General features: G+C 41.2%; 1 protein-coding gene and 1 pseudogene across 6 annotated transcripts in view; both read right to left on the bottom strand.

Moving 5' to 3' along the window:
- Positions 1–19,224: 19,224 nt before the first annotated feature.
- Positions 19,225–24,480, bottom strand: LOC109206324 (annotated as a pseudogene).
- Positions 24,481–69,662: 45,182 nt separating this feature from the next.
- LOC109206325 overlaps positions 69,663–72,089 on the bottom strand; it is a 4,263-nt gene continuing 1,836 nt past the window's right edge. For 3 of the 6 annotated variants that reach the window (XR_002064828.1, XR_002064826.1, XM_019369144.1), the window contains 2 exons: positions 71,654–71,848; positions 69,663–70,084 (listed from right to left, as the gene is read on the bottom strand). Coding sequence is in view for 3 of the 6 variants with exons in the window: in XM_019369144.1 (XP_019224689.1) it covers positions 69,969–70,084; positions 71,654–71,848 (311 nt within the window). In the remaining 3 variants the exon portion in view is untranslated. Of the gene's footprint in view, positions 70,085–70,474; positions 70,757–71,653 lie in introns of those variants that run through there. The other 3 variants (XR_002064827.1, XM_019369145.1, XM_019369146.1) reach the window with 3 other exon arrangements.

Here is a 72,089-nt window from a genome sequence, read left to right on the forward strand (position 1 = left end):
AGGCTCGATCTCAAACAGGCTATGTGTTTACCTGTGGAGGCACTGCTATATCTTGGGGATCGACTAAGCAATCAATCATGGCTACTTCATCTAATCATGCCGAGATAATTGTTATTCATGAAGCAAGTCGAGAATGTGTATGGTTGAGGTCTATAATACATCTTATTCGAGACAAATGTGGTTTGAAATATGACAAACTACCCACGACTTTGTATGGAGACAATGCAACATACATAGCCCAATTGAAGGGAGGATTCACAAAAAGAGATAGGACAAAACACATTTCACCGAAGTTATTTTTCACACATGGGCTTCAAAAGAATGGTGATATCAATATGCAACAGATTCATTCAAGTGATAATATGGCTGATTTATTCACCAAATCTCTACCGACGTCAACCTTCAAGAAGGTGATGTACAAGATTGGGATGCAAAGGCTCAAGGATGTGAATTGATGCTCTCATCAGGGGGAGTTAATACGTGTTGCGCTCCTTTTTCCTTACAAGATTTTGTCCCACTAGGTTTTCCTTGCAAGGTTTTTAACGAGGCAACCAAAAGGTGTATTATTAAACATGTATACTCTTTTTCCTTTACTAGAATTTTTTCCCACTGAGTTTTATTTTAATTAAGATTTTAACGAGACACATTACCTATTGAATAGACATTCAAGGGGGGTTCTTATGAATAAAATTGTACTTAGAGTGAATGTCTATCTTTTAGAGAGTTTGTTACTTTGTCGCTAAGACATTTTTCCCTTATAAATAGAGGGGTTTTACAATTATAGATTTTTGAAATTTGTGGTCCTGAATAAGTCAATATGGGATTAAATTTGTTCCAAATTTAGAAAGAGGTAGTTCTTTTTTTGAGACCAAACAGAAAATACATTAGGGAATAACATTTTCTGTCAATGGTTAAGAGAAAAATTGGTACTATTTAGAAAGAGGTAGTTACTTTTTAGAGACCAAACAGAAAATACATTAGGGAATAACATTTTCTGTCAATGGTTAAGAGAAAAATTGGTACTATTTAGAAAGAGGTAGTTACTTTTTAGAGACCAAACAGAAAATACATTAGGGAATAACATTTTCTGTCAATGGTATTGCTGTAATTCTCATTCCCAAAGTTTAAAGAAAAGAACCATAGGAAACACTAGAGACCCTTTTCTTCCCGAGTCCGCCTTCTTTTCTTGCTACTACTATTTCCGATCAGTTGAACAAATTCTGGATTCATCAATCATCGGCCACAGGGAATTATAGGGCAGAGTTTTTTTGTGAATTTGAAGAAAAAGAAATTATGTTTTTCTCTGGTGATCCTTCGACGAGGAAGCGGGTCGATTTGGGTGGGCGCAGCTCCAAGGAACGTGACCGACAGAAGCTTCTGGAACAGACTCGTTTAGAGCGGAATCGTCGCCTCTGGTTGCGAAAGCAGAACTGTGCTGCCATCAAAATTCAGGTTTCTTTTCTGCTATTGTTTCTCCTTTTTTTTTTCCCCCTTTGTTGGGTTTGAGAAAAGTTTTAATGTGGGTGTATCTCGGGGTGGTAAAAATTTGACGTTTTACCCAATAGTTAAAGTTTGGCAACTAATATAGGATTGAGGCACTGTTGGTTGAGTGATATATTGATACTCAACTCAACTAGTTCGGGACAGTTGATTGATTGATATATTGATAAACCAATAACTTAGAAGTTTACTTTTACTTTAGGTTGGAGTTGTGTATGATAAGATGTCTTTCTTTGAATCGAATGATGTATTACGAGTGCTTGCCGAGACGATGTATTACAATTCTGCTTTATTATTGTGAGTAAAAGCATGTGTGAGTAGAATTGGTGGCAACACCATGTCAGTATTATTCAAGTAATATTTCTCATTTAGAGCACAATAGAAGCAAAAAATTCATATAAGCAATGGGATTAGGTGTAGTTATATTAGACTTACATTATTTAATTCTAGTTAGAGTGTGGTATGCTGCAACAACAACAACATACCCATTATAATCTCACATAGTGGGGTCTGGGGAGGGTAGTGTGTACGCATATCTCAACCCTACCTTGTGGAGATAGAAAGGCTGTTTGCAATAGGCCCCCGGCTCAGTAAAGCATAAGCACCACATTAGCGGAAAGAAAAAATAAGAAGGGACACCATCGAGAAGCCATGTAAAAGCAGCATAAATAGCAACAAGATAGTGAGATGAACGAAATGAAAGAAACGTAAGGTAGTCATAGAAACCTAATACCATTAGAATGCGAGAGTACGTACTAATACTATCAGTATGAACAGTCTAGACTACCTAACCTATTATCTTAATCCTCGACACCTTCCTATCAAGTGTCATGTCCTCAGTTAGCTGTAGCTGCGCCATGTCTTGCCTAATTACCTCTCCACAATTTCTTCTTCGGCCTACCTCTACCTCTCCGTAGGCCCTCTAATGTCAACCTCTCACACCTCCTAACCGGGGCGTCTGTGCTTCCCCTCCTCATATATCCAAACCATCTAAGCCTCGCTTCTCGCATCTTGTCCTCAATAGGGGCTACACCCACCTTGTCCCGAATAACTTCATTCCTAGTTCTATCTAACCTGGTGTGCTCGCACATCCATCTCAACATTCTCATCTCTGCTACCTTCATCTTCTGGACATGAGAGCTCTTGACTGGCCAATACTCATCGGTCTGACCACCACTCTGTAGAATTTACCTTTTAAGCTTTGGTGGCACCAAAATACCAGAAGTAAGTCTCAATTTCGTCCATCCCGCCCCAATACGATGTGTGACATCTTCGTCAATCTCCCCATCCCATGTATAATAGACCCATTCCTCTCCTAGGGATGACTTGTAAATCCAGCCTTATCTCCCCTTCCACTCCTTGATTTGCACCACTAAATTTACACTCTTAAGTATTTTGTCTTAGTCCTGTTTAATTTGAAACCTTTAGACTCTAGGGTCTGCCTCCTCCACACCCCAATTTCTTCTTCAGCCTACCTCTATTTCTCCTTAGGCCCTCGATGTCAACCTCTCACACCTTCTTATCGGGGCGCCCGTGCTTCTCCTCCTCATATGTCCAAATCATCCTTATTCGGGCCACGTTATGAGGGATTGTCCGATGCGAGGTGATGCAAGCATAGCTCAGCCAGCGGGATCTGTAGCTGGTTCGTCATCATCAGTACGCCCCCATGGGCAAGATCCACAAGCACCGATGAGTCGTGGTAGAGGCAGAGGTGGAGCATTTAACTCGAGTAGTCCTCAGAATCGCATTTATGCGTTGGCGGGACGACAGGACCAGGAGTCATCGCCTGATGTTGTTACAAGTATATTATTAGTCTCCTCATATGATGTATATGCACTGATTGACCCAGGTTCCACCTTATCATACGTTACTCCGTTGGTTGGTAGTAAGTTTGAAATAAAACCTGAATTGGTTAAACCTTTTGAGGTGTCTACGCCTGTTGGGGACTCAATGATAGCTAAGCAAGTATATAGGGGTTGTATAATAGTAGTTTATGGTCGATCTACTGTAGCAAACTTAATCGAGTTAGATATGGTAAAATTTGATGTTATAATGGGTATGGACTGGTTGGCTTCTTGTCATGCCATTGATTGTAGATCAAAGATAGTCCGATTTCAATTTCCAGAGGAGCCTATTTTGGATTGGAAAGGTAATACGGCGTCGCCGAGAGGTAGATTTATTTCCTATCTCAAGGCAAGGAAGATGACCAGTAAGGGTTGTATTTGTCACTTAGTTCGGGTTCAAGATATGGAAGTAAAGTCACCAACCATCCAGTCCATCCCAGTGGTTAATGAGTTTCCCGATGTTTTTCCCAATGAACTTCCGGGTCTTCCGCCAGAGCGAGAAATTGAGTTTGCCATTGACCTACTACGAAATACTCATCCAATATATATTCCTCCCTATAGAATGGCCCCCGCATAGCTGAAAGAGTTAAAGGAACAGCTAAGGGACTTGCTTGAAAAAGGCTTTATCAGACCTAGTACATCCCTGTGGGGAGCACCTATGTTATTTGTGAGGAAGAAAGATGGTTCCTTACGGATGTGTATTGATTATAGACAGTTGAATAAGGTGACGATCAAGAATAAGTACCCGTTCCCGAGGATTGACGATTTATTTGATCAGTTGCAAGGTGCCAAGTGTTTTTCAAAGATAGACTTGAGGTCCGGGTACCATCAGGTAAGGGCTAAGGATGAAGATATTCCGAAGACAGCATTCAGGACCAGATACGGGCACTTTGAGATTCGTGTTATGTCGTTTGGTTTGACCAATACCCCAGCAGTATTCATGGATTTGATGAAACGTGTATTCTGGCCTTTTTTAGATCTGTTCATAATTTTATTTATAGATGATATATTGGTGAATTCTCGTTCAGAGGCTGAGCATGCTGATCATCTGCGTACTGTGCTCAGAGTTCTACAAAAAGGGAAGTTGTATGCAAAATTCTCTAAATGTGAATTCTGGTTGAACTCTGTAGCCTTCCTTGGGCATGTCATTTTGGGTGAAGGCATCCGAGTGGATACACAAAAGATTGAGGCAGTAAAGACTTGGCCTAGACCTACAACACCGACGGAGGTTCGTAGCTTTCTCGGTTTAGCAGGTTATTACAGGAGATTTGTAGAGTGATTTTCTTCCCTTTTAGCACCTTTGACAGAGTTAACTCGGAAGGGAGAAAAAGTTTCAATGGACTGATGCTTGAGAACAGAGTTTCCAGGCATTAAAGGACAGATTAACGTCAGCACTGGTTCTAACGCTTCCAGAAGGGACCGATGGTTACGTTATCTATTCTGACGCTTCAGGTATTGGGTTGGGTTGTGTGCTGATACAGCATGGTAAGGTTGTGGCTTATGCTTCTAGACAACTAAGAAAGCACGAGAAGAACTACCCGACCCATGATTTAGAGTTAGTCGCGGTGATTCATGCACTAAAGATGTGGAGGCACTACTTGTATGGCATTCATGTTGATATCTATATGGATCATAAGAGCCTCCAGTACATCTTCAAGCAAAAGGAATTGAATCTATGTCAAAGGAGATGGTTGGAGCTACATAAAGACTATGACGTTGATATTTTATACCATCCGGGGAAGGCGAATGTAGTAGCCGACGCCCTCAGCCGTAGATCTATGGGTAGCATGTCGTATTTACAGCCAGAAAAGAGGGGAATAGCCCATGAGGTTCATCAGCTAGCTAATCTTGGAGTTCGGTTACTGGACTCAGGTGATATTGGAATTACTATTCAGGATACGGCAACATCCTCTTTAGTAACTAAAGTAAAGGAATGCCAGTGCAAGGATCCTGTGTAAGTTCATTATAGGGATACCACCCTTCAGAAGGAGAAGACACCGTTTGAAATTACAGAAGATGGGGTCCTCAGATATCGAAGGCGATTATGTGTGCCTAATGTTGCAGGGCTACGTCGGCAGGTTATGGGAGAAACTCACTATTCTCATTATTCTATCCATCTAGGAGAGACAAAGATGTATCGTGATATCAGGTGTATACGGCCAAAATCGGAGAGTTCAACTTTGGGACTACTGTGGCACTCCACGCCCAACCTCGAGGAGCTTGAAGTGGAATTCGAAGGCGGACTCCGAGGTACTTCCCTCGAGGGGGCATATCGAAGGTCAATCCCGGAGCAACACAAGTCGGTGATCATCATGGAAATGCGGGAAACCCCCGAGGGCACGCGATGAGGAGTGACAGAGTCTGCAAGAATAGTACAAATCCGTATTGAGCCGTTGTACAACTGTACCTGTAGCATTTCTTCGTCATTTATTAGACATATACTGTGTTGGGATTCACCCCTCCTATATAAAGGGGACCCTTGTCATCTTGTAAAGGGATCGGATGAACATACAACATATTGAATACAATACAACACTCTCTGCTCTCTTTGCTTTAACAATTGTTCTACATATTTATTGCTTATTCTTTCGTTCTTCATTCATTGTTCATTTATTGCTCATTATTAACCGCAAAAGACCATCTTTGAGGCCCTCATTATCATTGATTCTTCATCAACTGTTAATTTCTATTAGCCCCACCTAGACCTCGAGGCCCTGCTCCAGACAGCTCGAGGCCCAACCTTGTGACCCTATTGGTTTGCATTTCTTATTTTCTTTGCTTACACTTAGCATCTATTGCCCAACAACTAGTATTAAAATAAGTCACGTATTTTTAGAAACACAAAATAAAATATAATTGTAGTTACCATTTTCAAGGTAAACAGTTTGGCGCCCACCGTGGGGCTAAGAATAATACTGATTGTTTTAGTGCTAGTTTTCTGAAAACACAAGTTATTCTTGACACTTTTTCTTGTCCAAGAATCTCTTATTTCAGGTCAAAAAATGTCTAACTCAGAAAATGCACGCGAAAATGACGGCATTAAGCTTCATGGAGAGAACGGTGCAGATGTCGGTGTACCACCGCAAAACCCAGGGGTGGCACCAGCATAAATCCCCATCGATGTAAACTCACGCAACGCTGTACATGTCGATGTGAGCTCTCATACCAACGAAAGTGTGTGCGGGGAGGAAAGAAAAGTTAGCCTTCATGTCATTTTTGAGATGTTGCAAGCACAACAGGTACCAATCGAAGATCAGGGTCGAAGACGACCAATTAGGAGCCCCTTCGGGCTCAGTATATCCCAGCAGACTCTTAACAAAGGAACAAAGGTTCACAGAAAGGGAGTCAAGATCAAACAAGGAAAGATATCAGTCGTATGTAGAATATCGAAGAAACGCACCAAGGAGTAACGTGCCTCGAGGCGATCGAAGGATAGATCGAGGTCAAAATTCTCAGGGACTCATGAGTAAAGTCGGGTTCGATAGGCACACTGGGCTGGCAGAGGCACCTCGGCTATCTGAGTACAACTTCAACATCGGTATCTCGGGCATCGTATCGGCCATAGGTAAAATCAAAGATACCAGGTGGCCAAAACCCGTGCTATCATACCCTTCATAAAGGAACCCTAACTTGACATGTAAATATCACGGCACTCACGGTCATAAGATCGAGGACAGCAGGAAGCTTCGGGAAGAGGTAACCCGACTGATTAGCGAAGGGCACCTTCGAGAATTCCTCAGTGACCGAGCTAAAACCAATTTCGGGAAAGAGAGGCAAACAGGAAAAACAAACCATAAGAACCACAGCATATCATCCACATGATCGTCGGAGGAGTCGACGCACCACAGGGACCCATTTTCAAATGGACAAAAATATCCATCACCAGGGAAAAGTGAACTTGGAGTTACATACCAGAGGATGCTCTCACGTTTAGCGAAGAGGACATCGAGACCTTATCTCAGCCTAACAATGACGCACTAGTAGTTTCTTTTATTTTGAATAACATTCAAATTAAACGTGTGCTCGTGGATCCAGGTAGCTCAGCCAACATAATCAGGTCGAGGGTGGTGGAGCAGCTAGGACTGCTCGACCAGATTGTACCCGCCTCTCGAGTCCTCAATGGATTCAACATGGCAAGCGAGACAACAAAAGGGTAAATTATCCTCCCGGTCAACGTAGCTGGTACAATCCAAGATACCAAGTTTCATGTCATCGAAGGTGAAATGAGATACAATGCCTTACTTGGAAGGCCGTGGATACACAGTATGAGGGCAGTACCATCTACCCTTCATCAAACGATGAAATTTCCAACCAAGGACGGCGTAAAAGCAGTATACGGGGAGCAGCACGCAGCAAGAGAGATGTTCGCGGTGCACGACATGGCACCGACATCGACGCCCTCTAAATCAAAGAAGCCAAAAGTCAAGTAAACAATCAGGCAGCAACCACAACCTACATTATCGGCTACATCGAACGAGTGAATAAAAGACCATGCCTCGTCCCTGAAACAAGCAATTGAAATTTATCGAGGCTCGATCCATCATTAAGGTACAAACCCTCTCCCCTTTCATTTATGTTTTATACTAACTTATTGCAGGTGTTCGATTGAGAGGAATCGAAGCGCCCTCCAGCTCGAAGACCTTGGGTTTTAAAGTATATGTTGCGCTCTTTTTCCCTTAGACCGGATTTTATCCCGAACGGGTTTTACCAGTGAGGTTTTTAACGAGGCAACATCCATGTGCTACCTAAGGAGAACTTATCAAGTATTCAAGGCTTCTCTTCAATCAACCTCAAATACTGGGGGGGCATCACCCCAGGAGGTCACCCCTTGTAAGAAACCGAACTACGCCTAGGAGGACCTCGATAGGAGAATGTTGTATTTGGACAAACGGCCAAATGAACCGTGTCCATGAAGAATAGTCGAGCCTCCAAAGACAAATAACATATATGCATATATCAAGTAATTGAGGAAGCCCCCTTTGCTTATCAAAACACTTTGTGCCTCAATGAAGTTCACTACTTTCACATAAGACGGCTCAAAGGCCAGAAACTCTCGAACACTCGGGGACTGTCATCAACAGTTAGTTCATCGGGCCATCAAAAACTCAAATTCGTAAGACCTTGATCAGGCAACTTCGAGCTAATAAGCCCTCAAAGAGGCAACATCAAATCTGTAAGACCTCAACAAGACATGACTGAGCTCATAAGACCTCAATGAGGCAATACCGAATTCATAAGACATCAATGAGGCAATACCGAACTCATAAGACCTCAATGAGGCAATACCGAGCTTATAAGACCTCAACAAGGCATACTCAAATTTATAAGACCTCAACAAGGCATACTCAAATTTATAAGACCTTAAAAAGGCATAACCCCGATATTAAGGCCAAGGCTATATATCGAACTTATAAGACCCCTAAAAAGGCATACCCTCGATATAGACGCCAAGGTCACCACACACGGGGACTAAAGGCTATGGCCAAACATAAAGACTACGGTCAAACTAAAAGGCTACGGCCAAATTAATGCGGCTCGGAGACGTCCGACTGCCGCCATAAAGCTAAAGGTTTCTAATTACTTCAAAAATACTTCGAAAAGAACTGGTTAATCAGGCTACCCTCGGCATAAGCAAAGGAGCTTCGATAATATCAGCTCCGAATAATAAAAAGGCTTCGAAAACAATCAGCCTTCGATGAAAAGGTTTCAAAAATCAACCTTCGAGCGAGCCTCTCGAGGTACTCAGCTATCGTCACATATCGACTCATAATCGAGGTTCTCTTTTGAGCCGTCGAAGAGTCGGACGAACATAAAACATGCCAAGGAATAATCAAAAGTCTTTATCCAAAATGAGGGAAAACTATAGCCATATTAGAGGTCGCATCGACCCAATCTAAAAAGAGCCTAAGGGCCAATGTGTAAGATCCTAAGGGCCAGTCTAAACAGCCTAGAGGCCAATATGTTGAAAACCTAAGGGTCAATAAGCACGAGTCAAAATTTGACTCGCGGATTGAACACCGAACGGTCGACCATTGTCAATCATTCATCGAGCATGAAAACCTGAGGGGTTTATATCATAAGTCTGACACACCGAACTGGTTATCGACAAGCATCAAAATTTTGTTCCAAAAAGGTAAAGGGAAAACAAGAAATGACGAAAAGCAAAAATCCATATATATATATATATGGTAAAGTTTCACGAAGACGTATTTACAAGGATCACGCCTGGAGCCCTTACACAAAAAAGGAACAAATGAAAATCTAATATACCAACGGGGTTACTTGACCAGATGAAGCTCCCTCGGAAGTTGTGCCTTTAACGGCCTGGCCCTCGACCCCTGGAATATCGACGCCCCCCTCCCCCTCGGGGATTTCACCATCATCTTCATCATCCTCCGAGCCATAGGCGATCCACTGGCTGAACCATCATCGGAAGAAAGAAGAGTTGTCGATTCTTTCTCTAGGGCCTTCATCCTCTCGATCTCGGTAGACAAATCGATGCCCCTGCATATACATCCTCGAAAGCCTATCTCCAAGATCTTAATCGGGCATATTCCAAGGCTCGGGACAGTTTAAGCTCGACCTCTTCGTACACCTTCCTGGCTCGAGCATTTGCAGCAGTAGCATCCTTTCGGTATGAGGACATGAGCGCAGCGGCTTCGGACTTAGCTGCAGATAGCTCAGCAACTAGTTCAGCATGGAGATCTTTGTACTTGCGGCTTTCTCCCCTCGCCCCTTGAAGTTGGAACTCAACCGAGGTCAGCTTCTCTCGAAGAGTTTCTTTATCGGAAGACACCTCATCCATGCGCTACTTCAGCCCAAGGATTTTGATATCTCTGACTCTAAGCTCCTCTCGCATTAGATCATCTTTTTGCTTGAGCTGAAAAAGTCAAATTAAGGTATCAAACACTCAATTGACTGAAGCACCAAAATGAGCCCACGAAGGTCGTATTACCTGCTCATCCAGATCGGACCGATCTCGAGATATCCTCTCCAAATAAGCTCGAAGGTCACCTTGCTCCCCCCCTCCTTTTGGGCATGAAGGGCCTTAAGTTCGTCCAATTCAGAAACGAGCTTCCTAAATTCGTCCTAACAACGAGCCAACTCTGCTTGCGACTTGGAAAAGGCTTGGTTGGAGAGCATTAAGGCCTGAAAACACAGAAGAAGAGAGTCGGAAAAGCAAGAATCGGAACTCAAAATACAGCGGTCAAATCAAGATTACCTATTGTCGAAGCTTCTCGTCTTCTTCAAAGATCAATGGGGCGTTGATATCGGGGCCTTCCTTAACCCCAACAAAATATACTTCAAACATACCATTCTCCCCAGGGGATGCCCCCGCGATGGGAGTTTTCATACCTTGGGTATCCCGTATTTGCCCAGGAGAGAATGATGGGCCCGGCAGAGGCTCATCTATGCTGATCACCTCGACTGGGTCGACGGGGGCCCTCTCCCTCCTACGAGGGGCTTCATCATTGGTTTCTTTGGGTTCATCAACCAGGTGCCCCTTGGCACCCGATGTGTTTTGGTCGTTGGTCGGCCCGGGGACTTCGTCTAAGCCCCCTTTAACAATTCCCTCAGTTCGGGTCGGGACCACCTCGGCGGCCTCAGTTCCAACAGCCTCCGGCTCAGTCACCTTCAGCTTAGTAGATTTCGAGGCAGCAGCACTTCTTCTCCCCCTAAGTACCAACGGGCAGTCATCAGTCTCTTCACCCTCGACACAAAGACTTTCGGCCGCCTCCCGAGTTGAGGCCACTGAATCGGCCTTGGGCTTTTGAACTTTATCCTTTTTTGGCTTCGGGGACCCGGCCGGTGATTTCTTCTTTCTCTTTTTCTCCTTAGCAGGCTTCGGGGTATCTGCTTCCCCAGGCGGGGATTTCCTCATCAAAACAGCCTCTCCAAGGCCTGCATAGGCACAAAGGATGAGGGTACTAGCGAGAGATATCTTCTCTAAAGAGCTCAAGTATGAGTGAAGATAAAAACTCACCATGATTTTTGGCCTCCCAACGGGTCTTAGCCAGATCGCGCCACACGAGCTTAGCATATGGGCAGATCGAATCAAGTCGTCGGACCTAGCCCGGGAGATCGTTGACAGCACCGGGGCACCACTCGACAGTTGTATCATCGAAGAAAGTTAATACAAAGTCAAGAAAAGGTATCCGAACAGCGGAACATGTTTACTTACGATTTATATTCCATTTCTCAAGGAATGGCATTCTCTCAGCAGGGATCAGGTCTGAGGTCCTGACTCGGACAAAGCGGCTCATCCACCCTTGGTCCTTGTCTTCATCGATGCTAGTATAAAAGGCCTTCGGGGATCGACGTTTTAGCTTAATCAGGCTACCTCGATAAAGTTGGGGGCTATACAGACTAATTATTAAAGAACCAAACTGTCGGAAATTATTGAAGAACAGTCTACGAGTCGGGTTCGAGCAAACGCTCTCTCGACTATTTTTAGCTCAAAGGCTACCCGAGTTCGAGCCAGTTCTCACTCGGGGACTATTAACAAAGCCTCAGGGCTATCTTCATCTCAAGTTTGAGCAAACACTCTCTCGATTATTTTAAGCCCAAGGGCTACCCGAGTTCGAGCCAGTTCTCACTCGGGGACTATGTGTAAAGCCTTAGGGCTATCTTTATTTTCAAGTTCAAACAAATTTTCACTCAATTCAGGGCTACCCGAGTTCGAGCAGGCTCTCACTCAGGGACTATTAACAAAGCCTCAGGGCTATCTTCATCTCAAGTTCGACCAAACTCTCTCTCGATTATTTTAAGCCCAAGGGCTACCTGAGTTCGACCCAGTTCTCATTCAGGGACTATGTATAAAACCTTGGGCTATCTTTATTTTCAAGTTCAAACAAATTTTCACTCAAATCGGGGCTACCCGAGTTCGAGCAGGCTCTCACTCGAGGACTATTTGCAAAAGCCTTAGGGCTATCTTTATTTTTATATGATCGAGCGAACGTTCACCCAACTGTTGAATCCAAAGGTTACTTGAAGTTCGAGAGAATGCTCGCTCGAGGGCCACCAATGAAGCCCAAAAATGCTAGTTGTATTTCGAGAATCGAGACATAGTTCTCACTCAACTCGGACTCGGAAATCTCGGTGACCTGAGTTCGCATCAAATCAATTCGAGCTTAGTCCGAGGAATAGCAAAGGACTTTAAAAAGCGTCATATTGATCAAATAAAAACCTAAGGGTTTATTATTATTATATTCCAGAACCGGTGCTCGGACCAATCGTTAGAGTCGTACACTTGGATTTTTCACAAACGAAAGAAGAATGGAGGTCAACACAAGTCAGAGACAAAACGAAGAAATTCTTATAAAAGATGCTTTACAAAGCCCACGAAGGGCCCTTACACAGAAACAAAGAAGCAAAAAACAACAGCCAAAGGCCTAATCTACTTTCGAGGGATCGTCCTCAAGGGCACCATCCTCGAGAACCTTTCTCTCAGGGACTTCATTTTGACCTTTAGAACGTTGTCTTCGAGAACCTCCTCCAAAGTAGCAATAGATGAAGAAAAGGCAATAGCCTATCAAAGAGCAAAAGCTTTTGACAAGCAAGGAAAATTGTGGCCTCGTGAAAAGCTTGGCGAGTACGGGTCTCGTCAGCACTACTGTTGTAAAGCCATTTCTTGAGATATTGCACCGGTGTGGGATGCAAAAGTTAGTAGATAGTGCCACCTCACTCCATGGAAAGCAAAAGGAGAGAAGCGCCACACCAGGTTGAAGTTAAGAGAGATGAGCAGCGATTTACAGTGCACATATCTTCTGATACGGGAAGAATCTGATGCCCTTTTGGGGGAATGAACCGACGGGACGTTTCGAACGCCTACATCACAAGTGGACGTCATCATAGAGAGGTTCAAGAAAATCAAATTCAAGATCGTTTCTTATCTTTTCATTCTAAGAAACGCGGGAACTATCTGTATACGGCCAAAATTGGAGAGTTCAACTTTGGGACTACTGTGGCACTCCACGCCCGACCTCGAGGAGCTTGAAGTGGAATTCAAAGGTGGACTCCGAGGTACTTCCCTCGAGGGGGCATACCAAAGGTCAATCCTGGAGCAACACAAGCTAGTGATCATCATGGAAAGGCGGGAAACCCCCGAGGGCACGCGATGAGGACTGACATAGTCTACAAGAATAGTACAAATCCATACTGAGCTGTTGTACAGCTGTACTAGTAGCATTTTTCTTCGTCATTTATTAGACATGTACTGTGTTGGGATTCACCCCTCCTATATAAAGGGGACCCTTGTCATCATGTAAAGGGATCGGATGAACACACAACATATTGAATACAATACAACACTCTCGGCTCTCTTTGCTTTAACAATTGTTCTACACATTTGTTGCTTATTCTTTCATTGTTCATTCATTGTTCATTTATTGTTCTTCATTTATTGCTCATTATTAACCGTAAAAGGCCATCTTTAAGGCCCTCATTGTCATTGATTCTTCATCAACTGTTTATTGCTATTAGCCCTACCTAGACCTCGAGGCCCTGCTCCAGCCAGCTCGAGGCCCAGCCTTGTGACCCTATTGGTTTGCATTTCTTATTGCCTTTGCTTACACTTAGCGTCTATTGCCTATCAGCTAGTATTAAAATAAATCTCGTATATTTAGAACCACAAAATTAAATATAATTGTAGTTACCATTTTTAAGGTAAACATCAGGGAAGTGTATTGGTGGGACGGAATAAAAAAGGATATAGCGGAGTTTGTTGCTCAGTGTCCTAACTGTCAGCAGGTTAAGATTGAGCATCAGAAACCCAGTGGGTTATTGCAAGCTATGGAGATTCCGACTTGGAAATGGGAAGTAATCAATATGAATTTCATCGTAGGCTTACCTCGTACCCAGCGTAAGTTTGATTCGATATGGGTGATTGTTGATAGGCTTACAAAGTCAGCCCATTTTCTGCCCGTTAGAACTTCATATTTCTCAGAGGATTATGCAAGGCTTTATATTAAGGAGATAGTACGACTGCATGGTGTCCCTATATCTATTATCTCGAATAGAGGAGCTCAATTTACAGCTAACTACTGGAGATCCTTCTAAAAAGGATTGGGGACTCAAGTAAGTCTTAGTACATCATTTCATACCCAGACAGACGGACAGGCTGAGCGTACTATTCGGACAATTGAGAATATGTTACGAGCTTGTGTAATAGACTTCAAAGGTAGCTGGGATGATCATCTGTTGCTTATTGAGTTTGCATATAATAATAGCTACCATTCCAATATTCAGATGGCTCCATACGAAGCTCTTTACGGACGGGAGTGTAGGTTGCCTATATGGTGGTTTGATGTTGTAGAATCGGGATTACATGGGCCAGACCTAGTTCAGCAAGCCATAGAAAAAGTAAAGCTTATCCAGGATCGACTGGTGATAGCTCAAAGTCGTCAAAAGTCATATTCTGACACGCGGCGACGAGATTTAGAGTTCGGGGTTAATGACAGGTATTCTTAAAGGTGTTACCTATGAAGGGTGTGATGAGATTTGGCAAGAAAGGCAAACTTAGCCCACGGTGTATTGGGCCTTATAGGATCATTCGGAGAGTGGGCCAAGTAGCTGTGAGTTAGACTTGCCCTCGGAATTGGAGTCTGTCCATCCGGTTTTTCACGTATCTATGTTACGGAAGTGCATTGGCGATCCTACCCGAGTGGTACCCACAGATGATGTACAAATTACAGAGGACTTGTCTTACAAGGAAATTCCGGTTGCCGTCCTAGACTGACAAATCCGCAAGCTACGGAATAAGGAGGTAGCCTCCGTAAAAGTACTTTGGAGGAACAACAATGTGGAAGAAATGACTTGGGAAGCCGAGGAAGACATGAAATCTAGATATCCCTACTTATTTCCTCCTCCGAAGAAGGATCCGACTGAGACGTCATAACCTCAAGGTACGTGTACGAATTCTTGTGTTAGTTATTGTTATTGGTCGTGTGAGGCCATTGTCATTATTGATGATTGTGGTCCTGTGTGGCATTGGATTATTAAGCTTCTACAGGGAGAGTTGGTAGTAGTGTTGTTAAAAGGGCGACCCTGCCAAAAGTTATATAGATCTCGGGGAGTTGAACATTCGAGGATGAATGTTTCTAAGGGGGGAAGGATGTTACATCTCGTATTTTCGTACGTTAAAAGTTTCATCTTCAGTTAATCGACGTAGTCTTGGGGATGAGATTATCTTGAGGTTAACGTATTTACGCTAATTATAACAAGCATTAAGTAAGTGTCAAGAAGGATAAAGGGTACACGAATTAAAGAAAACGAGTTTCGTTGAAAGTGGCCAATTTGGGATAAAATACGGGTCGAGTGATAATACCCGATAATTATGAACTAGTACCATACAAGGTACCATATGACCGTGATAGTATGATGTATAAAGTATATTAAAAATAAATAGAATTTTAAGTAATTTGAGGCAATTTTAAATTATGTGGATAATTAGTTAATTACTGAGTAACGGGACATTACCCAATTAACTAGTAAGTGGATAAAAATTAATCAATTACACCCCCAAAATGTGGCAAGAAGCCACAAATCTAGAAAGTGACTAAGTAGCCATATATTCCTATGTGGCTACCTAGGAATAATGGAATTTAACAATTAAAAGGTCTGTTCCATTCATTTGGACAAAACGAAATCAAAAACGTCAAAATCCTTAGGTAAGAGACATATTCTATCTTTCCTAGTTCAAAGGCTTCAAGGAGAAGAAGCTTAATTCGTTCCAAAAAACTTCAGAAAACGGAAGCTTCATTACGTTCAAAATACTTCAAGGAATAGAAGCGTAATTCCATCAAAATTTTGTGGTTACAAAAGAGTACGGTGCAATCTTCGCCAAGAATCCTACTCCAGGTATGTTAAGGTCATCCCTTCTTTCTTTTAGGCATGGTCCAAGTTATACAGAAGAAACGAGCAAACGCACAGTTTTCCTACGACTCTATTCACAGAAATACTAGGGGTCTCTTTGTTATTGATTCCCCATGTGACATATTGTTATATCTTCTATTCATGGGTCTCAAAATAATACGCAGTTGAAAAAGTTCATCCGGAGGAATATTGAGATTATTACATATTTTTCATGCATTTCATTCATTTATATATGTACATTGACCCATGACCAGATGGCGTTATATACGCATATATATATATATATATATATATATATATGGGATATGGGAAAAAGGTTACGTCGTTATATACGCACCACCACCTAATCAGGTTGTATATGTTGATGATGTTGCCCACAGTGGCCGAGACGATATGATGGGATGCCCTCAGTGGCTTAATGATATTATGTACACCCATACCTATGCATGACACAACATTTATACGCACGTGCATGACATTATAAATGTTTCAGAATTTACAAAGTTATTCAGATTTAAAGATAGATTTCTTTATTCCATGTTTCATCTATGTCTTTTACGTACTGATTTTCATGCCTTACACACTCAGTACATTTTTCGTACTGACGCCCTGTTTCACAGGGCCTGCGTTCATGCATGCAGGTGCAGGTAGGCAAGCTGACGGTCCCCCTTCTTAGGATCCTTGATCAGCGAGAGTTGATGTGCTCCACTTGATCCGGAGCTGATTTTGATTTTGGTACGATATGTTTATGTATATATATATATATATATATATGTATGTATATATATATATATATATATATATATATATATATATATATATATATATATATATATATGACGTGGCTCAGTCCCGTCTTTGTACAGTTATATTTCTATTAGAGGTTTGTAGACAGTATGCCTAGTTGGATTGTATGTGGCCTTGCCGGCTTCCAGTTTTGAGGTATATAGTTGTCTATAGCAGCCTTGTTGGCTCGCCTTACGTATATTGCACATATATGTATGTATGCCTTTTTGGGCAGGTTTCCTTCATGTATATTATTCTCGTAATTCAGCAGATGTTATTCAGGTTTATATCTTAGACGCATGCTTAGGAGTGTTTGACATGTAAGACTCGGGCACTCGTTGCGGCCCATCGGTTCGGAGTCGTGACAGAATATCTCCATGGTGAACCTATAATTAGATGGAAGAAGACTGAAATGAAGCAATCTATCATTCAACAGGAATTACAATTTGCAGCTCTTGGAAAATTTTCGTATGGGAAGCTAGTTATCAATGAATTACATAAAGTTATTCCCATTCAGTGTGTGCTTAAAGGTGCTTGTTTAGTTGGCTTAATTAGATAATCATGTCTTGATCAAGCCGTCTTTGATGGAAGATTATGTTCATCTACTATCCAAGCTGTCTTTATCTCAAAGCTCAAGGTGAGATGTGGCAGATGAGGTGTACGAAGTGGAACCCTTAGTGGAAGCGTGAAAAAGAAACCCCCATTGTCATTGCTTGTATTAGCTTCCCAGAGCTGCCACCTAATTTCTTTGGTAAGGAATTTGTGTTATCTTTGGCTAGTGCAGTAGGAAGACCTTTACCTGGTGACTTAGCTACACAAAATGGTATTAGACCTTGTTGTGCAAAGGTGAAGATTGAGGTGAACTTATTAGCCAAATTTCCTAAAAGAATTAAAATTGTGGAAGATGAAGATGCAACATGACCTGAGGAATCAAAGTGGATCAATATTAAGTATGATTACATGCCAAAATATTATAAAACATGTAAGAACAAGGTCACAATGAGCTGGATTGCTGGGTAATTCATCCTGAACTACACATGAGATTTGATGAAGTTCTTCATGATCAAAGTAAGGGAAAGGAAGTTGTGGGCACTGCAGCTGCCACTCCCAAGGTCCTAACAAGTGGTAAAGTTGTTGGGAAGCCTATTACTAACATTGCAAAGAAACAATGGATGAAAATAAGACATAATAGGCATCAAAGAGACAAGAGGGGATATATAATTGATAATGCAAAGGAGAATGAGGTTGACAAATTAAAGAGGAAGAACAAGGAAGATATAGTAGCAACAAGGAATTATATTGATGCATTAGAAGTGAAAGAGGAGGATCAAGTAGCTTTGATGATCATGATGGCAAGGAAGATGAGTCTAATAAGGAATTGGAGAAACAAAAAGTGGTGAAGGCACAAAAATCAAGCTCCAATCCTAAGGAAACTAGGCGTCCTAATATGGCTACGGCTGGAAACTCGAATCCTAGTTCTGAAGGATTGGGGTGATTGAAAACAAGGAAATAACTATGGATTGGGTTTATAGAAGTTTTGGGAGTACTAAAGAAGCTATAAATGTAACTATGAACCAATCATGCCAGGAAGAACCCTCACAAACGATTGAAGACTCCTCAAAGGAAATTAATGTTACTAGTGCAACAAATGATGGTAATTCATTATGGAGTGATGAAGTTGGGCTCATGGAGGAGAATTATATTGCTACTATTAGTGCCAATGGCAAGGATCGAAGGCATACCATACAGGAAAAGCAGGCAGACAATGTTTATCATAATGCTACAGTAAACCCTAGTATTCAGCAAACTAGGGTTAAAGATATCCATGGATCTAAGATTCATCATTCAAAGAGGCCAACCGGAGTGGATAAAGGATCAGTAGATGAAGATAAAATCACAAAGGGGGCAGATTTTGAAGTCACAAGGAAGAAACAGACCAATGGAATAGTAAACACTAGCAAAACTGTCAAGGTTTTATCATCAATGCCAGCTGATCTAATGGAGTTTGAAGGTGTTGAACATGTGAATGATGTTCCCGGAAATGTTTTAGAGAAGGGTCACACAGGCAAACCGCTGAAGGCATGATCCCTGAATCCAATGAAACAGTAAAAACTATTTTCATGGAACAGTAAACCCTAATCTAGAGTTTGCTTATGATCTACAATTTAAGGAGGCTAGCTAGGTGGATAAATTGGGTGATGTTGAGCAGATTTCTAAGGGCTTAAGGATGCAACCATTCCTCCACATTGCCAGGTTGAACATGCCATAGTACCTACACATTTAGGAGCCATTTAGGCAATGATAATGGTATGTGCTTCAGGAACTGGCCAACCCATGCAATTGCAGATTAATGTGCCATTGAAGATCCCTAATCAAATACTTCATACATTGTTACACACAATATCACACATGTAGATGTACAAAATGCTTTGGTAGAGAAAAAACAATTTGAAGAGGAAGGAGATGATGAAGCAACTGCTGGCAACATTAAAGAAGTGGCAAGGGAAGCTAATCTATCACCTAAAGCTAGTGCTAAGGGTTGTAAGAAAGGCAAGAAGTAGGTACATAATAAAGAAGCACCTCAGACAACAAGAGTATTGCCCAGAAAGGCAGTTTCACCAGAGCTTTGGAGGCCTCTACTGCTGCACTTGTCAGTGTTGGACGGAGCATTCGTCTTGGGACAACATGATGAGACTGAAAGGAAAGAGAAAGACTTATACTACTTGAGTAAAAAAAGTTCACACCCTATGAAGCTCGGTATTGTTTATTGGAGCGTACTTGTTGTGCCTTGACATGGATAGCCTAGAAGTTAAGGCACTATTTGTGGGCATAAACCACATACCTCATATAGAGAATGTATCTTTTAAAGTATATTTTTCGAAAACCTATGCTTACTAGAAAGTTGGCGAAGTGGGAGTTACTGCCAAGTGAGTTCGACATTGTTTACGTGACCTAGAAAGCAGTGAAGGGGCAAGCATGTGCCGATCACCTATATGAGAATCCTGTGGGTGGTGAATACAAGCCATTAAGGACATATTTTCCCAATGAGGAGGTATCATTCATAGGGGAGGATATCACTGAAGCTTATGACGGTTGGAGATTGTATTTCAATGGGGCTGCAAATCTCAAAGGAGTAGGCATCGGAGATGTCTTGGTATCAGAAACCAGCCAACACTATCCGGTGTCTACCAAGATCAGATTCCCATACACTAACATTTTACATGGTACTTTTATCAATCTGATTTATTTCGTACCTTTCGTTCAATGAGAAAATGGGTCAAATTCTACAGGATCAAACCCATCGGACTTAAGGAATGATATAAAAAAAAGATGGAAAATATTCATATTAAATAAATATGAAGTAGAAGAACCCAGATCCAAATGAACAAATTCAAACTTGAAAAGGATCTTCCTTATTCTTGAAGAATGAGGGGCAAAGGGATTGATCAAGAAATATCTTTTGTTCTTCTTATATATAAGATCATGATTGGATCCGCATATGTTTCGTAAAGAGAATAATCTTATCCTTTGAAAATAATCAAAAATGGATAGTGTTCAATTGGAACATGAAAACGTGACTAAATTGGTCCTAGTTCCTCTTCTGGGTAGAGTGGAAGAAGGGGGGATTCTCGAACGCGGAAAGGATCCAATGAATTTGAAAGAATTGAATGAGGAGCCGTATGAGGTGAAAATCTCATGTACGGTTCTGTAGAGTGGCAGTAAGGGTGACTTATCAGTCAACTTTTCCACTAGAGTTTGAACAGAGATTGGTTGTGCCCGAAAGGTTATGAATCGGTTTACAAGTCCAATGCCAATGTCTTGATTCCTAGTGGTAATACATCACGGGCCCATGTATATATCATTTGCTAATACACGACGATTAATGTTTGGATAAAAATCCATTCCGGCATCATCCCATTCTGAGGACTCATAGAAATACCCCAGGAGGTGCCATAATCCGTTCGACGTACAATAATGTGTTGAACTACTTCAACAAGTTTGAGAGTGAGATATCCAGCGTCTGATGTTCATACAGGAGTATCCACAACTCCTTTACGGGCTTCGTAGCAAGAAATGATGTATTCTGTTAAAGAGAGTCCTTCGCGTAAATTGCTTTGAATAGGTAAATCAATCATTTGTCCTTGAGGATCTGACATTAATCCTCTCATACGTACTAATTGATGTACCTGAGATGCATTTCCTCTAGCTCCTGCGAAAGACATTATATGAACTGGATTAAAAGGATCAGTCATCCTAAAATTAGGACTCATTTCTTGTCGCAAATATTCACTTATAGCATACCATATTTCAATGGATTGACGAATTTTTTTACCGCGTATACATTCCCATAATGATGGTGTTTTTCCAAAATCTAACTTTGTTGTTCAGCATCTTGAACTAGCCATCCTTTAGAAGGTATTGTTAAAAGATCATCAATTCCTAATGAAATGGATGTAGCAGTAGCTTGTTGGAACCCTAGAGTTTTTACTTGATCCAGGATATGTGATTTATATGCCATTCCGAAGTGATCTATTAATCTACTAATAAGTCATTTCATGGCAGTTTCGTCTACCACTTTATTGTGAAAGACCAGATTGGCCTATTCTGCCATAAGTACCTCCATATTCCGCTGAGTAGAATTCGACAATGGGTTTGAGTCGGTGATTGTAAAACTTTCTTTTATCGATCTTTATTCGCGTATAACTTCCGGAACTATGGACCTAGCTAAACCGGAGAGCCCTGAAGTCCCACGGGTATCATAGAATTACGTTAGGTACCATATGAATAGGCCTGAGAAAACCCCTGTATAGCTTCTTCGATTTCTCGATAAAGAGCAATATGACCAACAGTTGTTCGAATGTATATAAAAAAGATTTGTTTTTTTAGACTTCTTACTATTAGATAGTGTCCATAAATGTTGTTAAATTCTATCTTTTTTCTATTCTTTATCTTTCATTTCTCTTTGCTTTATCATGCGAGATAGGGGGAGCTTTTATTTTGTTATATCCTCAGGGTAATGATCCATCAACCTGCTAGTTCTTTTTATGAGGCACAAACAGGCGAATGGAATATGAGGCTTGCATTATGGGACTTAGGTTGGACATTGACATGAACATCTAGGAACTATTGGTGATCGAGGATTCAGACTTGTTGATACATTAGGTACTCGGGGAGTGGGCCACCAAGAACACCAAGATACTACCATACTTGCATTGCATGCAGGGATTGATCAAAATATGTGTAAAGATAGAACTCAAGCATGTTCCCCGAATTTAGAACGAGTTTGCGGATGCATTGTCCACCTTGTCTTCCATGATACAACATCTGGATAAGAATTATATTGACTCTATCCCAATAGAGATCCGCAAGCAGCCTACCTACTGTGCCCATGTTGAAGAAGAATTTGATGGGAATCCATGGTTTCATGTCATCAGGGAGTATTTGGAAAAAGGAGAGTACCCGAAAAATTCTACACATACTCAAAAGCGCACATTAAGAAGGTTAGATAACAATTTCTTTTAGAGCAGAGGAATTCTGTACAGAAGAATTCCTGATGTAGAATTACTAAGATGTGTCGATGCCAAGGAAGCATCCAGACAACTCGAAGAGAGACATACCGGGACATGCGAACCTCACATGAATGGGTTCGTTCTAGCCAATAAGATAGTAAGGGCAGCATATTTTTGGATGACTATGGAAATTAACTACATGAAGTACGTACAGAAATGTCACTAGTGTCAGGTACATGTCGACATAATGTGAGTTCCACCTAATGAACTCAATGTGACGAGTTCGCCTGGCCTTTTGTTGCTTGCGGCCTGGATGTCATTGGCCTGATCGAGTTTGTTGCCTCCAACTGACACAGATTTATCCTGGTAGCCATTGATTACTTCACCAAATGGGTCGAAGTCGCCTCCTACAAAGCCGTAACAAATTAGGTCGTAGCAGATTTTGTTCGGCATCGTATTGTTTGCCGATTTTGGGTGTCGGAGTCAATTATCACTGATAATGCCGCCAACCTCAAAAGTGATCTGATGCAGACCATGTGCGAGATATTCAAGATCAAACACCAAAATTCCACTGCATATAGACCACATATGCATGGAGCCGTAGAAGTTGCCAGCAAGAATATTAAGAAAATACTAAGAAAGATTGTAGACAACTACAAGTAGTGGCACGAGAAGTTACCATTTGCTTTGCTTGGATACCGCACTACAGTCCGAACATCAACTAGGGAAACTCTCTATCTATTGGCTTATGGTACCGAAGCTATTATACACGCCGAGGTAGAAATTCCTTCCCTACGGATAATACAAAAGCTGAACTTAGTAATGCAGAATGGGTACATAGTCGATCTGATCAGTTGGCTCTCATCGACGGCAAAGAGAATGAACGCAGTGTGTCATGTCCAACTTTACAAGAATAGAATGGCAAGGTCTTTCAACAAGAAGGTTAGAACATGACAATTCACATCAGGGCAACTAGTTCTGAAGCAGACCTTTCTACATCGGGATGAGGCAAAGGGTAAATTCCCACCAAACTTGCAAGGTACTTACACGGTTCACCGAGTACTGAAAGGAGGATCACTCATACTAGAAAAAATTTATATAGAGATATGGTCAAAACCTATCAATTCGAACGTCGTCAAAAGATATTATGTCTAAATTGTATTGTCACTTTCTTCTTGATGTAACATGAACTATGCTTGACCTGATTCCCACATAAGAGGGGATACGTCGGCAACACTGTGGGTTCGGTCACATTATAACAATATCTCCATTTTCCTTCGTGGTCGGAGATTGGGGCAAACTTTGAATTTCATCAGCTCCAATATCATCTCACCAAAGAGTTGCCAAAAACAAATTATCAGAATATATCAGGGATGACCCATCAGAACTAGGGCATAAATTCGAATTCCGATGCGGTTCCTCAACATCCTATATAGGATAAGGACGTTGTAATGTCTCAAAATGTGTCACTGTCTGTGATTCAATAAAAGTATCTATTTTATTCATTATCACATATTTTAAATTACTGCATTCTTTACGACTGACCAATTACAAAATGCATATTTTCAAAACATAATTTTTGTGATAGCCAAATGCCACCCAGGCTAACTCAAAGCACATAAGTGTGAAGCTTAGAAAACGAAGTCAGAAGCAAGTAAGGAATGAAGGATTAAAAACACAAACCAACCTCCCCCCCCCCCTTCGACTTACAATTTTTCTTTGAATGCAGGTATAGCAGACACAACATTATTAGAAGTATCCGCAAAGGATATACGACAAGACCGCTATCTTTACATAGATAGATGCTACCAAGCCTAAGTGTGTCGAGCAAAGAATTGCTTTCTTTATCACATTTACTTAAGGCTAAGCTATACCTCCATCATTGCATAAGGCTAAGAATTACCTTCTACTTGCGTAAGGCTAAGCTCTGCCCCCATCAATTGCATAATGCTAAGCATTGCCCTCATTACGTGCATAGGGCTTAGCACTGCCCTCATTTATGAGACTAAGATTTGCCTCCATCATTGTATAAGGCTAAGCATTGCCTTCCTCTTCATAGGGTTAAGCACTTCCCTCATCATTTTCATAGGGCTAAGCACTGCCCTCCTACTCGCATAAGGCTAAGCTCTGCCTCCATCATTGCATAAAGCTAAGCATTGCCTTCATCTGCATAGTTCTAAGCACCGCCCTCACTATCCGCATTAGGGTCAAGAACGACCCTTCCACTTGCATAGGTCCAAGAACTGCCCTCATACTTGCATGAGGCTAAGCTATACCTCCGGCTCACACAAGGCTAGGCGTTGCCTTCATTTATTCTTGCATAAGGCTAAATTCTGCCTTTGTAAACTACATATGGCTGAGCATTGCTTATCTTCTTTGTGAAATAGTCAAGTATCACCACATCCTTGAATTTAATAGGCTGCAATATCTCCACATTATCTGAAAGCGTCATAGTCCATATGAACCATCTTCATAGCCTAAGGATAACATCCCATGTCCCAAGGATCTCAAAGTTGCAGATCATTTTTCAAAGGAGTCATAGTCCAAAGGCACCATCTCATCGCCCGAGGATATCATTTCATGGACTGTGAATTCCTTAAATATACATTTCATGGCCCATGATGTCATGATCTAAGGACATCATTCTCATCCTCCGAAGACAACTTCCATGGTCCGAAGAGAATTTGCATCATGTTTAAATTTTTTCACTCGCAGCAATGATATCATAAATGTTATGTATATGCTTTCGTATTCGTTGTATTTTAAGCTTTGCATGTAACTCGGAAGGTAACCGTTCTCCAAACGGGAGCAATTCTCGCTCCAGTTTCCGTTCAAACATTCACATTCCTTTAATATCTCCAAGTAACTACCAGCCAATAATGAGCACTTCATTTTCATAACTGTCCCCAATTACATCACCACACACATCCGTAACGATCGATTCCACATTATTGTCATTTATACTCTCCATCTATGATACCAACCGTTCACGACACCATCCTATCCAGAGAAAAATAATTCTTTAAAGCATGTAGTCTTTCCACAAGGACTTCATCGGCCTCATTTGCTTTTGGATCCAGAAATATATGCGACGTGATTCCTGTAAAACCAGGGATATGTAAGCAGCTTAAGAACCAGGATCCGGCCCCCATATTTTAACATCCATATCCCATCCTCATCTATTCACAAAAAATTGATTATCATCTTGATTTCTTTACCCGATAATTCTTTCATTATTCTCGGATAAAGAAGGGTAGTTGTTGATACTCAAATTTGCCTTAGCTAGTATCTTTATAACATATGTTTAAATAATATTTATAGAATATTTCCTTGCACTACTATTTCATGACATATTTTAAATATTAATGTATTATCTTCATAACACTTTTTAGCAAATTATTATCATGGAAGTTTATACAAATAATTTTATTCATATTATAAGAATTTCTAATTGATTCTTGTATTTTTAATTGATAAATATTTATTTATTATTCCTTTCCTTTAAAATTATTTCTGAGTGGTTAGTTGCCCAAAATAGTTATCTAAATTCCTATGCATATTTTTTAGTATTATACATCATTTCACACTATTATATTTGCATTTTTATACCATTTGCATTTTGTTTTGAAATCATAGCCCATATTTTACAATGATTATGTTTATTATGAATTTAGGTCATAATAGCATTCTTTATAATTTTATAATTATAGTCTGATATTTTTAAAGTGTTAATTGCATAAGTAACATTTTTATTATTTTTTGTTAACAATTTTATTTTTTATTTTTTTATTTTTTCGTGTGTTTTAAATTATGGCCCAATGTAGGGCTGAAATTCGGACGAAATATGGTCCAAAAGATCTGAGCCCACTCCACCTTACCCATCTGAGTCTCAAACCAATCAACCCAATACCCTATACCCGTCCACGACCCTCTATCTGCCCTACTTCTCTTTTTAAAATCTCAACCGTTGATCTTTAGAGATCAGCAACCCATAATAACCCTGTCCCATTCCTTATATCCGCTAACCAAACCCTAATGCCCATTTTCCCACTCCAGCCGCCCTCAAGTCCTCTCATATGTAAACCCTACTCCTCCAAAAACCTAGCTAACATGATATTTCCTTTCCTTTCCTGGGTTGGAATCGTAGTTCTACTATGATGTTAATACCATTCTTGGTTCCTCATTTCCGTGGTAGTTGCCCATTTATGGCAAGATTTGTGTGAAAGCCTAACGATACTTGCCTGAACATGGAAAGTATCGAATGATAAGATTCATCGCATTTTTGGATCTTTGATTCTACACGGAATCATGGTTTAGTACATTTAAGAGTAAATCCTTAATCATCCAGAAGCCTGGATTCTTGATTGACCTTTTACGTACAGTTTGCCCTAATCCGATTCAAAATTGGTTTGCATGTAATTCTTTCCTTTGTTATATGATTTAATTGGTATTTTTTCTGTAGGACAGACTTTAGTCATCATATCTCTCACTCGTGTTGATTCTATTTTGTTCTAATTCTCTAAATACTATTATAGTTAATCGTGTTCTTGGCCGGCTGGAAGCTCAGGCCACCTTGGGTACCATTTAAAAGCCTCCTCCGGTGCAAGCACTGCTCGAAGCCCATTTTGGCGTATGTGGACTGTGAAGCACTGGAGACCTTGGGGTTCTTATTGTTCTCCTTCAATCACTGCTACTGAACTACTGCTGAAACTCTGATTTCCTCATTGTTTGCTCATTTCTCTTTGCAACTAGTTAGTGCTATTGAATCCTACAGTTTGATTGTTATATGAATATGTTTAGATTATCTCTTCGCTTGTTTGTATTTATGTGCTTTCTGTATGCCACTCCTGTCTGAACTCTTATTAAAATAGGAAAGTATGACTTATGTCTCTCTGAAATTTGTGAATCAAATATGGTACTGTGTTATGTACTTTGCTGCAGTTTCATTGTCAAGTGTTGTTCTAAGGATCCATGTCTAATAATGTTGAGTTTGCTTGAGTCTAATACCTCTAAGGTGATCTTTGTTACACATAGTTGTACTCACGATGTGTAATTGACCTATAGAATCTCTATGACCTCTTGGAAATTAGGTGAATACATGCTAATTGATTTGTTATACTTATGAACTGTATACACAAATTGTTTTACCTTAAACTTTCATGCTAAAGTCTTTCCTATAGGAACTTCTATTTGGTTATCTTCTCAGAATTAGCTCTTGACCATGTTTTGCCTTGAATTTTCATGCTAGACCATCCCTATAGAAGCCTCTGTTTGGTTGTGTTATTAGGATTAAGTCTTGATCATGATAGGTGTACTTGAATGAATTCCAATATGTATATGTTTTCTTTTAAGAACATGTGTTTCTATTTACCCTTAAGTATTACACTCAAATTATATGCCTATGAGCCTTTCATGTGACTTATAGAGTTGACAGGTTTTAAATTGTTCTTGTCTTGCTTATGTTTTGATCCAGTCTAGGGCCACGACGGATAATCGACACTAAGTTCTGATCATCACTAAACCTACTGATAATCTACTAATCATGAATATAAACTGATAAACTGAACAAGCATAAAAATAGCTGATAAGAGTTGTACAATGTGGAAAGCCGACAAGGTTAACACAAGCTGCTAGATAAAAACATACTAAAGTAAAACTGTAAACTGGAAATTTGAATATTATACAAGGATACAATACATGGTAAATTTCCCTCTAACAACTCTTAAAAGATCAAGAAAAAAGGCTAGAACATAGTTAAACCGAATCATGTCGAAAATGAAACAAAAATCCTACATACCTCTTGTGTTCTTGCTTCCAAACCTTGTTCCCTTTGATTCACACCCTTCCTTATTATTGTATAGATAAAATACAGAGATGAAAAGCGTGTTTAGCCATGAAGATCTTTCCAAAACTCGATTTATAAGAAGAAAGGAGGGCGGTAAATTCTTACCTATAACGTAAGGATTGCATTGATGTGTTCTGTTTACCTTGAAAATTGTAATAACAATTAGATTTGATTTTGTGGTTCTAAAAATATGTGATCTATTTTTATGCTAGTTGTTAGGCAATAGATGCTAAGTGAAAGATTAGAAATTAAGATGATAGCTTGTAGATAATGTAATTGTCAAACCGAATGGTTGGAAATCGGGGCCTCAAGCTGGCGATACGGGGCCTCGAGGTCGAGTCGGACTCCCGGCTAAGGGCGGCCGATGAAGGATTAACAGTTATGAGAGCTACGATGGTGGCTCTTTATGATCAATAATGAGCAATAAATGACGAACAATTAATAGAACACAATGAATATAATCAATAAATGTAAACAATGAGACCAAGAGAATATGCTTAAGTTAGAGGGCGGAGAATGTTCTTGTACTCAATGTTGTGAGTAATGTTGTGTATCTTGTTCCCTACAAAAATGACAAGGGTTCCCTTTATATATGAGGGGAAAATCCCAATATGACATATGCGCAATTATTACATGAAGTAGTCGGTACAACCACTCAATCAGCCTGGTGCAGGCTGTCACTGTTGGTGCAGGCGTTGTAAAAAAAACACTAATCCTAGGGAACTTCCCGCTTACTTGTGATAACTACAGGTTCGTTCTGCCCTGACACCGGGCACGAAGAACCCTCGAAGGCTTCGAACCCCGAGCTATTCTCCAGGCCCTTCGAGGTGAAATTACAGAATGCCTCGCCGATCGTGAAATTGGTCTTTTCGATTTTAGTCGTATACAGATAGTCCCCGCGCTTCTCAGAGTAAAACGAAGAGAAACGACCTTGAGATCTTGCCCCTCCGGTGCTTCCATCAAAACAAATAGTCGCGTCAAAGTCTTCGAATTAATTATAGTGGTTGGTTGTCCTTTGGTCTACCCCAATCGCACATGTTAGGCTTCTATAAATACTCATTTCTTCGCCCTTCCTTTCTACTACATCATAAGGCTCCCAACAGAGTTTTTCTTTCTTACCTTTCCCTTGTGTTCTTTCCTGAAGCGGGATTTTTCGTTTCTTCTTTGTAACCTTTTGGTAAAGAATGGCGAATACTTCCACTTCTATCCCTCAGGAAGATGCGCCTTTCTCTTCCACGCTCCCCTCTGAGGATAAAGCAGTGGTGCCTCCTAGTACTGGAGAATGCGTTCTAGAGGCCTTTGAGACGACCTTTGATTTTAAGGTCGAAAGACCTTCTTCGAAGCCGGGGCGATGTGAACCCGCATCTCGATATATCAGTTCAGTAACGAACCTCGAAAGGGTGAAAATCGACTGTCGCTGGGGAGATGCGGTGTTAGTGGAGGTTCCCTCTCGGGGGGAGGATATAACGACGTATAAGGCCGACTTCCTCAGTGTGTATACTTATCCATTTACCTTTGGCCCGGCGGTGTCGTCCATGCCTTTGATAGACCCCGTGATCCTCGACTTCTGCGCACGATATCAAGTGACCCACGGCTAAATTCATCTGTCATTCTGGCATATCGTTTACATGACCAGATATTATGCAAATATGATTAAGGGGATGCCCTTCACCCTTGACCATTTGATCAGAATATATAGTCCACGACTTTTTCGTGGGGACCTGATTAAACTCCGCTGCCGGGCCTCGATGGCCCTCTTTGCTTGTATCGACGAGGTTAGGAACGGGGGGTGGATGAGTCATTTCGTCTGAGTTAGGACTTCGTCCTTGATCCCCGCAGAGAGGATGTCATTCCCCGAAAGATGGAACATGAAGCGTAAGTAGACATACTTAATTAACTACCCGTTTCTTTCTTTTGGATGCATTTCCTCATGAACTCACCTCCTCCGCTGATAGAGTTGTTGCAGCGTACCCTGATGCGGTTAGGAATCTTTCAGGCTGGGTAGCTAAACTAGACTTGATTTGCCCATATGTTGAGAGCGTGTGGCGCGATTTATCCAAGGCTCGATGGGAATCCAAGGATCACGGTGGGACTTTGTTTTCTGCTTGTAGTTTCAATTTTACAAAAGTCACTACTAATTACGTTCTCATTCTCCATGCTTGTTTTTGTATTCGGGCAGGTCTGGGGAGGTGTTCTTAATGAGAGAAACTCTGCCTGGTGAAGTAGGTGCCTCAAAACCCGACGAAGAGAGGAAAAAATGAGGGAGGTCGTCGACTTACCCTCCGAAATCCAAGAAAACCAGAGTGGAAGACCCTAAGGATGACTCAACAGCTTTAATTCTAGAAGCGTCGGGGAGCCTCCAAACTGGAGGCGAAAAGAACGACGATCCCTTGATAGCACCCAAAGGGGGAGAGCATCTGACTGTTTCACATATTGCTAAGTTGGCGGCTTCCGAATCGCGACTTGATTCCGTTGTTGCCCTGCCTCGGGCTGAAGAGGCCTACGAGGGTGTATCGGGTGGTAATGCTGAGCCGGTTGACGACCAAAATTTCCCACAAATCGGGGTGCGCTTGGTAGGCGGTCTGGGGGAGCCTAATTCTAAAGCTCCTCAGGAGCAAGGGACGGCCCCGATTGATTTGGTCGAGGCCGTTGAAGTGAGCGATTCCCCTACGGAATCGGCTTTTTCTTCGAGGGAGATGCAAGACGCTCCCAGTACAGAGTTTCTTGATGTGGGGATGTCCGTTGGTGATAAAAATATGTTCGAAAAGTCTTCTTCTGCGCCTGAGGAAAGTATGACCCTGATATTTCGCTCATTTTTTATGAGATTGACAGGCTATATGAGCAGGTAATCTATTCGTGAATGCTGCCTGGTGCCCCGACCTTTGTCCTGCTAACCTTATTTCTTTCGTGGTTCCAGGCCAAGGTGCTCTATAATCAAACGTTTGCCAATTTTGAAAAAGAGCTGACTCGCCATGAGGACGAACATAAGAAGCTTACCTTGGAAGCTGATGAGCTCAATGCTCTTTCTACCAAGAGGGAGGAAGAAATCTGTGGCCTTCGGGATTGCTTGGTGGCAGCGTCCCGGGAGAAGGCTCGTCTTGCTGAACAGGTTACACAGCTCCCGTTTGTTTTTTGTTTGCATGTCTAACTTGCTTTAGTGTTTTAATATCTTTTGATCGATTTTTGCAGTTCAAGGAGAAAGATGTCCTTATGGGGAAGGAGCTCCAATCTAGGGACTCCGAAATCCTCGAACTTAAGCGGCATTTGAGTGAGGTAATCTCTGAGAGAGATGCCTTCTGGGGAGAGGTGGTTTTGATCGGCGTTTCCTCGAAGATGCGAGGGCTGAGAGCAGTAAGTACAAGGATCTCCATACTGAGTTGGCTACTATGCTATCTGAGGTCGGGGCTGAGGCTGAGGCGCTTGTGACCTCACATAAGAAGGACGCCGCTACTGCATATGCTCAAGCCCGGAAGATGTTTGAAGAGGCTGAGTTGCGCTTGACCCGAGCAGTGGAGCATGCCCAGTTAGAATCTCAGAGACGGACGCTCGAGGATATATATGCGGGGGGCATTGATTTAATCGCTGAAATTGAGAGGGTGAAGACCCTAGAAGAGGAAGTTGCGGCCCTGCTTCCTTCATAAGACGAGTCGAGCAGTGATTCGGGAGGTGATGAGGATGGAGACGGGATCCTTGAAAGGGAGGAGGCCATTGGAAACTCGGAGGTTATGGCCGAAGCTGTCGAACGCGTACTTTTCGAGGGGGTCGTCGGTCTACAGTCCCCAAGGGGGAAGTAGACTAAGCTTTTCCTTTTTGATTCTTTGTATAGGGCTTTCAGAGAGCCTTTTCCAATGTAGCTTTTGTATTTTTTCGTGTATGCGTATAAAGGAAAACCTTTTGGTTTCATCTTTCATGCATTTTCCTCTACTTGTGCATGTCTTTCTTCGTTTTGAATTTATATGTCAGTTGATGATTGGCCAGGTGAACTGGACTTTGAGTAATGACCCTTAGGTATATAATTCGGCCCTGAAGCTTGTTAGGCTGGCCCGTAGGCCTTTGCGCATTTGGTCGGCACGACCTTTTGACTTAAGCTGGCGACAGTGGCTCCCACGTATGTGCCCTTAGGTGTTTTTTTAGTTAACTATTTCAGGCTCAATCTCCGAGTCGGATTTTGACTCGAGATCATTGTCCCTCAAGTTTTTAAATTTCAAGCTGGCCCTTAGGCTCTTACGCGTTAGGTCGGTGCGACCTCTCATATGGGCTGGCGACAGTGGCTCTTACGCATCGAGTCGGTACGACCCTTTATATGGGCTGGCAGCAGTGGCTCTTATGCATTGGGTCGGTACGACCTTTATATGGGTTGGCGGCAGTGGCTCTTACGCATTGGGTCGATACGACCTTTATATGGGCTGGCGGCAGTGGCTCTTACGTGTTGGGTCGGTACGACCTCTAATATAGGCTTTATTTTTCCTCGTTAAGGACTTTTTGAAATTGTGTTTTCCTGACTCTTTGACGGTTCGATAAAAACCTCGATTGTGAGTCGTTATGTGGCGATGAACGAGCACATCGGGAGGTTTTGCTCGGTGGCTGAGCGTTTCGAAGCCTATAGTTTGGAGTTGACATGGTCGAAGCTCTTTTGCCTATGTCGAGGGTAGCCTTGTTTAACCGGTTCTTTTCAAAGTACTTTCGAAGTAATTGAAGGCCTGTAATTTTATAGCGACGGTCGGGCGTCTCCGAGTCGCGTTAGTTTGGCCTGAGCCTTATGACCGTAGTCATTAATGTTTGGTCGTAGCCTTTTAGTTCACGAATGAAGTAGTTTTGGCGTCTATATCGAGGGTATGCCTTTTTAGGGGTCTTATAAGTTCGATATATAGCCTTAACTTTAAGATCGGGATTATGCCTTTTGTAAGGTCTTATAAATTTTTGCATGCCTTACCTGAGGTCTTACAGTTTTGGTTACTTGGTACAAGTATGGATCATGCCTTGCTTAAGGTCTTACAGTTTTGGTTACTTGGTACAAGTATGGTTTATGCCTTGCTTGAGGTCTTACAGATACTGCTACTTGGTACGAGTATAGTTCATGCCTTACTTGAGGTCTTACAGATATTGTTGTTGCCTTATATAGGTATTACGAGGCCGAGGTTGCCCACACGGGGTCTTATGGCCTCGGGATTTTGATAAGTCAATGAGGTGGCGATTGGCGATAGTCCCCGAGACATTGAGGGCTTCTTGACGCTAGTCCCCGAGTGTTCGGGATTCCAGTCCCCGAGTGTTCGGGACATTTTGGGCCCTGGAGCCATTTTTGTAAACTTGGTATTGCCTCGTTGAGGGCTTATAAGTTCTAAGCTTTTGACCCGGAGGTCATACTGCTTTGAGTTTTGACGCCAGTCCCCGAGTGTTCGGGACATTTTTGGCTCTAGAGCCATTTTTGTAAAAAATAGCAAATTTCTTTGGCACGTGTAATGCTTTGACGGAGGGGAAAGTATTGTTTGATTACTTGGTACAAGTATACATGTTCTTGCTGTCAAGGGCTCGGTTATTCTATATAGGCACGGTTCGTTTGACTGTTTGGCCCGGTACATCATTTTCCTATTGGGACCCTATTTAGCACGTCTCGGCTTCTCCGAGGAGCCGGCCTTCCGGGGGGATGCCCCCCAGTATTCGAGGTTGATTGGAGAGAATCCTTGAATACTTGTTGAGTCTTCCTTAGGTAGCGTATAGATGTTGCCTCATTAAAAACCTTGTCGGTAAAAAACCCTTTTTTGGGATGAAAACCCCGATCGAAGGAAAAGAGTGCAACGCGTGCCTTGGAAACCTAAGGCCTTTGAGCTTTTAGCAGTAATAGTGTTTGAACATCGATACATTCCAATCGCTTGGAAGTTGTTCGCCTTCCATGGTGCCGAGTTTGTAGGACCCTTTGCCAACCACCCTGAGGATGCGGTACGGTCCTTCCCAGTTCTGACCTAGCTTTCCTTCATTAGGATTTCGAGTATTCAAGGTGACTTTCCTTAGGACTAAGTCCCCGGTTCCAAAATGTCGGAGATTTGTTCTCCTATTGTAGTATCTTTCGATCCTCTATTTTTGTGCGACTATTCAGACCAGCGAGGCTTCTCGCTTTTCATCTAATAGTTCGAGAGCAGTAGTCATGGCCTCATTGTTCGAGCTTTCGGTGGCGTGTCAGAATCTGGCAGCAGGTTCTCCGACCTCGACCGGTATCAAAGTCTCGGCGCCATATAACAAGGAGAAAGGCGCTTCCCCCGTGCTTGATTTTGGAGTTGTTCGATATGCCCAGAGTACTTCGGGTAATATTTCTCTCCACCTTCCTTTTGCGCTTTTCAACTTTTTATTTAAGTTTTGAATGATGGTTTTGTTTGTGGACTCGACTTGGCCGTTTGCACACGGGTGGTAGGGCATTGACAGGATCCTTTTTATCTTGTGGTCCTCGAGGAACTGAGTCACTTTGCTTCCAATGAATTGCTTCCCGTTATCACACGCTATTTCAGAAGGAATTCCGAATCGGCACATGATATGGTCCCAGATGAAATTAATGACTTCTTTTTCTCTTATTTTTTTGAAGGCCTGTGCTTCCACCCATTTTGAGAAGTAGTCAGTCATAAATAAAATAAATCTAGCTATACCTGGCGCCGTTGGTAGAGGTCCGACGATGTCCATCCCCCATTTCATGAACGGCCATGTCGACAAAACTGAATGTGGTTGTTCACCAGGTTGGTGAATCATTGGGGCAAATCTCTGGCATTTGTCACATTTGCGGACGAATTATTTGGTGTCCTTCTCCATGCTATCCCAATAGTAGCCTGCCCTGATTATTTTTTTCAAACTAAGGAATCGGCACCGGAGTGATATCCGTAAGTGCCCTCGTGGATCTCTCGGAGCACATAGTCTGTGTCTCCCGGCCCCAGACATACTGCTAGGGGCCATCAAAAGTTCTTCTGTAAAGAGTTCTATTTTCATCGGGCGAGAATCCGGCCGCTTTGGTTCGTAGGGCCCTCGACTCATTTTGGGTCTGCGGGTAGCTTCCCGCTCTCCAAATAATCGATATATTTATTTCTCCAATCCCATGTTAGGCTAGTGGAGTTGATCTCGGCATGGCCTTCCTCGATCACTGATTTGGATAGTTGAACAACAAATCCGGAGAGTGTGTCATCTTCCTCGACAGACGACCCCAAGTTTGCGAGCGCATCGGCTTCGCTGTTTTCCTCTCGAGGTATGTGGACCAGAGTCCATTCATTGAAGTGGTGCAATGCGACTTGAATTTTGTCTAAGTATCTTTGCATCCTGTCTTCCCGAACCTCGAAGCTCCCATTTACCTAATTTACCACCAGGAGGAAATCGTATTTTGCTTCAATGACTTCAGTTCCTAGGCCTTTGGCCAATTCTAGACCTGCAATCATAGCCTCATACTCGGCTTCGTTGTTAGTTAACCTTGTGTATAGATTGTCTAATCATGCCGCCCGTAGGTGGCCTAAGAACTATGCCAAGCCCGGATCCTCTTACATTCGAGGCGCCGTCAGTAAATAAGGTCCATATCCCGGAAGATGTGCCCATTTTTAGCAAAACTTCTTTCTCGATCTCGGGTACGAGGGAGGGAGTGAAATCGGCTAAGAAATCTGCCAAAATTTGAGACTTGATAGCCGTTCGGGGCTGATACTCGATATCATATCCCCCGAGTTTGATGGCCCATTTGGCCAGTCGGCCCGATAAGTCGGGTTTATGCAGTATGCTTCGAAGGGTATACGTTGTTAAAATGCAAATACGATGACATTGGAAGTAAGGTTTCAACTTTCGTGACGCACTTATTAATGCAAGAGCTAGTTTTTCCAGGTGCGGATATCTGGTTTCGGCATCACCCAGGGTCCGACTTACATAATAAACAGGGAATTGTGTACCTTGTTCTTCTCGAACCAGTACACCACTTACCGCTATCTCGGATACGGCCAGGTACAAATACAATGTCTCATCCTCTTTTGGGGTATGGAGCAAAGGCGGGCTTGTCAGGTATCTCTTCAACTCTTCTAAGGCGCGTTGGCATTCCGGAGTCCATTCAAAGTTGTTTTTCCTTTTGAGCAAGGAGAAGATATGGTGACTCCTGTCCGACGACCTTGATATGAACTGGCCCAAGGCTGCTATCCGCCCAGTCAGCCGCTGCACGGCCTTTATGTTATTTACCACCGTAATTTCTTCGATGGCTTTGATTTTGTCGGGGTTGATCTCGATTCCTCTGTTCGATACCATGAAACCTAAGAATATGCCCGATCCTACCCCGAAGGCGCACTTCTCGGGATTGAGCTTCATGTTGTAACTTCTGAGGAAGTCGAATGTTTCCTGCAAATGAGTCAAATGGTCCTCTGCGCACAGGGACTTAACTAGCATGTCGTCAATATAAACTTCCATGGACTTGCCTATTTGATGTTCGAACATCTTGTTAACTAGGCGTTGGTATGTGGCCCCTGCGTTTTTTAGCCCGAAGGACATTACATTATAACAGTACGTACCGTACTTTGTGATGAATGAAGTCTTTTCTCTATCCTCGGGGTTCATCTGAATTTGATTATACCCCGAATAGGCATCGAGAAAAGTGAGGGTTTCATGACTGGTCGTGGCATCGATCAAACGGTCGATGTTGGGCAGTGGGAATGAGTCCTTTGGGCACACCCTATTTAGTCTTTATAATCTACGCACATTCTTAGTTTATTCCCCTTTTTGGGAACTACTACCACATTGGCCAGCCATTCGAGATATTTTACTTCCCTAACAGACCTTATCTTGAGGAGCTTCGTTACCTCCTCTTTGATGAATGCTTGCTTTATCTCGGACTGGGGTTTCCTTTTTTGCTTCACCGGTTTGTACCTGGGATCGACACATAGTCGATGGGTGGTTATCTCCGGTGGGATCCCTGTCATGTCTAAATGGGACCAAGCAAAGTAATCGATGTTATTAAGAAGGAATAAAATGAGTTTTTTCCTGAGCTCAGGGGTTAATCCCGTCCCCAGGTATACCTTCCGATCTGGGAGATGCTCGATCAATACGGCTTGCTCCAGTTCTTCAATAGTCGACTTTGTTGCATCCGATTCTTCGGGGACAATGAAGGTTCTAGGAGCGAGAAAATCCTCTTCATCATCCTCGGGGGTTTGTTGGTTTTCCAACTCTTCCGCGGTGGAGTGTACGGAATCCGGTACCTTTTCATGGACCGCGAATATTTCCTTCACCACATGTTGCTCTCCATACACTGTCTTTATTCCATCCTTTGTTGGAAACTTCATCATCTGATGCAAGGTCGATGGTACCGCCTTCATGTTATGTATCCATGGCGTACCGAGCAAGGCATTGTACCTTGCGCCACCTTTAATGACGTGGAATCTGGTATATTGAACTGCATCGAATATGTTTACCAGGAGGGTGATCTCTCCTTCTGTCGCTTCGCTGGCCATATTGAAGCCGTTGAGGATTCGGGGGTTGGTATGACCTGATCAAGTAATCCGAGTTGTTCTACCACCGTCGATCTAATTACGTTGGTCGAGCTACCTGGGTCCACAAGTACATGTTTAATTTGGATGTTATTTAAGAGAAACGAGATTACCAGCGCATCGTTGTGTGGATGAGACAGAGTCTCGAAGTCTTCTTGGCTGAACGCGAGGACGTCCTCAGATGCACGGGCCCGGGTTTGCCCTTGCGTTGCCGCAAAAACCTTTATCCGCTTGATCACGGGCCCCTGGGGAACGTCGGTCCCCCCGATAATCATATGAACGATGTGCTGAGGTTTTCCCGCTTCGCTTCCCCTGTTTGCCTCTCTTTCTCTCCGGGTGCAGTTTTTCCGATTGTCTTGTTGATTTTCTCGGCGTATACTTCTGTTGGTGTGGGAACTTACGCTAATATGTTGAGTATTACATGAGACCATATCGACGGGAATCGGTTCTGGTGCGACCTCAGGGTTTTGTGGTGGTACACCAACACCTGGAATAGCTACACCATTTTCTCCATGGTCCTCAAGATTGTTGTTTTCATGTGCGTTTACTGAGTTAGACATTTTGACCTGAAATCAAAGATCTTGGACAAGAAAAAGTGTGAAAGATAACTTGCGTTATGTAGTAAACCAGCAAGAAAACAATCACTATTATTTTTAGCCCCACGGTGGGCGACAAACTATTTACCTTGAAAATGATAATAACAATTAGATTTGATTTTGTGGTTCTAAAAATATGTGATCTATTTTTATGCTAGTTGTTAGGCAATAGATGCTAAGTGAAAGATTAGAAATTAAGATGATAGCTTGTAGATAATGTAATAATCAAACTGAATGGTTGGAAATCGGGGCCTCAAGCTGGCGGTACGGGGCCTCGAGGTCGAGTCGGACGCCCGGCTAAGGGTGGAGTATTGATATGCTAAAGCCACGAGACTTGTATGATACGAGAGAAGTGGTGGAAGATGAAGTATACGAGATTTAAGCCATACCAAGAGCAAGAACTTGAACTTTTATTTGGCCATGGTGACTGGTATGTTCAACTAGCTACATACCATCTAACCATGCAAGATCTGCAGGTTGGAAGGTACGATTGGCTTTCCTCTGGCCCTGTGTTTTGATGCATGACTTAGTTGATTGAATGAGCATATACCCTAATAACAGGAAAGAAGATTGAGTTAGGATTAGTTATTAGATGTTATTTCCATCTTATCTTGAATATGATGTAAGGACTGATGACAGAAATCAACCTGAACAGGGGCTAAAATTGCATCTAGACTATTCAGGAACAAATGCATAAATAGAAAATTCATTTTATATGATGGTTTATCTGAAGGTAACATTAATATTGCATGATTAAAGATTGTTTATTTCATATGTCGATTACAGCTTATGTATAATAACATTTCATTCTTTTGCTCTTATTCTTTCTATTTTATTAGGAAATTTCTTCTTCCATAGTTAGTACTGTTTTATGTTTATTTGATGTAGAAGGATATTAGATTTTTATGGATTTAAAATTATAAGTTCTAAGTAACCATAAACGATTTTGTATTACTTTAGTTTGACATAAATTTGAATTTGTGATGATTTTTACTATGAATTTGATTAATGCAATTTGATTTTGATTGAATGTATAATTAATGCAATACGATGGAGGATCTTTATGATCAATAATGAGCAATAAATGATGAACAATTAATAGAACATAATGAATATAATCAATAAATGTAAACAATGAGACCAAGAGAATATGTTTAAGTTAGAGAGCAGAGAATGTTCTTGTAATGAATGTCGTGAGTAATGTTGTATATCTTGTTCCTTACAAAAATGACAAGGGTCCCCTTTGTATATGAGGGGAAAATCCCAATATAACATATGCGCAATTATTACATGAAGTAGCCGGTACAACCACTCAATCAGCCTGGTGCAGGCTGTCACTATTGGTGCAGTGTCACGACCCAAACTCCGCCCCGGTCGTGATGGCGCCTCTCGTGAAGACAAGGCCAGCCAGACCATTCCAGAACACCTCTTTTAAGCAGTTAAACAGTTCATAAGCAGTTTAAATATGATTTCATGATATTAATTAGCGGAAATACAACCCTAATCAGGGTGTCACAAGTCACGAGCATCTATTAGAGTGCAAATCCAACTACAAGGTCAAAAATATACAAAATCGGAATAATGAACAAAAGAGAGAAAAACGGTGTTGCGGACGCTGGCAGTCACCTCGCTAACTCCTATAACTCTGCCTCTGATCAGCCAAAACCGGCTAAAGGGTGGATAAATACCTGCATATGCACACGAGGTGCAGGGAGTAAAGTGAGTACTCCAACTCAGTGAGTAATAAAGGTAAATAACATCTGAGCAGTAAGAAATCACGTATAACAAATCATCATGCTGTATAGAGCAGTGCAAAACCCTTTTGAGAAAAACAGTGAAACGGTGAAATCTTTAGAGAAATATCTTAGCTCAGTTTATACCTCTTTTGAAAATGACTTTTTCAACGATCAAGCAAATGAATGCAAACAAATAGTGTAGATAAGCACAAAAATCCGCCCCTCGGCACAACACTCAGTCATTAGACAATGCCAGGCAATCAGGTAGATATTGCACGAAGTAGCACAGACAACAAATAATGGCAGACAAATGAAATGAAGTAAACACATAGAACAGTACTAGTACCGCGGGCAGCCCGATCCACATACCGTTGCGGCGTGCAGCCCGATTCATTTATCGTCGACAGCGCTCACTGGGGGTGTGCAGACTACGGGAGGGGCCCCTTATGGCCCAACCGCAATATCAAGCCATCTCGTGGCATTAAGTCTAGGCCCTCGGCCTCATCTCAGTATAAGTATAACACTGCTGCGGCGTGCAGCCCGATCCAAAAGTATCCTCACACACAGGCCCTCGGCCTTACTCAGTCAAAAATCACATAAGCCTCTCGGGCAACAGAAAAACATGCTACTCAGCCCAAAAATAGTATAGGAAATATCATTTCAAGTGTTAAAGCAAAATAAACTTGACTAAGTTTTGAAAACAGTGGAAAATACATGACTGAGTTCAAGTATAAAATCAAACAGTGAGGAAATATCAACAACCATCCCCGAAGGGGTTCAAATAATTGGCACGAAGCCCAAATATGGCAATCAGCCCAAATTATGATGATAACAAATAAGTTTCAGTCAAATATGCGGTAAAATCATCAATCGGGACGGACCAAGTCACGATCCCCAACAATAAAAGACCCCACGCTCATCATCCAGCGTGTGTCTCGCCTCAATACAGCACTACGATGTGCAATCCGGGGTTTCAAACCCTCAGGATATCATTTACAATCATTACTCACCTCGAACCGGCGAAATCTCTAGCTCGCGACGCCTTTGCCCTTCAAATCGGCCTCCACGCGCGTCGAATCTATCCAAAATCAGAACGAATACATCACAATATGCTAAGGGAACAAAGCCCAAGCGAAAACAATCGAAAAATATCAAAAATCCCAAAATTAGCAAAACCCGAGCCCCGGGCCCACTTCTCGAAACTCAGAAATTTTCACATCAACGGGTTCCTTATCTCGCCACGAGTCCATACATACCAAAAACTCTCAAATCCGACCTCAAATGGCCCTTAAATTTCCAATTTAAAAATCTCAAAACCCAAGCCCTAGTTCTTCCATTTTTAGTTAAATTCCCATGAATTTCTAGGTAAATTTCACAATATAATCACGTTTTTGGTTCATAGAACTTACCTCCAATCAATCCTCCTTGAATCCCTCTTTAATTTCTCCCAAAGAGCTCTCAAAATACTCAACAATGGTGGAAAAATGACCTAGGCTCGCGGATGAAATATTTTAAAAACCCTTCTGCCCAGCTATAATTTCCTTCTATGCGATCGCGGCCCCAGGCTCGCGATCGCAAAGAGCAAATTCCCAAGGCTTCAAAAACGTGTTGTGCGAACGCGACAGGAGCTCCGCGAACGCGATGCTTTACTTTCCAAACCTACGCGAACGCGGCTCATATGATGCGAACGCGAAGAATAAAATATGCTGGCCCCCAGATCCTCTTATGCGAACGCAGGCTATACCACGCGAACGCGAAGCTTCCGCTTCCAATACTATGCGAACGCGACCCTATGATTGCGATCGCAAAGGCAAAATTTCCTCTGCAATAACTGCTGAAATTCTGCAATTTCTTCCAAGTTCAAAACTCCCCGATAGCCATCCGAAATCACCCCGAGGCCCCCGGGACCTCAACCGAAAGCACCAAAACATCCTAAAACATCATTCAAACTTGTTCCAATCATCAAAACACCTCAAACAACACTAAAACCATCGAATTACATCGAATTCAAGCCTAAGTTCTTCTAAAACTCCCGAAACACGCATTTGATCAAAAACTCAACCAAATCACCTCCGAATGACCTGAAATTTTACACACACATACCAAATCACATAACGAAGCTACAGCAACTCTCGGAATTCCACCTCGGATCAAAATCTCACCTATCAACCGGAAATCGCCAAATACTAACTTCGCCAATTCAAGCCTAATTCTACACCGGACCTCCAAAACCAATTCCGATCGCACTCCTAAGTCACAAATCACCTAACGAAGCTAACCAAACCATAAAAACTCTGATCCGAGCTCATATGCAAATAAGTCAACTCTTGGTCAAACCTTTCAAATTCATAGCTTCCAATTGAGACTGTTCTTTCAAGTTCATACCAATTTCCGTGAAAACCAAACCAACGATCTACATCAGTCACAACACATTACACAGGGCAAGTCATGCCCGAGAACTGGCGATCAAAGTGCAAAAGCTCAAAACGACCGGTCGGGTCGTTACATCCTCCCCCACTTAAACACACGTTCGTCATCGAACGTACCCAGAGTTGTTCTAAAAGCCAACCAATAGCTGAAATAACTTTACCATGCATATACCCGGGGGTGATCCCACGTCATCCTATCTCACATAGGTCCGATAACACAACATAGCTGAAATTTCACAATCCATCCTAGTCCGTAAACCATAGAACCACACTTCCACTTCTGAAACCATCATTACGATCAAAACCTCATACCTATACTCTGAATAGTCCCGAACCAGCTGTAATAGCCCATGCCTGCAACCTCAGGTGCAATTATATGATATACCTCATAACTCAACACACGCAGCGATAACTTCCATTCACAGCAGCTGCCCACAACAACCAAATACCGATAGAAAACCTCTTATTAGCTAAAGTCTCATTCCAACACTTTCATGTACTGCCAACGATAAATGAAACACGCAATAAACCATAACCATTTCTCAGATCAACCATTCATGAGACCATTTCTCCTCTGGCAATTACCCTAGCAAATTATTGAACCGAACCTCGATATTTACCCATCAAACATGCTGAAATCGAATCTGTTTGTATTCATTAATGGCCCCAACGACCTTTTCTGACCAAACACACCACCCTGGTGACATGACACATCAATATGGGCCTAAGCCACAACTTGCGTAACTACGCGCAGCAATAAGCAACAGTCCAAACATACTCAAATCATGAAAATGACTCAATTGAGAGAGTTGTACCTCAAGCTCACCAGTAACACCACAACACAAGGCTAGGAATCCGTCTCACATCATAGAATAGAACATATGAATCTATCCTGCAAGATCATATCTCCACATAGCTTCGCGGCAATGCACGATCCTATCTAAACACCGCTCCACCTGAAACACCTCAAGTCACTATGCTCGAAGGCGACAACCACGCACCATTTGACGTCTGGAACCAAAGCACATCATTATACCCACGGTGAGACAAATAACATATACCACGCAACCCGATAGGTCATAACCGATACTCCATTCACCGAGCAACACCCAATTACTCTTCCCGCTCGACTTCCGCTATGAATTCCCAATAGAACCGCACCACATGTGCCCATAACCAACAATTCATAACACAACACAGGAAAGCAACCCATAGATCTCCCCAGATCACTAACAAGCTCAATAACGATCGAATCAACCTATCCCTCAACAATACAATTCGGGGCCAACCAAGCTAACTCAAGCTAGAACACGCATCCACATTGGCCTGCCAACGAACTCATTATCAAGGAAGCCTGAAGCTGCTCCTTCCACTACTACAACTCCTACCGGAGCCATACGATACGGTGCCCGGCACCAAATCAATACCTAAATCCACAACCTCGCCCGGCGACATGCCCGGCCACAAGAAACGCATCCGAAAAGTCCCTCAACACCGGAACTGAATCAATGGTAGAAACCTCTGCACTGACATCCATCACGAAGGCCCAATTAAGAAAAGCAATCCTTCCCAACCATCCGCTGGGTCTTTGGAATATAAACCACTCTGCTAGAACATAATCCGACGCACCTCGCCACTCGACCCGTGACGTTTCCGGCATAGCCCATAGCAATAGTCCAGAATAACCCAGCACTGAGACAACCAGTCTACACCCCAATATCATATCCAAAATCTAACATACCAAGCAAAGCCTGTATATGAGAACTTTCGTCTCCACATCCACACGGCACATGACTCACCATGTCAGATCCCAATTTCGCATCCGAACACATGCACACCTTCAATACCCAATCATTCCACGATAGATACTCTACAATTTCCCTGCCACCAAGCAAACCCGAATACCACCAGTTGATCCAACAAGAAAATGCCGCAATACCACCGAAGTATCATCAGTTTAATCACATTACCCTTTTTTCTGAGACATATACTCTCGTCAAATCACTTCCAATTAGCAATACCATTTCCTTCATTATCTGAGGCTACCCGTTGCCTAAGAGTTTTATGAACCTCCTTTCAGAACTGAACTGTAACCTAGCACATGCCAGTCTCGGTCCTCCACAACATACCGCATATACCACACCATCCACGGATAACATGAAAACTTTTATCTCCCTTCCGAGCCACAGACATCTACGCACTCAACTAGTCAAGAACTTCCATTGATCCCATCTAGAAAAAAATCATTACACATCCCATGCCTTTCATATTCGTAGAAAATGCACCTCTCCAACCACGGTAGGAATCAACGAGAACTCTCCCAATTCAGTTTGCACAAATTAAACTGCCAGGACTGAATCCTTCTAACTAGATCAAGCTAAGCAAGCCATCAAAACCCAAGAGCATTGCTGCAAAATACCTGTAAGAACCCATTACCTCGAACACATACAAAGAATTAATCATATCCTTACCATACCGATTCGGTCTACTATCAAGCTACTCCATCTATCTAAATTTTCTTCCGATTCATCATCAACTTGATATTCCCTCTTGTTGTAGCACCACAATGCCTCAGCCCAGGCTTACAACACGAGATCCCAGCATAAAACCACAGTGACTAAGACCCATAGGCCGCTGAATACTCTCTCAAATATTCATAGAAACACCACATTCCAGAATACTTTACTCTGAAGAACCTCCTACGAATCTAAGTCTGTTACCTTTACTTTACTGATACTGATACATGGAATCCCATAATTCACATAGAAATACCGCAAGTCTTGACCTCTTCCAATGAAAACAACAGTTTCTAACCACATATGCAACTTTAGAGCACTCAATTGATGTATACAGACTCTTGAACACATTAGAACTATTCTCGCAAGTCGTTCACTCTTATTCAAGATGCAATTTACCTGATCAAATGAACAGAACCACCCGTACCTCATTAGCATTCTGAGGCCGCAAGATGTAGCCTCATCTCGACACAACCAAGCAACCTCCTGCTCTATGCACCGAGCATCATTTACCAACGACAACTCAAGACCTCCCATGAATTCACTTTCCCCAAGAAGCATAATGTAACCTTTGTCAAAATCTTCCTTTCCTCGAGCCATTCTCGGTCTCAATTTTAGCAAGTCATAGCTAATTCACTCGCACGCCTCAAACTGGAACCAACATAGCACCTAACCGTGCAATCCACTGCTCACAGCAGGCTCCCCCACTTGGCTCGAAGCCATAGGTCCAGATACACTCAATAACTCATAACACTTTTACTCTATTGATGCCACAATACCACAGTGAGATTAAACTCAAATCATTTGTAAGCTTGTGAAATCACAGATCCTCTAGTACTGTAAATCTTCTGCAAATCTCGCATTCATCCCCGCAACAGTGAAGCCCACTCTCTTAAGCGACCCGAAATTTCAAATTTCAACACGTACTTTTCAATTATGCATGAGATCTTCTAACATACACATAGGGATCACACCACTTCAGAACACTTCGCAAGAGATAACCCACCTGCTTTGCCTCAATATAACATTTCTGTATACCTTCCACCGTCATAAACTGTCCGTAGTCACTTAGCCTTCCCGCAACATGGATTTTACTTCACTCACAACCGGAAAACATGAAAAGATCCTTCACATGCCCATAACTCGGGGCTATTCCTCGAATCACGATGGAAATCAAACACTCAATAGTTCTTCTATCATCCAGCAGACCTTCATCGTCACTTCCAAGTCACATAAATACATCTCGCAGTACTAACATACTTATCACGTGGCAATCCAGCCGTCACTAAATAGGGACAATACCGAACGTATAAGTTCAAAAACACTTGTTCACACAATCAGCACCTCGGTGCTCAAACAATAGGCAAAGATCCGGCCTCAAGTCCTCCAAACTGGCCCAACATAAACTCACAGAGATTACATCTCGCACCTCGATCGGGGAATCACAAGCCATCAGGGCATATCTTATACTGAGCGCTCATGCGCGCATACGAACGCGTGGAAGGAATTCCAAGAGTTTCTTTTTAAGCTGAAGCAAGGACGCACGATAAGAATTCAAGAATATGAAGTTTTTCCTAAAGGTTCTGCAGCCTCTCGAGGATAAATACAGACGTCTCCGTACCGATCCGCGAGACTCTACTAAACCTGCTCATGACTCGTGAGACCTATGTAACCTAGGCTCTGATACCAACTTGTCACGATTCGAACTCCGCCCCGGTCGAGATGGCGCCTCTCGTGAAGACAAGGCCAGCCAAACCATTCCAGAACACCTCTTTTAAGCAGTTAAACAGTTCATAAGCAGTTTAAATATGATTTCATGATATTAATTAGCAGAAATACAACCCAACACAACCCTAATCGGGGTGTCACAAGTCACGAGCATCTATTAGAGTGCGAATCCAACTACAAGGTCAAAAATATACAAAACCGAAATAATGAACAAAAGAGAGAAAAACGGTGTTGTGGACGCTGGCAGTCACCTCGCTAACTCCTATAACTCTGCCTCTGATCAGCCAAAACCCGCTAACGGGTGGATAAATACCTGCATCTGCACGCGAGGTGCAGGGAGTAAAGTGAGTACTCCAACTCAGTGAGTAATAAAGGTAAATAACATCTGAGCAGTAAAAAATTACGTATAACAAATCATCATGCTGTATAGAGCAGTACAAAACCCTTTTGAGAAAAACAGTGAAACGGTGAAATCTTTAAAGAAATATCTTAGCTCAGTTTATACCTCTTTTGAAAATGACTTTTTCAGCGATCACGCAAATGAATGCAAACAAATAGTGCAGATAAGCACAGAAATCCCCCCCTCGGCACAACACACAGTCATTAGACAATGCCAGGCAATCAGGTAGATATTGCACGAAGTAGCACAGACAACAGATAATGGCAGACAAATGAAATAAAGTAAACACATAGAACAGCACTAGTACCGCTGCGGCATGCAGCCCGATTCATTTATCGTCGACGGTGCTCACTGGGGGTGTGCAGGCTCCGGGATGGGCCCCATACGGCCCAAGCGCAATATCAAGCCATCTCGTGGCATCAAGTCTAGGCCCTCGGCCTCATCTCAGTATCAGTAAAACACTGCAGCGGCGTGCAGCCCGATCCAAAAGTATCCTCACACACAGGCCCTCGGCCTTACTCAGTCAAAAATCACATAAGCCCCTCGGGCAACAGAAAAACATGTTACTCAGCCCAAAAATAGTATAGGAAATATTATTTCAAGTGTTAAAGCAAAATAAACTTGGCTGAGTTTTGAAAACAGTGGAAAATACATGACTGAGTTCAAGTATAAAATCAAACAGTGAGGAAATATCAACAACCATCCCCGAAGGGGTTCAAATAATTGGCACGAAGCCAGAATATGGCAATCAGCCCAAATTATGATGATAGCAAATAAGTTTCAGTCAAATATGCGGTAAAATCATCAATCGGGACGGACCAAGTCACGATCCCCAACAGTAATAGGCCCCACGCTCATCATCCAGCATGTGTCCCGCCTCAATACAGCACTACGATGTGCAATCCAGGGTTTCAAACCCTCAGGATATCTTTTACAATAACTACTCACCTCGAACAAGCGAAATCTCTAGCTCGCGACGCCTTTGCCCTACAAATCGGCCTCCACGCGCGTCGAATCTATCCAAAATCAGAACGAATACATCACAATATGCTAAGGGAACAAAGCCCAAGCGAAAACAATCGAAAAATATCAAAAATCCCAAAATTAGCAAAACCCAAGCCCCGGGCCCATTTCTCGAAAATCAGAAAATTTCACATCAACGGACTCCTTATCTCGCCACGAGTCCATACATACCAAAAACTCTCAAATCCGACCTCAAATGGCCCTTAAATTTCCAATTTAAAAATCTCAAAACCCAAGCCCTAGTTCTTCCATTTTTAGTTAAATTCCCATGAATTTCTAGGTAAATTTCACAATATAATCACGTTTTTGGTTCATAGAACTTACCTCCAATTAATCCTCCTTGAATCCCTCTTCAATTTCTCCCAAAGAGCTCTCAAAATACTCAACAATGGTGGAAAAATGACCTAGGCTCGCGGATGAAATATTTTAAAAACCCTTCTGCCCAGCTATAATTTCCTTCTATGCGATCGCGGCCCCAGGCTCGCGATCGCAAAGAGCAAATTCCCAAGGCTTCAAAAACGTGTTGTGCGAACGCGACAGGAGCTCCGCGAACGCGATGCTTTACTTTCCAAACCTACGCGAACGCGGCTCATATGATGCGAACGCGAAGAATAAAATATGCTGGCCCCCAGATCCTCTTATGCGAACGCAGGCTATACCACGCGAACGCGAAGCTTCCGCTTCCAATACTATGCGAACGCGACCCTATGATTGCGATCGCAAAGGCAAAATTTCCTCTGCAATAACTGCTGAAATTCTGCAATTTCTTCCAAGTTCAAAACTCCCCGATAGCCATCCGAAATCACCCCGAGGCCCCCGGGACCTCAACCGAAAGCACCAAAACATCTTAAAACATCATTCAAACTTGTTCCAATCATCAAAACACCTCAAACAACACTAAAACCATCGAATTACATCGAATTCAAACCTAAGTTCTTCTAAAACTCCCGAAACACGCATTTGATCAAAAACCCAACCAAATCACCTCCGAATGACCTGAAATTTTACACACACATCCCAAATCACATAACGAAACTACAGCAACTCTCGGAATTCCATTCCGAACCTCGAATCAAAATCTCACCTATCAACCGGAAATCGCCAAATACTAACTTCGCCAATTCAAGCCTAATTCTACACCGGACCTCCAAAATCAATTCTGATCGCACTCCTAAGTCACAAATCACCTAACGAAGCTAACCAAACCATAAAAACTCCGATCCGAGCTCATATGCAAATAAGTCAACTCTTGGTCAAACCTTTCAAATTCATAGCTTCCAATTGAGACTGTTCTTTCAAGTTCATACCAATTTCCGTGAAAACCAAACCAATGATCTACATCAGTCACAACACATTGCACAGGGCAAGTCATGCCTGAGAACTGGCGATCAAAGTGCAAAAGCTCAAAACGACCGTTCGGGTCGTTACAGTGCAGGCGTTGTCAAAAAAACACTGCTCCTAGGGAACTTCCCGCTTACTTGTGATAAATACTGATTCATTCTACCCTGACACCGGGCACGAAGAACCCTCAAAGGCTTCGAACCCCAAGCTATTCTCCGGGCCCTTCGAGGTAAAATTACGGAATGCCTCGCCGATCGTAAAATTGGTCTTTTCAATTTTAGTCGTATACATGTTCGTTTCTTGATTTTGAGTTACGGATGATGGTCTTGCTTTAAAATCCTAAGGAAATGCTTGGAGAGATATGGAAGCTCTGATTGTACGTGAATTTGCTGGAAATGAGGAAAAAGAAGACTAAGTCTTCTACTTATAGTAAGGTTGAAAAGTCAACCACATGTGTGCTTCACCAGCTCTTCTTCTGACGTTCATATCTCTTTATCTGGACGCCATGTGAATGAGCGGTAATGAGAGTTGGAAATAAATTCCAAGAGAATCAATTCGGTATATAATATGTCCCCAAAAGACCTCATATAGCACACCAAATTAATTTCTCAAAAAGCTTTGTTACAAGGCAGATCCTTAGTCACTTTTTCTGCAACTTAAATCCAATTCTTCCCAAACTTTATACTCTATATCCAAACATCATATATGGTCATTCTATGACTTTAAAATCATCCAAGCCATGCTTATTAATTCATTTACACAATATACGACATCACAGAAGTACGGAGTGTAACAACTTATGTGCTCTCATACCTCCTAAACTTCACACCATAGGATGTCACTTGGGGAATCCTACTTCTTGAGTGGTTTTTAAACATCAAGCATTGAGTTTTTCTGTGTTTCTTTCCTGAGTACTAATTTAACCTATTTGTATAAATGTTCGTTTGCATTCTGGGTATCTTGTTAGATGAATGGGTTTGTTTGATGGTTTGGGTTTGGCCTATTGGGCCTGGTGTGGGCACTGAATTCAAATGTGTTCTGTTTGCCCGGGCTTATGCACCTAGAGCTTGAGCCTATTGGTTTGCATGAAGTTTAAAGATGTTGAATGCCCGGATGTGTTATTGGGTTATTTGGGAGATCACTGGGTGGTTATGCTAGACCGGTCTATAATCAAGGTTTATCAAGTTTTAGACCACCTCCAATTCCAGCTAACAATTTTATGCTGAAGCAAGGTTTGCTTCAAACCATTCAGAACTATCGTGTCTTCAGAGGAAAGATGAATGAAGATCCAAACACAGATCTGATGGACTTCGAGGAGATTATGAACACCTTTCAATACAATGGGGTGTCACAAGATGCAGTGTACTTAAAGGCATTCCCCTTTTCACTCAAAGATGATGTAAAGCAGTGGATTCAAAGCTTGCCCATGGGATCGATTAGAACATGTGATGAGATGACCATAAAATTCTTTGATAAATATTTCTCCTCAGCTATGACGGGCAAGTTTAGAAGAGAAATCCATAACTTTTTCCGAAAAGAGACAGAAATCATTTTTGAAGCATGTGAGATGTTTAAGGAGATAGTTCGAAAGTGTCAACATAGCGAAATTGAACTCTGGATGCAACTCTAGGATTTTTGGGATAGATTGACACTGGCCTCGCGTAGAACATTGAGCAATGCAGCCGGAGGCCCATTGATGAAGAACACTCCAGAGGAGATAGTTACAATTCTCGATGAGTTGTCAGAAGATGCAAATGAGTGGCCCTCTAAGAGTGTTGAAAAAAGAAGATCAACTGGTGTTGAGTGTCAAGCCTCAACTGAGAAAGTGAATGCTGTGGGAAGTTCTAATTTTAATGCAATGGGTCAGAAGCACCCCGGTTTTTCATGGAGTTCCCCTGGGGTACTGCAAATGCATAGCAACAAAACAACCCTAGATTTCAAGGACAAGGAGATCCTGGTATTATGAATCAGCCGAGGTAGCAGTTTCAGCCTCAACAGCCCAATCAGACTAGTCTAGAAGATTTAATGAAGGCTTTCACTGTGAAATCTGATGAGAGATTTGATGTACAAGGGGCAGAAATTCGAAATTTAGAGAATCAAGTGGGACAGATTGCAATGATATTATCTGAGAGGGTTCCAGGAACTCTCCCGGCTAATACTGAAAGAAATCCCAAAGAAATAGTGAATGTTGTAACCTTTAGAAGCAGGCAAGTGTTGAAAGATCCCACCCCGATCCAAAAAGATGTGATACTTGAAAAAGAAAGTGGGGAGCAGCTGAAGAGTAATGAGGATAAGAAGAAGAAGAAGAAGAAAGGCCAGATGAAAGCTGAGAAAAAGAAGAAGGAAGAAACTTTGAGAAGGGAGGAACCTGAGGAGAGCCAGCATATGCTAGCTTTACCTTTCCCCCAAAATCTAGATAGATAAAAGCTGGACAAGCAGTTTGAGAGATTTCTACATGTGCTAAAATAGGTTCAGGTAAACTTACCATTCACAAAAGTGCACTCACAAATGTCGTCTTATGATAAATTCTTGAAGGATATCGTGACAAAGAAGAGGAAAATAGAGGAGACCACAGTGGTCAAGCTCACAAAGCATTGCAGCGCGATATTGCAAAATAAACTCCCACAAAAGTGTGGAGATCCGTGGAGTTTTACTATACCTTGCTCTTTAGGAACCATTAATTTTGATAAATCCATATGTGATTATGGTGCCTCAATTAATTTAATGCCTCTATCTATTTACAAGAAGCTGGAGAAGGATATTGGAGAGATAAGGTCTACACCCATATTTTTGCAGCTGGCAGACCAAATGACCCTAATACCCGACGGGATAGTGTAAGATGTCTTAGTTCGGATGAATAAGTTCGTATTTCCTGTGGAGTTTATAGTGGTAAGATGGAGTAAAACAAGGAGGACCCCCTCATCCTAGGAAGACCATTCTTAGCGACGGGCAGAGCTATATTAGATATACAAGAGAGAAAAGTCATGCTCGGAGTGGGTGAGGAGACTATGACTTTTATGATGGATGTAGAAAAGGGGGCACAAAAGGAAAAAGCGGTTGCAAGTGTTGAGTGGAAAGTGAAGGGCTCGAAAAATAAGGTTGCAGGTGAGTAAGAAAGAAAAGTGTGGGGTGTACCCCAAGAAAGCTGAGAAGAAGATGTTTGCATGGATGTGTGCATTTGTTCGGGCACGAGGAATGGAGCCCGACTTCGACTTAGATCCTGACTAGATGTTCAGGGAAGTTTCGTTTATCTTATTCTTTTTAATAGTGTTTCATGGGGACTGACACAATTTAAAGTGTGGGGTGGGGGATATTTGTATGTTGTATGTATATGTGTTTCTTTTTTGTTAGTTTTAGGAGTTAGAAAAATTGAAAAAAAAACATAAAAAATTTAAAAAATTCAATTTTTCCCGACGAAGGATATCATCGACAGGTTTCTTGAGGGATTTAAGTCGAAGGGAAAAGACAAAAAGATTTTTTTGTTAGGTAGTGTAATAATTTCTCCTTGGTTTTTCTTTGTGCGATGATTCTTTTCCAAGGGTTTTGTTTTAACTGGGTGTAGTTAGTTTTTATTTTTGGTAGGAGTAGGATATCTTGTGCTATAATTTGAATTGAAAGCATTGTCTCTTGACTTTATGATGCCTTGAGAATAGTGTGTGCTTTAGTTGTGACACTTAGGCTCACTTTTTGACTCGTGTATAAGTACCTTAAATTGTATGATCTTAACTTTGCACTGCTTTGACTATAGTGTCTTGGTGAGTCAGATCCTAAGTGAGTTATGTGTCATGTGTATGTGAGCTTTTGTGTTAGTCTGTGCATTTCATTTGATGTATAGAACTTGCCCCGTGTGTTTGCAAAGCGAAATAGTAGTTTTATTCAGTCTTGGAAGTGATATAGGCGTTTCTTTGGAGAGCCAATGCTATGTGTACCCACCTAATTGTTATATATCTTAGTTAACCCCGTGAGCCTATAATCATGTTTCTTTGGAAACCACATTACCAGTCGTACCCATTTGTTTAAATTGACCATCTATTGGAATCTTGTACCTCTCATGAGAACTTCAAATTGTTATGAACTTGGTAAAAGTTAAAGTGATGGGTGTTGGTATGGCTTTTGAGTGGAACTATTGAAATAAGGAGAAATGTGCACTGTTTTAAAAAAAGTAAGAGCCACTTGAATTGAATAAGAAAAAAGAAAAATAGTTGTATTGTTGTGCAAATATTCCTTGATAGTGATAAATCTTGATGTAATTGTGCTTAAAGAAGTATGGAGTTGATGTATATTGATGTGAAGGTGGAGTTATGGTTTGACATAAGTATGGGGTTTTGAACGGTAAATTTTTCACGACCCAAAATCCACTAGTCGTGATGGCACCTAACCCAACCCGCTAAGTAAGCCAACTAATAACTATCCAAATTCAATATTGCTAATAAGTCAATTAAACAAACTAAATTATCTTGATCTATTACATTTCCCAAGGACTGGTAGTACAAATCATGAGCTTCTAAGAATAGAGTTTACAAAGCCAATATGAAAAAAATACATCTTCTGTTTGGAAAGTACATAAACAGAGTTTTATAAAGCTAAGGCTACCATGAACAAGAGGCAGCTACATCAGGGACGCAGGTACACCTTCAAATCCAGCAACCATCGAACGCAGCAACATCGGCATCCGGGATCTGCACGCAATGTGCAGGAAGTGCAGTATGAGTACAACCGACCCCATATACTCAAAAAGTAACAAACCTAACCTCAGGTTGAAAGCAGTGACGAGCTGGAACATAGGTCCGGTCCAACACCAATATCCAATAACCGTTCATAACAATGTACATCATATAAACAAGGAAGTAACTCAGAGATAAAGTGTTCAACTGTTTCACAGTTTTCCCAAAATAGTTCCGCCTTTCAAGAGTATCAGGGAAAACTCAAGTTCTTTACCGAAAACGTCGTGAAATATGAGATAGTTTTAAAAAACTGTATTTTCTTTTCCAAAACTCCTTTTCACAATAAATAAGAAGTTTCATTTCCAAATAGCAAGTGGAGATATCTCTTTATGACCTCATATTAATCTGTGTAAAATGTCATGAATGACGGGATACCGTACAGCATGAGGAAAATGCGTCTCTATGCATGTATGTCATATATGCATGCCAATGTCACGTATCTCAGAGATGAATCATGTACGCACACTCTCAGAGTACTCAACCTCACTGTATCACACGTTCCACTCATCATAATCAACCACTCGGTACTATATATGGCCCATACGGTCCAGGAAAGATCCATCCCGGAATATATACATCACTGACTGTAAGTCACCCAGTACCGAGGAAATAGGCCAATCCAGCCTCATGGAGAAGATCCATCTCCATACCAAGGGAAGATCCATCCCTGAACATAATCAAGTACTTCGGACAAATCCATGTCCACGGAAATCCATCCCTCAATAATATCATCCGCACCCACTGTGGGTGTGCAGACTCCGGAGGGGCTCCTACGGCCTAAGCGCTATAACAAGCCAATCATGGCATAAATCAATCAAGCCCTCGGCCTTACTCAATAATCAATAAAACATGATGTGGCGTGCAGCCTGATCCCATAATTGTCACTCATAATCAGGCTCTCGGCCTCACTCAGTCATCCATCTCTCCAGTCTCACCCACGGGCTCACAATGTCATGAAAATTGACCCGGAACAATGATATGATGTATCAATAAGTAACAAGTGAGACTGAGATATGATATGAATGCATGGATGTGACTGAGTATGAAATATCAGTGAATTCAATGAGATGACAGCAAGAAACGACCACTATGGGTCCCAACAATATAAGCACAAGGCCTAAACATGATATCTAGCATGATGTACAACTCATTTATTTTATCACAAGGTGAAAACACAGATATCCATAAAATAGGGCCACTATTCAGTGCCCTGGAAACAACAGAGTCACAATTCATAAGGTGCACGCACACATGCCCGTCACCTACCATGTGCGTCACCTCAACATCAATCACATAGCACGTAGTTTGGGGTTTTATACCCTCAGCACTAAGTTTAGAAGAGTTACTTATTTTAAACAAGCCGATTCCAACGCCGAGCAAGCCAAACGATGCTCCAAGAATGCCATCACGCGCGTAGCGACCTCCGAACGGCTCAAAACTAGCCAAAAGCAACTCAAATACATCAGATAAAGCTCAAGGAAACAATTACAAATGATAAAGATCGAATCCCAAGTCAAATCCCAAATCCGGCCAAAAATCACACCCGGGCCCATGCCTCGAAACACAACAAAACCGACAAAATCTGACAACCGATTCAATTACGAGTCCAAATATACTAGTTTCACTCAAATCCGACTCCAAATCGGTGTTCATAACTCAAAAATTCATATTATGAAACTTTAGGAAAAAACCCCCAATTTTCTCTTTCAATTCACCAACCAAAAGCTAAAATCGAAGATAGATTCATGAAATATAACCAAGACTGAGTAGAGAACACTTACCCCAATCCTTGTGATGAAATTTGCTCCAAAAATCGCCTCAATCCGAGTCCCACATCTCAAAATATGAAGAAAGAACAAAACCCTCGATTTTATAACTCTGCCCAGCACTTTCGCACCTGCGAACACTTTAGTCGCATCTGCGCACTCCCAGGTGCGCACCCAAATATCGCTTCTGCGCTGCCAATCGCATCTGCGCTCAACCTACAGCATCTGTGCCTTCGCAGATGTGAAGCAAATCTCCGCTCTGCTCCCAGCAATATTTCCGCTCCTGCAACCCCTTGGTCGCTTCTGCGGCCATCGCAAATACGCAAACTAGCCGCAGGTGCGGTCACACCAGAACCACCAACCACCAGCCTTGGCCAAAATCTCCAAAATACTCTGAACCTCGCCCGAAACTCACCCGAGCCCTTAGGGACCTCGTCTGAACATTCCAACAAGTCACATAACATAACATGAACCTACTCGAGGCCTTAAAACACACATAACAACATCGAAACGACGGATCACACCTCAGTTCGAATTCAATGAACTTGAAACTTCAAACTTCCACAACCGATGCCGAAACCTATCAAATCACGTCCGATTGACCTCAAATTTTGCACACAAGTCACATTTGACACTACGGACTTGCTTTAACTTCCGGAATCGGAATCCGACCCCGATATCGAAAAGTCCACTCCCGGTCAAACATCCCAAAATTCCAACTTTTGCCATTTCAAGCCAAATTGCACTGCGGATCTCCAAATCACCATCCGGACGCGCTCCTAAGTCCAAAATCACCCAGCAGAGCTAACATAACCATCAGAAATCCAATCCGAGCTCAAATACTAAAAAGTTAAACTTGGTCAAACCTTTCAAATTAAAGCTTCAAGCTGAGAATCATCCTTTTAAATCAATTCCGAATAACCTGAAAACCAAAACCGACGATTCACATAAATCATAATACATCATATGGAGCTACTCATGCCCTCAAACAACCAAGCGAAATGCAAATGCTCAAAATGATCGGTCGTGTCGTTACATCCTCCCCCACTTAAACATACGTTCGTCCTCGAACGTGCCAAGAGTTGTTCCAAAAGCCATCAAATCACCGTGTAACCTCACTATGCACATACCCAGGGGTGATCTCACGTCACCCTATCCCATATAGGTCTGATAACACAACACGACTGAAATTTCTCAATCCAACCTAGCACATAAGTCTTAGAACCCAATTTCTAACATCCAAAATTTTTTATAAGATCTGAATCTCGCATCTACACACTGTACAAGTCCGAACAAGCTGTATCAAACCTTATACGTAACCCAAGATGTAATCACATGATATACCACATAACTCAAACACTCATAGCGATAACTTCTAATCACAGTAGCTGCTCAAAACAACCCAATACCGGTAATAAACCTCTTTTCAAATAGAGCCTCATTCTAACACCTTCGCATACTGCCAACGAAGAAAGAAACACGTGGAAACTCATAACCATTCGTCAGATCAACAAGTTGTGGAACTCTCTCTCCTTCGATAGGAGCTATAGCAAATTTCTAAGCCGATCAACATCAGTATCCTTCCAAATATATCGCGATCAGATCCAATAGCACCCATTCTAAGCCCAATGACCTCATCACATCCAACACGACCACTCTAGTGACATGATACATCAACACAATCCAAAGCCATAACATGTGCAATTCGTGCACCCAATACCAACATCCCAAATGTACTCAATCATGGAAAATGACATCAGACAAGAGAACCGTCCCGCAAACTCAATGGGTATCACCACGACGCAATGCTAAGAACCCATCACACACCGCAGAACCAAAACTCACGAATCTATCACAAAGGGTCATACCTCTACATAACCCTGCTACAATGTGTGATCCCATTCAAACGCTGGTCTGTATTATATACCTCGAGCCACCCTGCTCAAAATCCATAACCATTCAAAATTTGACATCAAGAACCCAAAGTGCATTACCACAACCACGGAGAGAAAATAACAAAATGCCACCATTCGAAAAGAACATAGCCAACGCGCAATCAATCACGCAATACCCGAATACTCATCTTGCTCAAATTCCCGCTATAATCCCAAATAGAACTGCACCATGTGTGCGTATAACCGACGCTTCACAAGTCCTCGTAACATAGAAGGGTAACTCACAGATCATTTCAGAACACGAAGAAGCTCAAACAACTGAATGACACCTCCCTCAACAATAGCAGTTCGGAGTCAACCAATGGACCCCCAAATCAACTCTAGTCATCCACAAATAGATAAATAACCCTCCGAAAGTCCACAATGATTGAATCACAACACATACTATCCTCTGCCCAACCTTGGATACATGTTCACAGTCCACAACCACAAAATAATCTACTCATGAGAACTCCCAGTCTCCAAATCCATAGAACACACAATCACCATATCTGATCTCAACTCCACTGCTGAATGTCCACACTTATCCAATTACACGGTCATCCCACGAGAAATACTTCTATAGTTCTTCTATGCCACAAAGCAAAATTCGAACATCAGCAGTCGATCAAACAAGAGAATGCCGTAATACCAATGAAGTGTTCATAACCAAAACACATTCCCCCTTCTGAAATGCATGCTCTCATCATGCCATACCAAATAGTAATGTCATTTACCTAGTCATCTAAAACCGTCTATGCTGCCTAAGAAATTACGTCCTTCCCTTCAAAATTGAATCTTGACCTTGCACTTGCCAATTTCAATCCTACAGAACACACCGCATACCATGCCATTATATGAAAGATACGAGAACTTCATAATCCACTCCGAGTCATGAGCAACTACATACTCAATTAGCCAAGAACTTTCCATTTGATCCCATCCAGGAGAAAATCATAATACACAACTTGTCCCACACACCAGTAGGAAATGTACATCTCAAACTGTGGTAGAAACCATCAATAACTCTCCGAAACCCATTTGCACTTAACCAAACCATCAAGACTGAATCCTTCTAACTCAACCAAGTTACGCAAGCCATGAAAACCCGAGGGTATCGCCAATAAACACCTATAGAAACTCACTACATCATAAGAACCAAAATAGCCAATCACATCCGTTACCATGCTGATCCAACCCATTACTAAACCGTCCTATTTATCCGAGTTCCTTCTCCTTCAAATTGATATTTCTCCTCGCCATAATGCCACAATCCTCAACCCAGACTTACCATACGAGACCCTAACATAAAACCACATCGCCCTAAGGCTCATAAGCCGCTGAATGCTCTCTTAAGTACCCCAAAAGTACCACAACCGAGATACCCACTCTGAAGAGACCTTCTGTGAATTTCAAGTTGTTCATCTTACCTTCCTGATACTGAAACGTAGAATCCACAGCGATGTAGAAATACTGCGAGCCTCGACACCATCCAATGTAACTCTCAGCTTCTAGCCACATACAAATCCGCAAAAATTCTCAATTTCCACACATAAATCTTGAATTCATTAGAACCATTCTCGAGAGTTATCCACTCTGCTCAAATCTCAATTAGACTGATCAAACGGGCTGATCAACCTGTGCCCCATTAGCACTCTAACACCCAAGGAAGTAATCCCACCTTAATGCAACCAAATAAATTTCTGCTCCACGCATATTACATCCTTCACCAATAACAACTCAAATTATTCCATGATTCTCATATACTCATAAAGCCTAATACAACTCGTATCCAGAAATCCCCTTACTCGAGTCATCCTTGATCTCAACCTCTGCAAGTCATACTGATTCAACAGTATACCTCAAACTGAAACTAATACGACACATAGCCGTGCAATCAACTTATCAATAACATACTCCCCCACTTGGCTCAAAGTCATAGATCAAAGCACACAAAAACTCACAATGCCCATACTCTTTTACTGCCATAATACCATAGTGAGATTCAACTAAATCCTTCATAAGCTCATGCAACACACACCATCTAGTATTTCAAATCATTTGCAAATCTCGCTTTCACCCTTGTCACAGTCAAGCCCACTCTCATAAGTGATCTAAACTCCAATTGCAACACATGTAACTCACTGGTAAAAGAGAACTCCCAACAAACAACATAGGGATCACACAAACCTCAGGACACCCCGCAGAAGATAACCCACCTCCTTCGCCTCAAACTAACATCTCCTTATACCCTTCCACAGTCATAACCATTACGCAATCACTTAATCTTCCTGAGTCTGAACTCATATCACGACATGAAATCTACTTCACTCCTCAACTAAACAACATGAAAAGATCCTTCAACACACCCGTAACTTGAGACTATGCGTCAAATCAAGCTAGAAACCAAGCACCAAATAGTCCTCTTTACATTACAAGCAACCCTTCTCGTCACATTCAGATAACCCAAACACATCTCGCAGTCACATCATACTCATCACGTAGCCATCCAGCCACAAATTCCACTAATAGGGACACTACTGGACATATAAAGCCAAAGGCACGTGCTCACACAATCAACACCTCGGTGTTCGAACTACAGTCAAAACCTGGCCTCAAGTCCTCCAAACTGGCCCATCATCAGCATACCGAAATCACATCTCGCACCTCTTCTATAGAATCACGAGCCGTCGATGCACAGCTGATACCGAGCGCTCATGTGCGCATACAAATGCGTGGAAGGAATTCAAAGAGTTACGCTTCAAGCTGAATCAATACCGCATGATAAGGAAACAAAGATGGGGAGTATATCCTAAATGCCCTATAGCCTCTCGAAGATAGGTATGGACGTCATCATACAGATCCGCAAGCCTCAACTAGACACTTGCTCATGACTTGTAGAATATATGAACCTAGAGCTCTGATACCAATCTGTCACGACCGAAAATCCACTAGTCGTGATGGCACTTAACCCAACCCGCTAGGTAAGCCAACTAATAACTATCCAAATTCAATATTGCTAATAAGTCAATTAAACAAACTAAATTATCTAGATCTATTACATTTCCCAAGGACTGGTAGTACAAATCATGAGCTTCTAAGAATAGAGTTTACAAAGCCAATATGAAAAAAATACATCTTCTGTTTGGAAAGTACATAAATAGAGTTTTATAAAGATAAAGCTACCATGAACAAGAGGCAGCTACATCAAGGATGCAGGTACACCTTCAAATCCAGCAACCATCGAACGCAGCAACATCGGCATCCGAGATCTGCACACAATTTGCAGGAAGTGCAGTATGAGTACAACCAACCCCATGTACTCAAAAAGTAACAAAACCTAACCTCGGGTTGAAAGCAAAGACGAGCTGGAACATAGGTCGGGTCCAACACCAATATCCAATAACAGTTCATAACAATGTACATCATATAAATAAGGAAGTAACTCGGAGATAAAGTGTTCAGCTTTTTTACTGTTTTCCCAAAATAGTTCCACCTTTCAAGAGTATTAGTGAAAACTCAAATTGTTTACCGAAAACATCGTGAAATATAAGATAATTAAAAAAATAGTATTTTCTTTTCTAGAACTCCTTTTCACAATAAATAAGATGTTTCATTTTCTTTCCAGATAGCAAGTGTGAGATACCTCTTTATGACCACATATCAATGTGTGTAAAATGTCATGGATGACGGGATACCTTACAGCATGAGGAAAATATGTCTCTATGCATGTATGTCATATATGCATGTCAATGTCATGTATCTCAGAGATGAATCATGTACGCACACTCTCAGATTACTCAACCACACTGTATTACACCTTCCACTCATCATAATCAACCACTCAGTATCACACTCTCAGAGTACTCAACCTCATTGTATCACACCCACTCATCATAATCAACCACTCGATACTGTATATGGCCCATACGGCCCAGTGAAGATCCATCCTGGAGTATAAACATCACTGACTGTAAGTCATCCAGTACCGAGGAAACAGGCCAATCCAGCCTCATGGGGAAGATCCATCTCCATACTAAGGGAAGATCCATCCCTGAACATAATCAAGTACTTCGGACAAATCCGAGTCCCACATCTCAAAATATGAAGAAAGAATAAAACCCTCGATTTTATAACTCTGCCCAGCACTCTCGCTTCTGCGTTGCCAACCGTATCTATGCTCAACCTACCGCATCTGCGCCTTCGCAGATGCGAAGCAAATCTCTGCTTCTGCGGGCCCCTGCTCCTAGAAATATTTCCGCTCCTGCGACTCCTTGGTCACTTCTACAGCCATCGCACCTGCGCAAACCAGCCGCAGGTGCGTCACACCAGATCCAGCAACCACCAGCCTTGGCCAGAATCTCCAAGATGCTCCGAACCTCGCCCGGAACTCACCCAAGCCCCTCGGGACCCCGTTCGAACATGCCAACAAGCCACATAACATAACATGAACCTACTCGAGGCCTCAAAACACACATAACAACATCGACACGATGGATCACACCTCAATTCGAATTCAATATGCTTGAAACTTGAAACTTCCACAATCAATGTCGAAACCTATCAAATCACGTTCGATTGACCTTAAATTTTGCACACAAGTCACATTTGACACTACGGACCTTCTCCAACTTCTGGAATCGAAATCCGACCCTGATATCAAAAAGTCTACTCCCGATCAAACATCCCGAAATTCCAACTTTCGCCATTTCAAGCCAAATTCCACTACAGACCTCCAAATTATCATCTGGACGCGCTCCTAAGTCCAAAATCACACAACGGAGCTAACATAACCATCAGAAATCCAATCCGAGGTCAAATACTAAAAAGTTAAACTTGGTTAAACCTTTCAAATTAAAAGCTTCAAGCTGAGAATCATCCTTCCAAATCAATTCCAAATAACCTGAAAACCAAAACCGACGATTTACATAAGTCATAATACATCATACGGAGCTAGACATGCCCTCAAACAACCGAGCGAAGTGCAAATGCTCAAAACGACTTGTCGGGTCGTTACAAAATTATACGTACTAAAGTGCTTAGGGAGGTGTAGTCACTATATCTAAATGTATCATGCCCGTCCCACAGCCTACATTACAACCAATTAAAGTCCTACTTGATCCTTCACTGAATGAGCTCAATTAGTAGAGTAGTACACTATGGGCAATCCTATTGTACGTCTTTTGTGGCATATGAGTGTTCTTCTGAGAGCGAGAGAATTCTTTCTATTTGAAGTTCCTAATTGTTCTCAAATACTATTGTATGTGGAACTACTTTCTATTGTTGTGTGAGGGCACTTGATTCATGAAGGGAAGGTAATGTCATTGACCTCTATGTTAGAGTAAGTGAGCGGGTTGTGAAAATGTGTGGTGCTTTTGAGTCAAATCTTGAGGCGAGGGTGTTATGTTATTGTGCTTGATCTATTTTAAATATTCTTGGTGTGATGAGTTAGGAGAGTTGTTTAAAAAGGTCGTGTCTTAGTCACTTATTGCACTCTAATGCACTGCACTTTACTTGTGTTTGAGCTTTAATTGGTAGTGCTTTGCACTTATTATGTATTTTATGCCTTGTAGGAATGATTCCGAGTGATGTAGATGTTGTGGAGCTGATTTGAGCTATTTGGAGCTTTAAAGTCTGAGTAAAATCCCAAAGTTTTAAGTCGGGATCGTGTTCCGCGGTCGAGTACCATGCCTGGATATCAAAAATCAAGCAAAAAAAAACACTTTGAGAATTTTGCACTGGTGCGGCACGTGGGGCGGGGCGTGGTGCGCCGCAGCAGTGTGTTTTGCTGCCTTGGTGAATTTTGCAAGCTCTCTGAAGATCTCCGCTAAAGCCCCGCGTGGCGCATTGCCCCATGCGGCGCGCCTGTGCAATTTTTCCAGAGCGATTGTCCTATTTCAGCTAGGAAAAGGTGGTATCGTCTGGGCTCGGCCCTACTTAGTATAAATACATGGAAAAACGTTATTTTCTCAACTTTTGACAAACTCTGGACCTAAGGAGGCTAAGAAGGAGTTGGAAGAACACAAGCACAAGGATTTCGTCATTCCTTCCTCACTCAAGACTCGAGTTTGTATTGAATTTATGTTTTCCTACACTTCGATTTTATTTGTGATGAATTACTCCATGTCTATGGAGTAGTTCTTTTTAGGGTTTGATGGATTTGGTGTATTGATGATTGTGGATTATAACTCTAGTTTTATGTATTGAAGCATTTTTGGATGATTTAATTGTTGCATCTATATTCACTCGTTCATGTAACCGAGAGAGGCATAACTTATGATACCGTTGCATTATATTGTTGGTTGAGTTCATTAATTTTTCTTACTAATCGAGAGAGGCTAGTTGAATCATTGATTAAACTTAGTTAGGAGGATAATCGAGAAAGGTTCTCCTAAATACCAATCCACTACGCATTCTTGCATATCTTCATAGTGCTTAAATTGGTTCATCTTGTGAGGTTGAGACTTAATCGAGCGAGAAGTTTCTGCTCAACGTTTCAACTATTAATTGAGTGAATTCGAGAGATTCACTTGAACGGTAGAAGTGAATTATTTAGAGTTAGATCACAAGCAATTATCTTGCACCTATCTTATCAAAACCCTATTTTCTCCCACTGATAATCTTTGTTGCTATTCTTTGTTTCGATTGTCATTAGTCAATAGCCCTAGATTCTTAGTTAATTTTAGTATTAATCATATAAATTCAACTGTCGATCCTCTTGGATAGCAATTAAGCTAGAAACTACAAGAATAATGTTTAATTCCAATCCCTATGGATACAATATTATACTATATTTGATTAGCGAGCATAATTTAAGTGTGTGTTTTGCGCTCGTCAATGCCATAACTCCACGAGTGCATATAGGTATTGTGTTTTCAAATTCGAGTCCAATTCGACTCTCAAATCTCAAGTTTTTATTTTTCAAAATATAGACAAAATTCTCCAAAATTTCTCTTAGAAATTCATGAATTTGATGTTAAATGTCATAAATAATCATGTACTATAATTAAAAAATTGATCAAAATCACTTACCTAATAGTTGTAGGTGAAAATTCCTCCTCAAAATTGCCTCTTACCAAGTCTAAGGTTACAAATATGAAAATGAGACTAAGTCCCATTTTTCTAGCCCTTTTGTTCAATTGCAAAGACCTGTGTTCGTAATTGTGAACCATCATAACTACAAAAAATTACTCGCAAATGCGGCGCCTGAAAGCCCAGGAAAATGTAGCACATGCGAGACTGACTTCGCATTTGCGAAGTCTGTCCCTTCAGCAAATGCGACCTACTCAGCCTAAGCCTAAACTTCGCAATTGTGAGTAAGGCATCACAAATGCGATACTTGCCCCTTCGTGTCCACATCCCAATTGTGATGCTAGTGCTCGCAATTGCGATAACTGGAGCACCAACACACCAACAACCTAAAAATGAGCTCAAACCAATCCGAAACACGTTCGAAACTCACCCGAGCCCCGGAGCTCCACACCAAACATCCACACAAGTGTAAAAATATCATATGAACTAGCTCACACGATTAAAATATAAAAATAACATTCGGAACCACGAATTGGACCTCAAAACGCATGGAATTCAAAAGGAAACTCAAGAATCTCTAGAATCACAACCAAGCGTCCGAATCCTATCAAACCAACTCGGAATGACACCATATTTTGTAGACAAGGTCTAAATAACAAAACAGACCTATTCCAAGTTCCAAAAGTAAATTCCGTACCCGATAGGCATAAAGTCAACCTACGGTAAATCTAAGGAACTTAAAAACCTTCAAATTGTCAACTTTCGACAAAACAAGTCAAATCAACCTGGGAACTCCGAACTCAATTCCGAAAATACTCCCAAGTCCAAAATCAAGATACGAACATATTGGAGCCATCAAAATATCGCTCAAGGGTCCTTTTCACAAAAGTCAATTCTAGGTCAAACATTTCCAACTTAAGCTTCTAAACCAACTCAAGGATCCAAATCATTCCAAAACTTTCCCGAAACGAAACTAACCATCCCGCAATTCATGAAACTACAAATACACATGTGAAAAGCTTCAAAAGGGGAAGTTGGACTCTAATACACAAAACGACTGATCGGGTCGTTACAGCACGCAAGGTGTCTGTCGCGTTCGCGATTGGTAATCCCCCCAATGCTTCGTGTTCGCGACCTACCTCTCGCGTTCGCATAGAGCAACCAACCCCAGCCCAAGAATTCCCCTTCCCAATCGCGAGAGAGTCTTCGCGATCACGAAACACTGTGCACAAGAAAAAAACCACAGTTCTATAAGTCCAAAAATAGTCCAGAACCTATCCGAAACTCACCCGAGCTCCTCGAGCTCCAAACCGAACATGGAGACAAGTGTATAATATCATATAAACTTGCTCGCTGCCTCAAATCATCAAAATAACATCATATAAAAAGAATCAATCATCAAAACTCAAGATTTCAACTTGAAAACTCATTTTTCACAATCTTTCACATAATGTGTCGAAACGTCTCGAGTCACTCCGGACCTCAACCAAACGTGCGTACTAGTACAAAAGTATCATATGAATCTACCGAGATCGTCAAAATATCGATCCAAGGTCGTTCACCAAGAACGTTGACCGAGGTCAGCTCAAGTTGTTTTTAAAGCTAAAAATCACATTTTCTTTAGAAAAATTCACGTGAAAACTTTTCAAAAAATAATACGTACCACACATACAAGTCATATGCCATCTAATGAAGCTATAAGAGGTCTCAAAGCATGAAAATAAGGACTAGTACTCAAAATAACCTATCGGGCCCTTACATCTTATAAGAATATTCTGCACAATCAAAACAATAAAATTCTTTAAGTTTGTAACTCAAGTTAATTTTCATAAGGACTATAAATCTAATAATAGTACGCTCCTCTATTTTTTTGGTTTTCTATCCGATCTCTAGTATTTGCATTGATGCCGATTAAGTCCAGTTCCGCGACAGAAAATCTCATATTGATAAAGTCAATTTCATACAGGACTTAAATCCAATACATTAGATTAAGGATGAATATGCTAGATTCACAAGAGTTGACGGAATCTTCCAAGTATCATTGCAGTGAGATTAAATTATACTTTCATTTTATAAACTATCATAAATAATTAATCATCATTTATACTATATTACAAATAACTGTCTTTTGTATTAATACTATTTTTCTTTTGGTTTACAAGAGTCAACAATTTTCTCTTTTTCTTTTCTTTTATAAAAATAAAAAAAATCTGTAAAACCCAAAGGAGGCAATGACCAAACCAAAAAACGACAAGTTAGATGCTAATTTTTTCTTTTAAACAGATCTAGATTCTCAAAATTTTACTTTTAAAAAATTTATTATAGCAACACTAAATGTTATTGAATTTTACTTTCATGGAACAAGAATAATAGATAAATAGATTATGACACAATCATATAAATACATGGATTAGGTATTCTTAAAGTTTCTTTCTTAATACTTAATTTATAAGAAAGAAAAATAAATATGAAATATTAAAATAGGAAAAAAGTGGGTAAAGTTTTTTTTTCCTATCGAGTTTTCTTAATTGGCACAATATTTATCATTTTCAAAAACTTACAAACATTTATCATTACTTTTTATAACTTAGATATACTTTTTATAACTTAGATATATAGGAAGCCCCTTAAACTTGTCCATTTTTAACATCTAAGCACTTTAACTAACCCTATGACCTATTGAGCACGTCATCTCAATTCTAACTTAGTATTATAGCCTGTTTGGTCAAGCTTCTAAAATCAACTTATTTTGAGAAGTGATTTTCTCAAAATTACTTTTTAAAAAAGTGCTTTTAGTGAGAAGTAGTTTGTGTTTGGCGAATTAATTTGAAAAGCACTTTTGAGCAGTAATTAGTGTTTGGCCAAGCTTTTGAAAACTGCTTCTAAGTGTATTTTTCTCAAAAGTGCTTCTCAGAAAAGTGCTTTTTGATAGAAGCTACTTTTTTCTGCTTCTCCAAAACTGCTTCTGCTTCTTCTTCTCAAAAGCACTTTTTTCCCTTCGAAAAGCTTGGCCAAACACCTCAATTTTTTGCCAAAGTGTTTTTGGCCAAAAAAAAAAAAAGGCACTTTTGACCCAGAAAAAAACTTGGCCGAAAAGGCTATTAAACACTAGAAGCTGACGTGGCAGAAACAGTGAATCTCACCTTATCTGAGCGCGTGAACCAGCTGGAAAAGAGAACTGAACTAGTCTTCTTCTTCACCAATCAAGCCATACGCCATTATCTCACACCTCACGACACTTCCCCTCACTATTTACAGAAAAATTCCAATTCTTTCAAAAAACCAATCTGGTCACCTTCTTGATCTCCCTTTTCACAACCAGATTTCCTAGTCCTATTTCCTACTCGAATATCACCATTGATTTTTCTCTTTTTGCTCTCAGTTTTTTTTTTACTGAAAAACAAAAATCTCTCTCAAAACTTACAAACCACCATGGATATGGCCCCTCTCTCTCTTCAGTACCATAGCTTAACCAAACCATACAAACAAACAGAAACCCAACACACAAAGTTGCATACAGAAGTCCAAGAATACATCCAGCAATAAATAAAGAAAAATGCACACCCAACTTCAGAGAGGAATTTTCGACTAATCACACTTTTTATTTTCGTAATTGTTGTTGTTCTCGTTGGGGCTAGTGACGTGAGGTCTGTTGGTTTATTCCCAAAATAACAATCTTACTTCCATTATAAGTAGAGCCAAAAGCATTTTCCTTAATTAGTCGTTTGATACTTCGTATTGCCAGAATCTATAGAACTTGGCTATATTTTGATGGATGACACTAGACGATCGCGGCGGAGATGATCTCCAATCTGATCTAACGGAGTAAAGTCATAAAAAAAGAAGGGAAATCCCCGTATGGGAAAAGAAGACCAAGAGAGAAAAAAAATCATAAACTAACATAATAAGCTATAAGTAATTAAGATTTGGGAGCAACTAATTTTCTGGGAATAAGAAGATGGACATGGGAGTACAGTTAGAAAAAAATAGAGTTGCTTTATCTTTTTTAATGTTCAATAATTAAAACAAATGTTTCGTTTTTTTATTTTTGGAAATATCTACATGTCCAATTTCATTGGTTCTTTGCCACATCACGACTGTGAACTACACGCATTTTGTTTTCTAGCTTTTTGTATCTGATGGCACAATTTGTATAGAGATGGAGGGCTCAATAGGTCATGGAGTTAGTTTAAGTGTCTAGATGAAAAACAAGGACAAGTTTAAGGAGTTGTCTATGTATTGAGCCTATTTTTAATAATATAACGTTGATTTCTATAGATCTATACTAGTAGGGTGTTGCCCGCGCTGTGCACGGGCCCAACATGAACGAAGAATCTAAGATGGTAACAGGCTACTCTTCCTTGGGGATGATAGGCAAGCATGAATTTAAATTATTTAAGATGGTAACATGCTGCTTTTCCTTGGGATGATAGGCAGCCAATGAAGTTAAAATCCATCATTGTAAAAAGGCTAAATAAACTTTCGATAGCATGAGCTTTTTGACTTATTAAGAATTTAATTTGCCAATCATGCTCTAAAATTATCAGTAACTATTTAATGCAGAGAATGAAAAGATGTAAGCATTTTGTGCAAGTAGTAAACAGTTGAGATCTTTGCTTTATAATTACGACATAGCAACTTATCCCAGTTCCAGTTACACAATTTTTTCAGTTTTATGAAGTTATTATGGTCAGTATGTCTCAAAATAGTTCTCTTCTAGAGTAATGGACATCCAAAACTCTAAGCTCCACAAGTGTCAAAAAGCCAGAAAAGAAGGCCTAACTCTAGTTTTTGCTATTTCATTGTGAATTTAAAGGTACAAAACTCAACTCCTCAAAGTAAACGGTTATAATGATGGCCTACAAATAGCTTGCACTGAACTATTGCCAAAACAAAAACTCAGTTAGTCATGTTCCAATCTTGTGGCTCCATGAAGTGCACAATTTTTGTATAGCTTTGAGAGTAGAGTAACTTTCGGCTCATTAGTGTTCCCATAACTCAATGTAGTAGCTTGGCAACCTGTGTTTTTAAGATTTTATAGAATGAAAAACTATTAAAGAAAATAAATGACTAAAATTAGTTTAAGCGCTAAAACGAAGCTCTCTGCAATGATAGGCAAGTTAGCACTATATTATCCAGTACACGTTGTTGATGTCGATCCTAACATATAGTAACAATTATCATATAACAAAAAATTTTGACGCCATACTTCTTCACTTACCACAACTCCAAATATGCAGAAGTGGTTAACTATATATTTGCGTTATTAGAAGCAGTTGATGAATCATGAAGTTGGAATGCATTTGCTAGGACATGCAGACATGAGGCATGTTAATTAATTAATGCCAGTGTATCAATCTACCCACATATAGAGATAACCAGTGGTCATGAGTATATGAAGTTCGAATATGCAAAAAATTTATCAATATGGCAGTGAAATGCATACACGTCGAGCAAGGATGAAACTCCTAACCACCACAATATGCCAGAAGAGGAAGGGCTGAAGCTCATAACAATCAACAGTATATTAGAAATGCATAAGTGAAACCAATGCCTTTAAAGATCTTGGTATATCATGGACTTCAAAAACTAAGGAGGTACACCGAAAGTACAAAAGATGTAGCCAACTGCACCATCACATCATGGACTTCAAAAACTCCAAGAAAGGCTGGGTTTTCCAGACGACTACTCCTACACCATGAATATAGTGTTCGTAAACACCTATATTTTAGGATATAAGAATGTAATTTCTTTCTTTCAAACTATCTATTATTTCTTTCCAACCATATAATCCACATGATGCACATTGGGCAGAGTCTTTTTCTGCCTTTTCTCCATCCTCTGTCGTTGACATACATCGCTCTATTTTGAAATTACACTGTAAGTGCAATTTAACATATAGCTCTGTAGTTCTTACCATACGAAAAAGTTATCTAGCATCCCTTCACAAGATCAAGTTGTATCAGTTTTTACTGCAAGTTATACTATATTCTTAATTTGATTATCAAGTTCTTGCTTATTTACACAAATTCCAACACCCTCTATTAGAAATCAATGCAAAAATTACAAAATCCCAACCAATCCTATAGCTCTGACCGCAAAGCACAAGGATAAACTAGTCAGTAAATTTGTCCTCTGAAGGTAAATTTTTAACAGAGTCAAGCTAGTATTATCAAATATTAGGAAGATTTATACTCTATTCATTGTAGGACTAACAAAGCAATCATAAAATTACAATACGCAAGAGAGACATAATGCCACAACCTGTAGCTGGAAATGAGAAAACAGAATTATCACAAGCTATAGGTGTACGGTTCATTAAGGGACATATTTTTGTCTTTACAAAGGACTCCAGAGAAAAATTCATCTAAAAAAAATATAACACCCCAATGCAAAAACAAGAATTTTCCTGGTAACTATTACGTGTCTTTTGTATTGTGAGACTATTCAAAAGATTGTATGATAGACTAATGAATCTTTAATCATAAATGGACTTATCAAATGAAATTAACATTGAAAATATGCATGAAATTAATGCACTTCATTTTTAAATTATTAACCTTCAGCCCTTGAATTTCGGTGACATACCTGCTATGCTTTTTCCGGTTAGTTGGATCAGAAGTCTAATAGCCTTGCAAGGATAAGTTCTAGTGAGAAAGCCCTTGGGGATGGCTCTTAGATTTAGATGTAAGGCCATATATTCGAACATGGAAATACCTTGTTCGACCAAATACACATGCCAACCAACCCATGGTGAATTGAAGGTACAGTCCACAGGAAAATCTGCCAGAACGACATGGGAAAAAAATAAGAGGATCTTAGAATACAATTCAAATGCATTACAACTACATGTGTATCTAATTGACCAAACTATTGAGAAAATAAGATGTCACCAGTGTTTTCTAAGTGAACAAAAGATAATTCTCAAGTGCTATGCTAATACTGATTTTTCTTCTCTTTTTTTTTCCTTAGAGCAGATTCCAGCAGCATCAAATGAATACCAAAAATAGAGAGTTGGACCTCA

The sequence above is a fragment of the Nicotiana attenuata genome, unplaced genomic scaffold (assembly GCF_001879085.1).
Source record: "Nicotiana attenuata strain UT unplaced genomic scaffold, NIATTr2, whole genome shotgun sequence".
NCBI classification, from domain to species: domain Eukaryota; kingdom Viridiplantae; phylum Streptophyta; class Magnoliopsida; order Solanales; family Solanaceae; genus Nicotiana; species Nicotiana attenuata.